Source organism: Cetorhinus maximus, chromosome 6, assembly GCF_964194155.1.
Source record: "Cetorhinus maximus chromosome 6, sCetMax3.hap1.1, whole genome shotgun sequence".
In the NCBI taxonomy this organism is placed as follows: Eukaryota; Metazoa; Chordata; class Chondrichthyes; order Lamniformes; family Cetorhinidae; genus Cetorhinus; species Cetorhinus maximus.
Window position 1 is genome coordinate 3,236,530 of NC_135884.1, and position 72,089 is coordinate 3,308,618.

At 47.7% G+C, this 72,089-nt stretch overlaps 1 long non-coding RNA gene across 1 annotated transcript; it reads right to left on the bottom strand.

Moving 5' to 3' along the window:
- Positions 1-3,676: 3,676 nt before the first annotated feature.
- Positions 3,677-59,191, bottom strand: LOC144681460 (uncharacterized). The gene is made up of 3 exons (XR_013576784.1): positions 58,653-59,191; positions 42,259-42,392; positions 3,677-4,370 (listed from the first exon to the last, which is right to left on the bottom strand). It is a non-coding gene; the product is annotated as an uncharacterized LOC144681460 (long non-coding RNA).
- Positions 59,192-72,089: the final 12,898 nt, after the last annotated feature.

The window sequence follows — 72,089 nt, forward strand, 5'->3', positions numbered from 1 at the left end:
GCCAACTGATTTGCGGTTAGATTTCCCAGGTGTTTCGGTTGCTCACAGTCCATGCCAGTTGGCACTTGTTATTTCCAGCAGAGATCCTTTACATGCAGTTGAATTTTCAATTGTTTTTTTTTTGCCTTCTGGGTCCCCCTATATTCCCTCACCCCCCCCCCACCCCCCCACCCCCCTCCCCCCCTCCACAAGCTAGGACACCCCTATAATGTGGCCAGGGCCTCTGTTTAGCCGAGTGACAATTACTTTGCCTCGGAACTTCACTACCTCCCAGAATAACAAATGTAATTATTGCTGAGAGTTAAGACTTGCCAAAGGTGGTTCAGGATATTTCACAAAGCGCCCTCAGCTTTTCACTGTTGCCTTGAGCAGTATTTCACCCACAGGGATCTAGTCAAAATCCCAAGCCATGCTGGGCCCTCATCACCAATCCAGCGATGTCGTTTTGAAGTGTAGTCACTTCTATGGTGTCGGAAATGCAGCAGCCAATATGTGCACAGCAAGATCCCACAATCAGCAGTAAGATAATGCCAGATAATCTGTTTTAAGGATTGAATATTATCCAGGATACCAGGAGAAAAAAACCCCTGCTCTTCTTTGAATAGGGGCTGTGGGGTATTTTACATCCACCTGAGAGCTTAATGTCTTATCCAAAGGACAGTAATTGCAGCAGTGCAGCACTCACTCAGTGCTGCACTGGAACATCAGCCTGCATTTTTGTGCCCAAGTCTCCAGAGTGGGCCTTGAACCCATAGCCTTGTGGAATAGAGATGAAAGCGCTATTCACCGAGCCATAGCTAATACAGATTAAAGTAAGCTGCAGGTTCAGTGGGTAACACTCTTGCCTGTGAGCCAGAGGGCTGTAGATTCAAGTCCAGAGACTTGGGAACCTCACCCACCCTGACCATCCAATGCAGCGCTGCGGGAGTGCATCATTGTCGGAGGTGCCATCTTTCAGATGAAACATCAAAATGAGGCCCTGTCAGTGTCTCAGGTGGATGTAAAAGATCCCATGGTACTGTTCCAAAGAAGAGCCGGGAAGTTCTCCCCAGTGTCCTGGCCAATAGTCATCCTTCAACTAACATCCTTAAAAACACGGACAGGGTCAGAGTTTACAGTAGCCAGCGGATAAATGAAGTTGGCTGTGTGTTAGACTTGGACTGCGTGCTTTGGACTTCAGGAGCTTTTGTACAACAAGTTGCTTTAGTGGAAGCTGGGAGCAGTACAATGCCTTCAGCACATCTGTCTGACCAGGGCAAACAACTGTGCAGGCCCTTAACCAATCAGATCAAGGAATGGTTAATGAGCAGTGCGGAGTTCAAAGCAGCAAGTGTAGGTTAGAATAGTGAATTCAACATCAAATCAGGTGCAGAAATTGCAATAAAGAAAGGGAAAGAAAGATTGAGTTTAGAGGTAAAAGGAAAAGCATATTTGCCCTATTCTTCCAATCAGGGTCGGAATCCTAATTCCTGACCCAGTTCAGACAAAAAGTTACCAACTTACCTTCCTGCAATTTTTCAAACCCTTCTTCCGATGGAGGGAACTTCCAAACTGATGCTGTGCAGCAATCCTCACAGGCAGCAGTGGAGGGGGGTCATTGCAGAGGCACTAGCTGCTGTGTTCCGGTAAGTAGAAAGTTTAAATGTCCCAGAGCCACTTTGAGAAGCCATTGAGAGACGATAAGTGTGTAAGGTAAGTGGGTGGATGAGGGGCTAGGGTGGCAGGTGGGTGGGTGAGGGGCTAGGGTGGCAGGTGGGTGGGTGAGGGGGTAGGATGGCAGGTGGGTGGGTGAGGGGGTAGGATGGCAGTAAGTGGGAGAGGGGATAGGGTGGCAGGTGGGTAAGGGCTAGGATGGCAGGTGGGTGGGCCAGGAAGGTCAAGGGGGAAAAAAAAAACGGCTGGTCAAGGGGGTAGTCAGGTCAGGAAAATTTTCGGGCGATCAGGGACAGTCGGGTTGTGGGGGTAGGCGGGCAGTCGGGTTGGAGGGTGGTAGGGTGATTGGGGGCAGTCGGTTCGGGGTGTAGCCTAAAAGTTGGGGGAAGTTAGATCAGGATAGTAAGGGGGTTGGGGGGTAGTCAGTTGTTCGGGGGCATTTGGGTCAGGGGCTGAGTGTAGTTGGATTGGGGTAGTTGGGTGGTCGGGGGAGGGAGTCGAATCGGGGGTAGTTGAATTGGGGCAGATGGGTGGCAGGCAGTCAGGTGGGTAGTCAGGTTGGGGGCTATTCAGGTGGTTGGGAGGAGCCACGAAGTTCAGTAGGTTATCAGGTTGGGGCATAGACGGGGGTTTGGGGGGTAGTTGGGTGGTCGGCATGGGGAGTTGAAGGGTCAAACTGCCAGGGGGTTGCTAGTCTGGTCGTGTCGGGAGGGGTTGAGGGTCAGTGGGGTAGTCGGGATCTTGAGGAGTCGGGGGACCAGGGGTAGTCTGTGGGTCAGGGGTAGTTGGAGGGTCGGCGGGGTGGGGGTGGAGTTGTGGGGTCAGTTTGAGTGATTATGTATAGTTATCCAGCAGTTAGAACTATCTTTTTTCTGCTAACAATTCCTGGGTGACTAGCCAGGTGAGTATGTCAGAACCTTCCAAAGTCTCTGACTCTAACTCAGAAACTTTTAGAGATCTTTATGGAGGATCCCGGGTAGCAGGGGAATTGCCCTTTGGAAGTCCAAACTTCCTGGGCAATTCCCTTGTAGTCAGTGCGTCGGGACTTCTGAGGGGTTCCAGATCACATGTTGAGGGGCTATGTCTGGGATACCACCATCTGGAGATCAGAAGTTCTTGGCCAATATCTTTTTAAAATTCTCCGGCAAGTAAAAGCTGAAGGAATGAAACTCCACACTTTTAAAAGTACAATTTCAGTGCCAGAGAGGTAGTTCAGCCATAATTAAGATTTATCGCATTAAAATAAAAGTTACCTAGCCTGGAATGGACTAGACCAAACTTTCTATGGCAATTTTAGTCCATTTCTAAATGGTGAGTTAGTCAGTGAAATAGCAGATGGCACACGATGGAGAGTAACTTCTGGATTTCTGTGTCCAGCTGTGCATCTGCCCCGCCTGAAATTCCTGAGGTGAATTGCACACAAATAATTGTCGAGTGCCCTTAGCCTATTAATTATTTTATCAAAAAATTTTAACAACAACATTACCTGGTCATTATCACATGGCTGTTTGTGGGATTTTGCTGTGTGCAAATGGGCTAGTGTTTTTTATTCCCCTGCACCAGAGCAGTGATGCTACTTCAAAAAGCAGCTGCCCCGACTGTAAAGCATTTTGGGACATCCCAAGGTTGTGAAAGGCGATATATAAATGCACATTCTTTCGTTCATTCATCAGACTTCTGTCTTTCCTCACTGAAACTGCCTGGCTTTGTGCCCCCTGACCCCACGTTAATGACTGGCATTGATGAGTCTGTCTACTTCAGTCCTGCTCCTGGTATACAACCCACGGAGCTGGGGGCAGGTTGGGTTTAGTGTTAGAATGAATTTTTAACAACAGCCCTCCCCAACCTGACCCAACCTCTGCCTGCACAACCTTCTGCAACATTGAAGCCAAGGCTGATTGCAGCCCCCACCCAGGAGAAGTTAATGAGCAGGAAGGGGGATTTTCATGGATCAGCTCCAAGGGATGGTTGAATTCGCGGCACATATTTATGGATCATATTTTGAAATAATTTCATAGCAACATGTGCATAATCTTCGTTTATTTTCTTTGACCTTATTTTGTGCATTTGAACAAGCACTAAATGTTCCAGTGACGTATGTTATAAGGAGCTAAACTGGCGCTCGGACAGGGAATGATTTCACCACTTTTGTTAATGTAATCCGTTGGGATTTTGTTTAGAATTGAGTTCATCTGATGAAATTTAAGCTTCAAATTCATAAGGGCTGGGATGAAATGCCTACATCACTCAGTGAGTAGCACGCTCACTGCTGAATAGGAAGGTTGTAGGTTCAAACCCCACTCCAGAGACTTGAGCACAACATCTGGATTGACACTCCAGTGCCATACGAAGGGAGTGACACTCGCTACCTAAAAAAAAATTCTTCCTCACATTCCTCCTGCATCTCTTGCTTAAATCTGTGTCCCCCTAATCCTTGCACCATAAACTGACAGAACGGTTTTGCTTCTGTCATGTAAGCTCCTCAGCCTTTCAGCCCCTCACTGAAATCGGAGGCGCTGGACTTTCAGATGAGACGCTGAACCAAGGCCATGTGTACCCTCACAACACGCGGGTATAAAAAAATCCCTCAGCAGGGAAGCTCTCCGCAGTGTCTGGGGCCAATACCAAGAGCTGAAATAACTACAAAATACTGCAGATGCTGGAAATCCCAAAGGAAAACAGAAAATGATGGAAATATTCAGCAGGGCAGGCAGCATCTGTCAAGGGAGAAACAGAGTTAACGTTTCAGGTCTGTGGCCTTTTACCTGAACTGGAACATATTAGCGATGGATTAGGCCTTGAAGCCAGTACAGAAGTGGCTGTTTCACCTGGAAGGAGTTCCTGACACCCTGTATGGTGAAACAGCAATTTACTTGCACTTTAATTTAGCATACTGCATTCGCTGCTCACAATGTGCTCTGCTATGTATTGGAGAGATCAAATGCAGATTGAGTGATTGCATTGCAAAACACCTTCATTCAGTCTACAAGTGTGACCCTGGACTTCTGCTTGCCTGTCATAATAATTCCCTGCTCCGCTCTCACTCTGACATCTCTGTCCTTGGCCTCCGACACTGTTGTAATGAAGTTCAAAATAACCTCGAGGAACAGCAGTTCATCTTTTGGTTAGGCATTTTATAAACTTCCGGACTCAATGCTGAGTTCAACAATTCCTGATCACAACCACGGCTTCTGTTTTTGTTCAGGCAGCAGCTGTTTGGGATGATTCTGCTGTTGCCATTTTCACCTCTTCTCGACCCCATCTTTTGTTTCTATTGTTGTTCCATTTCTATCTTCAATTTGCTTTGAATCATCATCACTTTATGGTCACGGAGTCATTATGGCACAGAAGGAGGCCATTCATCCCATCGAGTCCATGCCAGCCCTTTGTATAAAACGCTGGTTAAGCCACAGCTAGAGTATTGTATGCAGTTCTGGAATCCGCATTATAGGAAGGATGTGATTGCACTAGAGAGAGTGCAGAGGAGATTTACCAGGATGTTGCCTGGGCTGGGGAGTTTTAGTTATGAGGAGAGATTGGATAGGCTGGGATTATTTTCCATGGAGCAGTGGAGATTGAGGGGGGACACAATTGAGGCATTTAAAATTATGAGGGGCATTGATAGGGTAGACAGGAAGGAACTTTTCCCCTTGGTGGAGGGTTCAATAACCAGGGGACATAGATTTAAGGTAAGGGGCAGGAGATTTAGAGGGGATGTGAGGAAGAATTTTTCCACCCAGAGGGTGGTGGGAATCTGGAACTCACTGCCTGAAAGGGTGGTAGAGGCAGAAACCCTCAAAACATTTAAGAAGTATTTGGATGTGCACTTGCAATGCCATGGCATACAAGACTATGGGCCTAGTGCTGGAAAATGGGATTAGAATAGTCAAGTACCTGTTTGACCGGCGCAGACTCGATGGGCCGAAGGGCCTTTTTCTGTGCTGTAGACCTCTATGACTCTATGAATTTGTAGAGCAATCCAATCAGTTCCATTTCCCCTCTCTCTCTTGTCATAGCCCTTCAAGTTTATTTCCCTCAGGTGCCCATCCAATTTCCTTTTGAAGTCATTGATTGTCTCTGCTTCCACCACCCTCATAGACAGAGAGTTCAAGGCCATTACCACTCACTGCCTAAAAAAATTCTTCCTCACATTCCCCTCTGTATCTCTTCCCAAAACCTTAAATCTGTGCCCCCTAATCCTTGCATCATAAACCAATGTAACAGCAGTAATTATGGTTTTATTTAGTGTTTAATGTACCTTTAAGAATAATACTTGTTAGGAGAGATCACATGATCTGTAGTACCCAATAGGAGAGCAGCGCGGCTACCTTAGCAGTCAGTTTAGAGATATAGTTGGAATTGAAAGCACACATGTAGTTGCTGCTGAGTATATTGTAAATAATCTTAATGTTTCCACCCAAGAAGTGTCTGCTGATCAACCCTATCATTAATAGCACAACTCAACCACACTACAACAAACTGGCGATGAGGATAAAACAGGATTGAACAGAAGAAATCGATTAGAAAGAAATCAGCACTGTACCTCACCCAGTGATTGTAAGCAGCAAGCTCCATTTGAATTGAAGAAGTTATCCTCTCTCAAAATACCACAATTTGGGAGAATTGATCCTTTTGAACTAGCCACAGATGATTGGTCTCAATACATGGAACGCCTCATGTTCTTTTTTCAAGTAAATGAGATTACAGGAGAAGAGGAGAGGCGAGCAATCCTCTTGGGTACTTGTGGGAGCAAAACCTACAGTCTGATTCGAAGTTTGATGGCACCCAGTGCCCAAGATTCAAAGAATTTCAATGAATTGACCTTCGTGAAGGGTCACTTTCAACCCAGGCCCTCAGTCATGATGTGGAGGTTCAGGTTTAATTTGCGAAATAGAGCCCTGGGTGAGACAACTGCATGCTACATGGCAAATTTGAAGCAGCTAACGGAAAATTGTGAGTTTAGTACGACTCTGAATGACATGCTCAGAAATTGTTTAGTGTGTAGTGTGAAAGAGGACACTATTCAGAAAAGATTATTGTCCGGAGTGAATCTGGATTTCAAGAAGGCGCTAGAGATAGCGCTGGCTGTGGAAAGCGCAGTAAGAGATTCACAAGCAATACAGGGTGTGCAAAATGGCGCCGTCCTCCACATCGGGCAGGAAACCTCAGCTGAAAGAAGCGCAAAAAAGCGAGACTCCGCCAAGGAGCGGGAAACAGTACCCGCTAGCCGAAGAATAAAGAAAAATAACTTAGCGGCAAAATCAAGGAATAATTTTAATGGAGGTGGAAACAATCAATCTTTTAGCAATTGGCAGTTTAAAAAAATCAAATGCTATTATTGTCACTGAAATGGAGATATGATGAGTCAGTGCAAGGAAAGATTCAGGCAGGCTTGTAAACAAAAGAAGCCGCCTAATGAAATCTACAATGTAGAAGAGCCTGAAACAACAAATTCAGACATTTACTCGTTGTTTAATCTGAAAGTTGGAAAGACAGAACCAATACTTGTCACAGTGAAAGTAAATGGCAAACCTGTTAAAATGGAAATGGACACAGGAGCTTCCACTACAGTAATTGGGGAACATACCTTCAGATATTTGAATAATGACGAACATGAATTAAGTTTAGAAGAAACAGCCGCCAAACTAAAAACATAGATGGGTGAAGACATTCAAATAAAAGGCATAAGCAGAGTAACTGTCCATTATGGAAGCCAATCGGTAAATCTACCAGTGTTGGTATTGAGAGGCAGAGGACCAAGCATTCTAGGGAGAAACTGGCTGAGGGAAATCAACCTTGATTGACCACTGAGATTTCAAGAGGAAGCTGGAAGTGTTCCTGTTCTGAAAAAGGAGTGTGTAAGGACTCAACAACCTGAGGAAATGCAGACAGTCTTAAACCAAAACCTGGGAGAACAGCAGAAGGAACTGGAATAGACCCTGTTTTATGACAGAGTTTGAGACGAGGTGAGCAACCTTCGAAAGGAAAAAGAAAACCTGTTGAAGGACCTTCACACACGACAAGATTCCCTCAGCTCAGAGTTTGTACCTCTGGATAAGTATGAAGAGAAACAGAAAGAATTCAGCACCTCTCTGAATAAACTGAAGAATGAGTTGGCAGAGAAGTCACAACAATTTTCCAGGAGGCAGCAAATAAATAAAACAGAGATGGAAGAGCTGAAGAATGAGCTAAATGAAGCCAAAGAGGATTTGGAAGCAAAAGTTGCAGAATTTCCCAAGAAGCAGACAGATAATGAAATTTTGGGAGACTCAGGCACTGAGCTCAGACAAGTTGAGTTTGCATCTGAGAGAAGTCTGGCCAATAGTGAAGTCAAAAAGAAGGCCGAGATTAAAGTCTCGCTAGAAAATAGAAAAGTGCAAGTTCCAAGCGAGGGAAGTAATCTATTTGGGTCACCGGGTAGATTCACAGGGCCTCCACCCGGTTGAGGAGAAAGTGAGGGTCATAAGAGAGGCACCTGCACCAAAGAACACCTCAGAGCTCAAATCATTCCTAGGAATGATCAACTATTATGGGCGGTTCTTACCCAATTTGTCTACAGTGCTGACCCCCCTGCATTCTCTACTCAAAAAGAACCAACGTTGGATTGGGGGGGCGCCCCAGAAAGAAGCTTTCATAAAGGTGAAACAATTGGTGCACTCGTCCAATCTGTTAGTGCAATATGACCATACGGAAGAATTGGTGCTGACATGTGATGCATCTCCCTACGGAGTACGAGCAGTGCTCTCTCATCAGATGGACGACAGAATGGAACGGCCAATAGATTACGTATCAAGGGCACTCACCACAGCGGAAAAGGGATACGTCATCTTTGGTGTCAAGAAATTTCATGACTATGTACAAGGCTGCCATTTTACAATTGTTTCAGAACACAAACCATTGCTGGGATTGTTTAGTGAGGACAAGGCTACACCACCCATAGCCTCAGCAAGAACATAATGATGCACTTTAATCCTGGCAGCATACGAATACCCTTTCACACACAGGCCTGGCAATCAAATCGCAAACACCGATGCCCTTAGTCATAAGCACACCCCAGTTCCACAGGAACTTGTTTGATTGTTAAATTTCTTAGATTCCTTTCTGGTATGTGCTCAACCGGTCAGAGACTGGACAAGTCCCAGTCCTATCTCAAGTATGAGAACAAGTGCTACATGGCTGGTCACAGGAGCCCGTATCTAATGAAATGAAACTGTACTTCAACAGAAAACATGAAATAACCAGCCAGGATGGCATCTTATTGTGGGGAGCACGAGTGATAGTTCCTCCAAAGGGAAGGGAGCCACTTTTAATTGAACTACACAGTGCCCATCCAGGAATATCCTGAATGAAGACCATAGCATGCAGCTATCTATGGTGGCCTGGGATGGATGGTGAAATAGAGAGTTTAGTAAAGCACTGTGCACAATATCAGCAACTGCAAATTTGCCAGTGACAGTTCCGTTACACCCATGGGAGTGGCCAGGTAGACCCTGGGTGCGGTTACACAATGACTACATTGGTCCTTTCCTGGGAACAATGTTTCTGCTCATTGTTGATGCCCATTCAAAATGGTTGGACGTGTATGAGGTGAAGTCACCAACGTCGTCCGCTACAATTGAGAAACTACGTCAGAGTTTTGCCACTCAGGGGCTACCAGAAGTAACTACCAGGAGTAAGGAAAGAAATAACCGCACGGCATTTACGAGTGCCGAGTTTCAACGGTTTATCAGCCTCAATGGTATCACTCATGTAAAAAACTGCACCGTACCCACCCTTCCTCAAACAGACTGGCCGAAAGAGCGGTTCAAACATTCAAGACAGGCATGAAGAAGCTAACTGGAGACCCCTTAGCAACCAAGCTAGCACGCTTTCTCTTTCATTACAGGACCACCCCTCACACAACAACAGGTGTCACACCTGCGGAGTTATTGTTGAAACGCTGTCTCAGGATGAGATTGAGCTGAATAATGCCGAATTTAGAGGGGAAGGTGGAAAGAAGTCAGGGAAACCAGAAAACTAGTCACAACTGGCATAGTCAGGAGAGGAAATTTACCGTGGGAGAGCCGGTATACGTGAAAAATTCTGGGGAAGCACCAAAGTGGTTACCAGGTGAAAAAAGTGCAGTGACTGGACCTCTACCTTACCAAGTGGAGGTGGAAGGCCGGATCATCCATAAACATGTGGACCATTTAAGGAAGAGAGAGACAAATCACCAAGATTTGGTTTCACCAGTGACCATGACTGGGTCTGCGTTTCCTGTTGAGGATACTCAACCCAGAACTGACACGTCTGAGGTTCCTGTAAGAGTTGAGGATACAGATCTGCGAGTGACCACTGAAGCACCTGATGTTCAGGCAACTCCGGAAAAGGAAGCTCCTGATAAAGAATCTGAAGTTGTGGAGCTGCGACGTTCCACACGTACCAGGAAACCACCTGAAAGACTGAACTTGTAAATTCCTTACCCAGTGTAAATATTATGCTGTCTTGAAAAATATCTACTTGTAAATAAAGGTATAGCCAAATCAAAGGGGGAGGACTGTAGTAATTATGTTTTTATTTAGTGTGTAATGTACCTTTAAGAATAATACTTGTTAAGAGAGATCACATGATCTGTAGTAACCAATAGGAGAGTAGCGCAGGTTACCTCAGCAGTCAGTGTAGAGATAGAGTTGGAGTTGAAAGCAGATGTGTAGTTGCTGCTGAGGATATTGTAAATAAACTTAATGTTTCCACCTAAGAAGTGTCTGCAGCTCAACTCTATCATTAATAGTACAACTCGGCCACCCTACAACAGGAACAGTTTTGCTTCTGCCATGTCATCTCCTCAGCCTTTTGCCTTGTCACAGAAATTCCTTTCTGTTTATTCCCTCCCTCCTACTTTCCCTATCTCCGTGTTTGCTTAGAAAGTTTGAAGTATCTGTTTTAAATTGAGGATAGGCCGATTTTACCAAGTTAAAATGTGGTTTGGCCAAAGTTGGAACAGCTACCTGAGGTAAATCAGTGTCAGGGCAATGGGGAGGGGTGTTCAAAGAGGAGATCGAGAGGCTTCGGAACAAACCGGTTCCCACAAAGGAAAAGGGTGGGATGCACAAATTTAGACCCCTACCCAGATGTCAAAGAGCTTACAGAGTAGGATAAGACAGAGAATAGGAAGCTTATGGCAGATTCTGAGAGTTCAGTACTTCAGAGAGCCTAGAGTAGTAGAGAAAGTGCAGAGGTGAAATTAAAAAGGAAATTCGGAAAGCAAAGAGGGGGCATGAAAACATATTGGCGAATAAAATCAAGGAAAACCCAAAAGTGTTTTATAAACATATAAAGATCAAGATAAAGAAAGAGTAGGGCTGATTCGAGACCAGAAGGGTAACTTGTAAGGAGGAAGATTACATGGGCCTGGTTCTTAATGAATATCTTGTGTCTGTTTTCACGGAGAGTGATGATCCAGACATTGTAGTTAAGGAGGAGGAATGTGAAATGTTGGATAATGGGATAAACATAGTGACAGGAAATACTAACATGTTTAGCATCCTTGAAGGGTAAATCTCCAGACTCAGGTGGTGTGTCTAAGCCTGCTCAGAGAAGCACAGAAGAAAATAGCAGAGACTCTGACCCTCATTTCCCAACCCTCTCTGGCTACAGGTGTGGGTGACTGGAGGACAGCTAACATTGGGCTATTGTTTAAAAAGGGAGGAAGGGTTAGACTGAGTAATTACAGGTCAGTCAGTCTAACGCCCGTGGTGGGCAACTTACTGGAAACAGTTCAGAGAGACAGTATAAATCATCATTTAGAAAAGGCACAGATTAATCAAAAACAGTCAGTGTGGATTTGTTAAGGGGAAGACATGTCTCATTAGTTGGATTAAATTTTTTGATGAGGAAACTAGTATGAGGGGGTCATTGAGGGTGGTGTGTTTGATGTTGTCCACATGAATTTTGGCAAAGCTTTTGATAAGGTTCCACATGGCGGGCTGGCCAGAAAAGTCAAAGCTCATGGGACCCAGGGGAAAATGGCAAGTTGGATCCAAAATTGGCTCAGTGGCAGGAAGTAAAGGGTTAGATTTGATGCGTGTTTGTGTGACTGGGGAGGCTGTTTCCAATTGGGTTCTGTGGGGCTCCATACTGGATTCCTTACTTTTCACAGCTTATAATCAATGATTTAGACTTAAATGTAGGAGAATGATTAACGTGTTTGCAGATGATATAAAAATTGGCCGTGTAGTTTATAATAAGGGAGAAAGCTGGAGACTGCAGGAAGTTAATGGACTAGTCAGGTGGACAGAAAAGGGGAAAATGGGAGCTCAGTATGGAGAAGTGTGAGGTAATGTATTGGTGAGGGCAAACAAGGCAAGGGAACACACAATAAATGGGGGGATACTGAAGAGTGTAGGGGAACAGAAAGTGACTTTGGAGTGCATCATCACAGTCCCCCAAAGGTAGCAGGACAGGTAGATCAGGTGGTTAAGAGGGCATATGGGATACTTTCATTTATTGGCCAAGACATGGAATATAAGAGCATGGAGGTTATGCCAGAACTGTATAAAACATTAATCAGAGCACAGATAGAGTACTGGGTACAGTTCGGGTCACCACATTATAAGAAGGACATGATCCCACTGCAGACGATGCGAAGAGTCATAGACGATGTTGCCAGGAATGGAGAAGTTTAACTATAAGGAAGAATTGAATAGGCCGGGGTTGTTTTCTTTGGAACAGAGGAGGTGATAGGGAGATTTAATTTAATGGGGGGAGGGGGCAATCGCAACCTGGATTTACAGCGCCAGGAAACGCGACTAGGGCCATCTGGCGCTATTTCCCGCTCACACCGCCAAACATGTCCCCACTGCAAACGGGAGCGGAAAATTCCAGCGACTACCTGAAGGAGTGGAAGAAACAGAAATCCTCACCACACTTCAGGTGCCGAATCTCTAGGGTTACGGACCAAGACCTGGAGGGTGGGATTGGGCTGACTAGCCCTTTTGCTGCTGGCACAGAGATGATGGGCCGAATGGCCTCCTCCTGTGCCATAAATTTCCTATGTTTCTAGATCTGGTCACATATCTCAGTGCTGTTTGTGGGATCTTACTGTGTGCAAAGTGGTTGCCATACTTTCACACATTTAAACAGTGATTACACTCTTACTGGAAGCTATGAAAGCTCTTTGGACCATCCTTCAGGTTGTGAAAGGTGATTTTGAAATGGGAGTTCTTTAATAACAAAGTCTTGTTTTCCTATGCAAAGTGTTAGGAAAGGTGCGCAATGAGTCACAATCTCCTTATCTGAGGAAGGATGTTCTTGCTATACAGGGAGTGCAGTGAAGGTTTACCCGACTGATTCCTGGGATGGCGGGACTGACATATGAGGAGAGATTGAGTCGGTTAGGATTATATTCGCTGGAGTTAAGAAGAATGAGGGGGGATCTCATAGAAACCTATAGAATTCTAACAGGACTAGACAGGGCAGATGCAGGAAGGATGTTCCCGATGGTGGGGGAGTCCAGAACCAGGAGTCACAGTCTGAGGATACGGGGTAGACCATTTAGGACTCAGATGAGGAGAAATTTATTCACCCAGAGAGTGGTGAGCCTGTGGAATTCGTTACCACAGAAAGTACTTGAGGCCAAAACATTGTATGTTTTCCAGAAGGAGTTAGATATAGCTCTTGGAGCGAAAGGAATCAAAGGATATGGAGACAAAGTGGGAGCAGGCTATTAAGTTGGATGATCAGCCATGATCATGAATGGCGGAGCAGGCTCGAAGGGCCGAATGGCCTACTCCTGCTCCTAGTTTCTATGTTTCTTAGCAAGCTGAACATCATGATTCAGCAGCTTCTAACATTAAATCAACACTGAGCAATCAGAGTATTGAGATTTCTCCGACACAGTAACAGGAGGAGGCCATTCAGCCGCTCCTGGAGCCTGTTACACAGGAACAGGAGGAGACAGTCAGCCTCTTGAGCCTTTTACACAGGAACAGCAGGAGGCCATTCAGCCCCTCCTTGAGCCTGTTACACAGGAACAGGAGGAGACAGTCAGCCTCTTGAGCCTGTTACACAGGAACAGCAGGAGGCCATTCAGCCCCTCCTTGAGCCTGTTACACAGGAACAGGAGGAGACAGTCAGCCCCTTGAGCCTGTTACACAGGAACAGCAGGAGGCCATTCAGCCGCTCCTTGAGCCTGTTACACAGGAACAGGAGGAGACAGTCAGCCCCTTGAACCCATCATTGACTTGAAACATTAACTGTGATTCTCTTGTCACAGATGCTGCCAGACCTGCTGAGTATTTCCAGAATTTTCTGTTTTGATATAATCTATGCCTAACCCATTGAGGGGTGACTTGATTAAAGTATACAAGATCCCAAACAGTCTCGACAAGGTGGACATGTGCTGGATCTTGTGGATTCTCGCTACACGTTTGTTGTAAGTGGTGCCGAGTTTATACTATAGATAGAGTTGATCAGCAGACACTTCCTAGGTGGAAAACATTAAGTTTATTTACAAAGTTACTGAGCAGTAACTACGTGTGTGTTTTCACTTCAAACTCTATCTCCATACTACTGACCACTAACTACAGAGGTAGCCCACGCTCCTCTTCTATTGGCTACTCAAGGTCATGTGATCTTCCTTAACAGCATTCTTCTTAAAGGTATATCACACATTAGATAAAACCATTATTACCACATCCCTCCCCCTTTACTGGGTAATACATTTCATATTTACAAGTACAATTTTCTCAAAATAACGAAATATTTACACTGGTAAGTAATTTACAAATTCAGTCTTTCTGGGGGTTTCTTTAGGCTTTTAGAATGTCTCAGATCTACAACTTCAGATGCCTCGTCAGGAACCTCCTTTTCCGGAGTTGCCTGAACATCAGGTGTTTCGGTGACACCTGCAGATCTATATCCTCAACTCTCACAGGAACATCAGACACATCAGATACGTCTGTACTGGGCTGAGTTCTCTCAACAGGAAACACTGACCCAGTCATGAACACTGGTGGAATCATTTCTTGGTGATTTCTTTCTCTTTTCCTTAGATGATCCACATGTCCCCATATGTCTGGCCCTTTCACCTCCACGTGGTAAGATAGTGGTCCAGTCAATGCACTTATTTCACCCGGTAACCACTTTGGTCCTTCTCCAAAGTTCTTTACATAAACCATCTCTCCCACGGTAAATTTCCTCTCATGACTATGTCAGTTGTGTCTAGTTTTCTGGTTTCCCTGACTCCTTTCCACCTTCCCCTCTAAATTCAGCATTATTCAGCTCAATCTCATCCTGAGTCAGCGTTTCAACAATAACTCCGCAGGTGTGACACCTGTTGTTGTGTGAGGGGTGGTCCTGTAATGGAAGAGAAAGTGTGCTAGCTTGGTTGCTAAGGGGTCTCCTGTTAATTTTTTTCATGCCTGCTTTGAACATTTGAACCGCCCTTTCAGCCAGTCCGTTTGAGGAAGGGTGGGTACGGTGCAGTTTTCACAGGTGTGATACCGTTGAGGCTGATAAACCGTTGAAATTCATCACTCATAAATGCCGTGCGGTTATCAGAAACCACTACTTCTGGGAGTCCGTGAATGGCAAAACATTGACGTAACTTCTCAATTGTAGCAGAAGACGTTGGTGACTTCACCTCATATATCTCCATCCATTTTGAGTGGGCATCAACTAAGAGCAGAAACGTGTTTCCCATGAAAGGTCCCACATAGTCAATGTGTAATCATACCCATGCCTTCCTGGCCACTCCCAAGGGTGTAAAGGAGCTGTTGAAGGTAACTTTTGCAGTTCCTGACATTGCACACCATTCTTCACTAAACTCTCTATTTCTCCATCCACCCCAGGCCACCATAGATAGCTGCGTACTATGGTCTTCATTCAGGATATTCCTGGATGGGCACTGTGTAGTTCAATTGACAATGGCTGTCTTCCCTTTGGAGGAACTATCACTCGTGCTCCCCACAATAAGATGCCATCCTGACTGGTTATTTCATGTCTTCTGTTGAAGTACAGTTTCATTTCGTCAGATAGAGGCTCTTGTGACCAACAATGAAACACTTGTTCTTATACCTGAGATGGGACTGGGTCCCGACTTGTCCAGAATCTGATCTGTTGAGCACATACCGGTGAGGAATCTAATAAATTTAACAGTAAAACAGGCTCTTGTGGAACTGGAACGTGCTCATCATTTTCTTGTAAAGGCAAACGACTAAGGGCATCGACATTTGCAATTGCCTACCAGGCCTACGTCCGAGAGTATACTCATATACTGCCAGGATTAAAGCCTTATTTGTGTTTCTGCGCCTTCTTTCTATGTGCCTTCTTCTTTCTAGCCCTGACATTAATATCACCCGTCTTTTCAGCTTCAATATTGACCCAACTACTCTCAGATGTAGGCTCGACTTGAGTGAACTCAGTGACTGAGTCTCCCAGAATTTCCTCATCTGTCTACTTCTTAGAAAATTCTGTGACTTTTGCCTCCAAAGCCTCTTTGGCTTCATTTAGCTGATTCTTCAGCTCTTCCATCTCTTTTTTGTATTTATTTGCTGCCTCCTAGAAAATTGAGCCTTGTTGTGTCTTCTCTGCCAACTCATCCTTCAGTTTATTCAGGGAAGTGCTGAATTCTTTCTGTTTCTCTTCATACTTATCCAGAGGTACAAACTCTGACCTGAGGGAATCTTGTCGTGTGTGAAGGTCTTTCAGCAGGTTTCCTTTTTCCTTTTGGAGGTTGCTCACCTCGTCTCGAACTCTGTCCTCAAGCAGGGTCTATTCCAGTTCCTTCTGCTCTTCTACCAGGTTTTGGCTTAAGATACAAAAACAAAAATTGCTGGAAAAGCTCAACTGTGGAGAGAAAGACAGAGTTAATGTTTCGAGTCCGTATGACTCTTCTTCAGAACTAAAGAGAAGTAGAAATGTGGTGAAATATATACTGTTTAAGGGGGTTGGGACAGGTGAAGCTGGATAGGAGGCCAATGATAGGTGGAGGCAAAGGAGAGATTGCAAACGATGTCAATAACAAAAGGTGGAAGGGGTGTTGATGGTGGTGATACTGGCTAAAGGAAGTGCTAATGGTGACATTAAGAGTAGAAAGCAGGATGAACAAATGACAAATGGCCCTAGTGGAGATGGGGGGAGGGGACGGTGTGGGAAAAAAGATCAAAATGGGCTAAAAGGTGGGGATAAAACAATGAATGGAAATAAATTTTAAAAATAATAGTAATAGAAATAGGTGGGAAAAAATATATATATAAAAATTAAAAAATAAATATTGAAAGAAGGGGATCAAAAAGGGGGTGGGGATGAAGGAGGGAGTTTAAGATCTGAAATTGTTGAACTCAATATTCAGTCTGGAAGGCTGTAAAGTGCCTAGTCGGAAGATGAGGTGCTGTTCCTCCAGTTTGTGTTGAGCTTCACTGGAACATTGCAGCAGGTCAAGGACGGACATGTGGGCATGAGAGCAGGGTGGAGTGTTAAAATGGCAAGCGACAGGGAGGTCTGGGTCATGCTTGCGGACAGACCGAAGCTGTTCCGCAAAGCGGTCACCCAGTCTGTGTTTGGTCTCTCCAATGTAGAGGAGACCGCATTGGGAGCAGCGAATGCAGTCGACTTAAGCAGTAGGCTTAAAATAGCCTGCTTCTCTTCAGGTTGTTGAGTCCTTACACACTCCTTTTCGAAAACAGGAACATTTCCAGCTGTCTTTTGGAACCTCAGTGGTGAATCAAGGTTGATTTCCCTCAGCCAATTTCACCCTTGGAGGCTGGGTCCTCTGCTCTCAATACCAACACTGGTAGCTTTACCGATTGGCTTCCATAATGGACTCTGCTCATGCCACTGACTTGAATGTCTTCACCCGTGTATGTTTTTAATTGAGCAGTTGTTTCTGCTAAATTTAATTGATGTTCCCCATTATTCAGATATCTGAAGGTATGTTCCCCAATTACTGCAGTAGAAGCTACTGTGTCCACATCTATTCTAACAGGTTTGCTATTCACTTTCACTGTAACAAATATTGGTTCTGTTTTTCCAACCCTTAAGTTAAACAACGAGTAAATATCTGAATTTGTTGCTTCAGGCTCTTCTACATTGTAGATCTCGCTGGGTTTTCTCTTTTGTTTAAAAGTGAAAAGACTCTTTCCTTGCTCTGTCTCATTATGTGTCCATTTCAATGACAATAAAAACATTCTATTTTTATAAACTGCCAATCGTTTCCACCTCTATTGAAATTATTCCTTGTTTTCGCTGCTAAGTCATTTCTTCTCATTTTCCAGCTAGTTTCCTGCTTTTCGGCAGAGTCTTGCATTTTTGTGCCCTTTTTGGCTGGGGCTTCCTGCCCAATGTGGAGGATGGGGCCATTTTGTACTCCCTGTCTGGCTTTTGAATCCCTTGCTGCACTTTCCATGGCCAGTGCTACCTCTAGTTAACTTGAACCTTTGCATCATTACCAAGGGCTTCTCGAGGTCCACCAATTCATCAAAATTTTTCAAATCTAGTGCCGTCAAAATTCGAAACAGTTTAAGAGGACCGCTCGCCTCTTCTCTTCCCCCGTAATCTCGCTCTCTTGGAAAAAGAGCGCGAGGTGTTCAATGTAATGAGACCAATCGTCTGTGGCTGGATCAAAAGGATCAATTTTTCCGAATTGTGGCATTCTGAGAGGGAGTTATTTCATTGATTTGAACAGAACTTCTACTTACAATTACTGTGCGAGGTACAGCCCGATTTCGTTTCTCTTGATTTCTTCCGTTAACTTGTTTTATCCTCGTCACCAATTTGTTGGATCTAGTGGATCCTCACTGCACGTTTGTTGTAAGTGGTGGCAGAGTTGAAAATATAGATAGAGTTGATCAGCAGACAATTCTTAGGTGGAAAACATTATGGGCAGGATTTTCCCCTTGTCAGTCGGGCACAGCGGGCGGGCCTGGGAGCGGCCGCGAAACCGACTGCCGCCCGCGATCAGGCCCTGGCTACGATTTCACACGGCCGGGCCAATTAAGACCCACCCAGCTTGAAGCATAGCTCCTCACTGGCCGGGAAGGGCCAAGCGGGAACAGGGGTCTGTCAGCCGTCAGGTCCAATGGTGACCAGGCGGCCAGTTTAAAAACGGCCCAGAAAGGCTGCTAGGGAAGCCTTTCAGCCGTTCTAATGATGGACTCGAGTGTGGCTACACTGCCTTCCCCATTGAGAGAGTGGCGACTCTCATGAAGAGGCAGCTCCAGGGACAGAATCAGGGGTTCCTGGGGTTGCGCTTGGACCTGCAGCCCTCACACAGGCAATGACCTCAGGTGGTCTGTGCCAGTGTGGTAGATGGATGGGGCACCCAGTATCCCAGCTCGGTGCCCGTCCATCAGTGGTGAACAGGGAGGTCCAGAGCGACCTCACATTGGCGCACAACCTGCTTGTCATCTCTACAGGCTCCTCTCAGGGTGCTCTGGATGAGGGCAGCAGCTCCTCCGCCCCTCTGCCAGTGACCATGGTATCTGATGAGGCTGTGATGACTGGGGAGATGCCAGCCATGGTACTGGCCGCTCCTCCCAGGCGGGGCCAGCACAGGCTCCACTGGCCAGAGGACGCCCGCCAAGGTCATCAAGGCCAACAGGACAGCAGAGTCAGCAGCTGTCTCCAATGCCAGTGCCAGCGAGGGGACAGCACCAAGACTCAGCACCCGCAAACGTAAGTTAAAGGCACCATGAGCACAAAGGGACAGGTCACAGGTGATTTTCTGTTCATTTCTGTTTCCTTTATCTTTACTGGTCTGGGAATGAAGACTAGAAACGTTTATATAAACAGTTTGTAATTGTCACAAGGAGATAAATTTTGTTTTTGTCGTCAGGGCCTGTGTATGTTTCACCTTTTTATTGAATGTGGTGCAGAGACGGCCAGTGTGTAATGTTGGCCGTGAGTGGCTCTGAACTTTATTGCACAGGCACTGGGTGTTCTTTGTGTTCAAATGAACGGTTCCTTTCAGACACCCAGGATGGAGGCGGTAGCCCTGGCATGTGTTTGAAGCTGATCTTTGGCAGCCAGGCTGAAGGAGCGTTGGATCAAGGCGTCCCTAGTGTCCCTGCCTCCCTGGAGGTTACCGAGGTCTGCCTCCACGCCCTCAGCGTTCTCCTCACCGTGCTCCTCTTCTGACTCACTACTGGATTCATTCTCTGTGGCCTGTGGAACTGCCTCAAGATCCTCTTCCTCCAGTGGATCCCCCCTTGCCAGTGCCAGATTGTGGTGAGCGCAGCATGTAACCACTATCAGTGACACCCGCTCTGTAGTGCTCCCCCTGAACGGCCCAGGCATGGGAAGCGCCTCTTGAGAAGACCTATGGTTCTCTCTATCACCACCCTTGTGAAAGTGTGGCTCCTATAGTACCGCTGCTCTGCCTCTGTTCTTGGATGGCGGAGAGGCGTCATGAGCCACCTTTTCAATGGATAGCCCTTGTCACCCAGCAGCCACCCATCTGTAGGGCTGGAGCGCTGAAGAGCTTTGGCACCTGGGAGTGTCTCACGGTATAAGCGTCCTGGGAGCTGCCTGGGTACCTTGCACAGACTTGCAGAATGTGCATCCTGTGGTCACACACTATCTGCACGTTCATGGAGTGGAAGCCCTTCCTGTTGATGAAGGCACCGGGCTCACCCGCTGGTGCCTTGATGGCCACATGTGTACAGTCTATAGCACCCTGGACACGGGGGAAGCCAGCAATGGCTGCGAAGCCTCTGGTTCGCTCAGCCTGGCCGGCCTCGTCCTTACAGAAATGAATAAATGTCATTACCCACCTGAACAGAGCGCCTGTCACCAGCTTGACACAACTGTGGACAGCTGATTGGGAGACACAACACAGATTCCCTCACTGACCCCTGGAAAGAGCCGGAGGCAAAGAAGTTGAGGGCCACTGTGACCTTCAGAGCCACTGGCATGGAGTGTCCACCCACACAGTCGGAGCTGATCTCAGGGCTGATCATCTGCCATATGGAGGTCACTGTCTCCATTGAGAGGCGGAGCCTCCTTCGACATTGCACCTCAGACATATTGAGGTAGCTGCATTGCCGCCTGTAAACCCTGGCAGCAGGATAGTGGTGTCTTCTGCAGCCCCTTCCACCTTGGACTACCTGCTGGCCCTGCGCCCCTTGTGCCTGCGCCTCTCCTCCCACAGGTCCCTCCCATGGAAGGTGCATTGGGACACCCGGCCTCCTCTCCCTTCTGCCCCTCTCTTCCTCCTCAGAGGAGGTGTCACCAGCAGAGACCCCAATCCCCATTCCCAGGGTAAGGGAAGGCTGCCTGATACCTGGAAGGGTCCACACGGTCTGAATCCTCCAGGGGCCTTGGAGACACCAAAAAGTCCTGAAATGAAGCCTGGAAACGCTAACAATGAGGCCCTGAACAGAGATGAAGCTGCCAAGTACTAATAAGCAACCAGCAGCAAACTATCTCCAAAGCCCCTCACTACTCACACTGGCAACGCTGCTGACCCTTTTTATCCCGCCTGCGGATGAGGGTTTGTGATAATGACGGCTGCCCGCCTGCCCATTTTCCCTGCGAAACGAGCAGAAGATCACACGGGCAAGGAAAAATTGCAGCCAGTTGGACTGTTAAGGGCCTTCAGTGACCAGTTAATTAATGGCGGGCGCCGCTCCGACACCCGCGTGGGCCTGCCCAGCGAAATTAGCGCAAGCGTGCGGCTGCATCAGGACTTTCGCCCAATGTCATCGCGCGCCATTTTACTCCCGATTGGGTCGGGCGCGCACCCTCGGGACAAAAAATTCTGCCCTATGTTTATTTACAAAGTTACTCAGCAGCAACTACGTGTGTGTTTTCACTTTAAACTCTATCTCCATACTACTGACTACTAACTACAGAGGTAGCCCACGCTCCTCTTCTATTGGTTACTCAAGGTCATGTGATCTTCCTTAACAACATTCTTCTTAAAGGTATATCACACATAAAATAAAGCCATAATTACCACAACATGGAAAGGATGTTCCCTCTTGTGGGTGAGTCCAGAACTAGGGGCCACTGTTTTAAAATTAGGGGTCGCCCATTTAGGACGGAGATGAAGAGAATTTTTTCTCTCAAGGTTGTGCGACTTTGGAACTCTCCGCCTCAGAAGATGGTGGAATAAGAGTCATTGAATATTTTTAAGGCAGAGGTAGATAGATTCTTGTTAGGCAAGGGAATCAAAGGTTATCGGGGGCAGATGGGAATGTGGAATTTGAAACACAAACAGATCAGCCGTGATCTTATTGAATGACAGAGCAGGCTCGAGGGGCCAAATGGCCTACTTCTGCTCCTATTTCGTATATAGCCTAACATCATTCTGGTGAATCTGTACTGCTTTCCTTCCAAGGTCAAGGTTTTAAGAAGTGGCTTAAAGGGGGAAAGCAAGATAGAGAGGCGGAGAGGTTTAGGGAGGGAATTCCACATCACCGTTGCCTTGGCAACTGAAGATACAACTATTAACAGTGGAGCGATTATAATTGGGGATGCACAAGAATTCGAGAAGCACAGATATCTCAGAGGGTTGTGGGACTGGAGGACATTACAGAGATAGGGGGGAACATGCCCAGGAGGAATTTGAAAACAAGAATGTAAATTTTAAAATCAAAACATTGCTTGACCAAGAGCCAATGTAGGTCAGCAAGCACAGGGGTGATAGGGTAAAGGGTCTTACTGTGAGTTAAGACATGGACAGCAGGGTTTTGGATGAACTCAAGTTTATGGAGGTAGAATGTAGGAGAGCAGCCAGGAGTGTGCTGGAATAGTCGCGTCTCGAGGTAATGAAGGTATGGGTGAGGGTTTCATCAGCAGATGAGCTGACATAGGGGCATGTTGAGCGATGTTATGAAAGCGGAAATAGGCAGTCTAAATGATGGCACCAGTATGATGTCGGAAGCTCATCTCCAAATCAATTGTGACACCAAGATTGCAAACAGACTGGCTTAATCTCAGCCTGTTGCCAGGGAGAGGGCTGGAATCGGCAGTTAGGAAACAGAGTTTGAAGTGGGAACTGAAAACAATGACTTTAGTCTTCCCGATATTTAATTGGAGGAAATTTCTGCTCACCCAGTACTGGATGTCGGATAAGCAGTGTGATAATTTAGAGACTGGAGTTGAGAGAGGTGGTGGTGAGGTAGAGCTGGGTGTCATGTGAAATCTAACACTGTGCCTTCAGATGGTGTCGCCGAGGGGCAGCATGTGGATGAGAAACAGGAGGGGGTCAAGGATAGATCCTTGGGGGACACCAGAGGTAACCGTGTAGGAGCAAGTAATCCCATAACTCACCCCTACACCTAGGATGCCCCAGTGATGAGTACATTTCTTAACAATGAAATTGGAGCCCTGGATTGGGCTTTATGAAGGTGCAGGTACAGCAAAATCACATGTGCAATGTTCAGATTCAGGCTAGAGTGATGCTGGCACACACTCTTATTGAATCATATGACAAAGAAGGAGGCCACTTGGTCCATTGTTCCCGTGCTGGCTCATTGATAGAACTGCCCAATTAATACCAGTCTCAGTCTAATCCCACTCTCCTGCTCACTCCCTACCACCTTTAGCAGCACAGGGCAGGTGGTGGTATTGTGGCATTGTCACTGGACTGGTAATCCAGAGACTCTGGGGACCTGCGTCCAGCTCTCACTACAGCAGATGGTGAAATTTGAATTTATTAATAACCTGAAACCATTGCTGATTGTTGTAAAAACCCATCTGGTTCACTAATGTCCTTTAGGGAAGGAAATCTGCCGTCCTTACCTGGTCTGGCCCTACATGTGACTCCAGACCCATAGCAATGTGGTTGACTCTTAAAAATGCAACTAGGGATGGGCAATAAATGCTGGCCTGGGGAGAGTTTTAACTAAAAACAGAAAATGATGGAAATATTCAGCAGGTCTGGCAGCGTTTATGGAGAGAGAAATAGAGGGCAGAATTTTCCACTCCCGCCAGTGACAGGGAATCCAAGGCTGGCCAGGGAACAAAATGGGAATGTTTGCAAAAGTCAGTTTCCCGCCGGGAAATTAGTTTGGAATTTTGCTCTCCTGACTTTGATGGTGGGTTCAAGACGGGTCGATTTTCCTGCTGATTTTTGTTGGGAGCCACATTTGCCTTAATTTCCATCTCATGAATGCTCCTTAAAAGGCCAACTCATCTGAATCAAGCTCTGCCTCCAAATGAAGCATTCCACCAGCAGATAATTGGACCCGTCTGTTTCCCGACTGTGTATAAGCCGGGTGCGCCTGGCCAGACACACTCCATCAACGGCTTTGAGGTTTGTAGATGCTCCTTTAACAGCCCCTGCTGTGGGATTTCGCTGCTTCTCCGATTTCGGGCCAAAGCTGGTGCCCGTGAGGCAACGCCACAGGGAAGGGGGAAGACGGAGGCATGAGTGGTGGGGTGGGCGGGGTGGACAAGGAACAGAGTGGAGCAGTGAAGGACTGTCCTGGGGCAAGAGTTATAATAGCGTCGGAGGAGGAGTCGGAGACTGTCATGGGGCTAAGGCCGTGCGGTTGTGGGGAGATAGAGCAGGTTGTCCTGGGGCTGAGCAGACCATGCAGGAGCGCTCTGCATAGCACACACGTCTTGGTTCCAGTCTTTGGCGGGGGGAAGGTCTCTCTGGGCAGTGAACTAAGGCTTTTGGTCCTGGGGGTTGGAGTCATAGTATTGGGAAGCAGAGGGCACAGTGACATCAATGGGCGGGGGGGAGTCTGGATTCAGTAAGTTGGCAAATTTAAAGTCATGGGGGGGTCTCATGGGTGGGTCTCTGAAAATGAGGGTGCAAGTGGCCTTAAGAAGAGGAAGGGTCAGATCAACAAATGGCATGGGGACATCAACATTGAAGGGAACAGTGAGGAGAACAGGGATATTGACATGCACAACGACGGGGGTCAAGGGTAATGGGGGGAGGCTGGCGTCTAGGCTAATGGAGGCAAGCTGACAATAGCCTCACTGAGAGTTACAGCACATGGGTGCACTCACCCTGATCAAGATCCTCTTTGTGAACGCACAGTCATGTTGGAGGGGGGTGTTCAGCCACCTGTGGACCTCCAGGATGTGCTTCAGCTGCGCGGGGTGGCCTGGGGTTGCCATGTCTATATTGAGGGCAGGCCAAGGGCTTCACGCTGATTCCCTGGCATCGAGATGGTGCAACAGCATTCACGGTGCAGGCGCAATAACATCTCAAATCTATTTGTCCACAGATACAAGGAGGAGTGGAGATAGCAGGCTACAGGAACACTGCCTTGTTGATAGCTTTGACAAGGATGAGGAGAAGAAGGGCCCATCGCCATTTGGCACAGCTCAGGGAAAACCATCAACCTAAAGAACAAGAGCCAGTGGGGCCCCTGGAAGACCCAGATGCTGACGAGGAGGAACCAAATCCATGAAGACATTTGGCATGACCAAGGGTCTACAGAAGACATAGTTCATACCACGAGATGAGGTGAAAGACAGTACCGTAGACATCTCTGTTCATCTAGGGATGTGGTTGCTCATATTTGCCACATTCTCCATGAGGAACTCACGCTGCACAGACCCAGAGGCCATCCAAAGCTGGTTGCTGTCAAGGTTACTGCCGCACTCAACATTGTTGCCAGCTGATCCTTCCAGGGCTCCACTGGGGACCTCTGTAGAATCTCACAATTGGCCACACATAAATGCACAAGGGAGCTGCCCAATGCCATTTTCAATAAAGCTCATCATTATGTGCAGTTCCACATGGATGAACCAAGCCAGGCTGCCAGAGCTGTGAGATTTGCTGTGATCTCATGCTTCCTGCAATTGCAAGGCGCCAGCGAGTGCACACATGTGGCCTTAAGGGCTCCCTGGCAGCAGCCGGCGTGATTCATTAACAGAAAAGGATTTCACTCTCTGAACATTCAGCTGATCTGTGATCGCACCAAGCAGATCCTGCATTGTTGCGCTAGGTATCATGGTCGCTGTCACGGCTCTTATATCTTCAGTCACTTGCAGGTGCAAAAGATCGGTGTATAGAGGGTTGAATACTCAGTGATAAGGACTAGCCCCTAAAGATGTGATTAATGATGCCTGTTCCATCGTCCACAGAGTGTGAATAAGGAGAGATACAATGCTGCACATTCAGCCACAAGGTCCTTAACAGGGCAGACTTTTGACCTGTAAAGATGTGTTTCAGATGTTTGGACCGATCGGGCGAGGCTGTCCAGTACTCACCACAGAGAGTGTCCTGCGCCATCCTTGTTTGGTGTGCCCTGCACAACCAAGCGCTGCAAAGCGGGGATGAGTTGCCACATAGCGACATTGATGAGCTACACATCTCCTCGGAAGATGAGGATGTTGAAGGGGGTGATTTTGAGCAGGGCGAGGATTCAGATGAGCCAGATGAGGAGGCCATTGCATGGGCACGACGTGGAAGATTCCAGGAGGAATAAGGTGAAGACAAGCTGCTATGAGCGCAGTTCTCCTGATGCCTCAATGCAGGGGAGACAACAAGACCTTCATTGTCATCATCAACATCACACAAAATGTCATCAATCTCATAATGAGGAGGTGGGAAGCATAAGTCACGTTCAGCTCTAATGATGGGGTCATCCTTGTAAGGTGCAGAACCCCAGGGAGCATGTGGCTGCTGTTGTTAATGGGATAAGCACTCCACCAGTGCTCACTTTTAAACAACTACACACAATGCAGTCCTTTCAACCATGGCGTGAAAAAGTCACTGGCCATGGCCATCTTCAAGGGGCATCAACGTGACTGCACACATTGAATTATTGATGCCGGAGTGAAAGGACTTTGCTAGGCAGCTCTATTAGGGACAACGTCCGTCATTAGCTGTCACTTGTCTGTCTGAAGACAGAGCTGCATCTGGGCAGCACCATCTCCTCAAACACCACCTCTCATGCGTGATTAATGCACAGGCCACATTATGATACTGAGCCCCAGGTTGCCATCAGAAATCAGGACGCAGTGATCTGTCACATTATGGCATGGACACAAACCTGCGAATGACATTAGCGTTGTACTCACACGGAGTGGTTCAGCAGTATCATCGTGTGATTATTGACAAAAACACTGCCTTTGTTGGAAGCCTCCCAAGTTATGTCCCCCATTGCCTTGGTACCTGGGAGAGACGTGGCCCAGTCAGTATGCAGTGACACAGCAGTAAACGATAATTTATTGCCCTCATAGTTACTGGTGAGCTCTGAGGAGGTGTGCCGGAGCATTGCTTTTATAGCATTACAGTCTCCACGTTGTCTATCTCACAGAGGTTAATATGTTATAAAGCCTAAGATTGCACAGTCATATCGACTGGCGTTCTGTAATCTAATAAAGGGATTCTGTTAAGCAGCGATAGGAGGCCAGTCAGCAGCAAAGCAACATCCTCAGAGGTCATTGGCCAGCATCATCAGGATGATTACACGTGTCTGACATCTCACACACTCATTCCCGCCTAGCAGACATTTCAAATGTGACTGAGTGAGAACAACTTCCATCGCTCAGCATCATGCATGGGGAGTGTGGGAACTTAAATGCTTTAACAAACTAACGCTGTAGGGAGGCATGAGAGCCTGTGGCGCTCGGTGACAATTAATACTTTATCCAAAAGCATAAAATGTCGGCCATTGCAAAGTGCACCTGGGTGAAAAGAGTGCGACATGATTCACAATAAATACTTAAAACATGCACAAAGAACAGATTTCAGAGCTACTGCATCAGGATAATCGCTCACCTAGCAGGAACGATTCTCATGAGGTCACATCATGTGATCTTCAGACGGAAGGCTTACACGTGCATTGTCCAACCACCATTCTCAAATTGGAGCTCTTTTGTTCATGTTGCTGATGTGGAACTAAAAGCAATTGGTGGAGATGAGATTGAGTGAGGCTACATGGAACTGAGGGACAAGATGGGAGACCATCAGGGTGGGTGAGCTTCTAGTAGCCTTGAATGAACAAGGGACATTGCATCACATCGATAAATTATTCAGTAGCTGAGATTTTGAGAGACAAAAGCAAAATATATTTATAGACATGCAAAGTATATATAGTGAGTAAACACCTGTGCCATCATTGTGCTTTAAGAACTTTTAAAATTTCCTTATTCTACTGCTACGTCTAGGTGCAGCCCCGACCTCCACAACTGAGGTGGAGACAGCCTGCTGACTGCTACGCCCTGTTGTCTGAATGACTTTGGTGGGTGTCCTCTGGAATCCCAAGGCCTGGAGGGCCCTGACCTGCTCAGGGTCTCCTGCTCCAGGGCAGGTGGACCCTCCTCAGCCTGACCTGCTGAAGTCGATGGGGTCACAGACAGAGGGGATTTGGAGCGACTGGACACCCTTGGGGACTCCTGGGTATCTCATGATATGAATGAAACTATGAATGAAAGAGCAGTTCAGAAGTATGCAGGCCTGTTGTGTGAGCTGAACCCTCCCCAGTAAGGGATGAAGACGCTGTTTGTGCGGGATCTTACATGGTATGGGGATCTTAAATCGGCCGGCAGACAGGCAGTGCCGATATGTCCACTCTGCTGGTCGTGTGTGACATCGCTGTGGTCTCTAAGCCTTAGACTGTCTGATGCCATTAAGAGAGGGTGAGTTGGAATGAGTGGCGGTTTTACTTACCCTGGCAGAGAGCATCAGATCATTCGTTCTCTTCCTGCACTGCAGGACAGTCCTTTTTTGTTGACCATGGATGTTGACCTACCTGGTGACCTCCTCCCAGGTCAGCGTGGTCAGGTGGGAGGGTCTCAGGCTCCCACCCCTCAGAAATAGGATCGACCGCCTTTTCTGGACGGCCTGGAAGAGAATCTCCAGGGAGATTCTCGCTGAACCATGGAGTGGAGGGTCTGACTCTATCTAACCCCATGCTGTACCTGTCCTGTGAGTGTTTGATGGGGACAGTGTAGAGGGAGCTTTACTCTGTATCTAACCCCGTGCTGTACCTGCCCTGGGAGTGTTTGATGGGGACAGTGTAGAGGGAGCTTTACTCTGTATCTAACCCCGTGCTGTACCTGCCCTGGGAGTGTTTGATGGGGACAGTGTAGAGGGAGCTTTACTCTGTATCTAACCCCGTGCTGTACCTGTCCTGGGAGTGTTTGATGGGGACAGTGTAGAGGGAGCTTTACTCTGTATCTATCCCCGTGCTGTACCTGTCCTGGGAGTGTTTGATGGGGACAGTGTAGAGGGAGCTTTACTCTGTATCTAACCCCGTGCTGTACCTGTCCTGGGTGTGTTTGATGGGGACAGTGTAGAGGGAGCTTTACTCTGTATCTAATCCCGTGCTGTACCTGTCCTGGGAGTGTTTGATGGGGACAGTGTAGAGGGAGCTTTACTCTGTATCTAATCCCATGCTGTACCTGTCCTGGGAGTGTTTGATGGGGACAGTGTAGAGGGAGCTTTACTCTGTATCTAATCCCATGCTGTACCTGCCCTGGGAGTGTTTGATGGGGACAGTGAAGATACAGGAGAAAAGAGTGTAGATAATAGTATATTAGAGAACCTGGATAATGGAAGCAGAGATTCTGATGAGGGTGGCGAAGTGGAGCAGGATATTGGCACAATTCTTTATACTAATCTGGGTGTGAGTCAACTAAGTAAAATTAAACCCAATACTATGTTGTGCTCAGTTTAGTTCACTTGGTAACAGGTCTACTTGTGCAATGGAAGGTGTGGCTCTCACAAAACTACAGGGTATATAACTACACAATATAGACAGTCTCTCCATTCAGCACAGAGTGGAGGGAGTGCTGGGTTATCAGGGCTGTGGGTTCTGCTACATGTTAAATGCCGGACAGCACTTGTTGAAGCAGTGTTAGGCAGTTTTGAAAGTGATAAGGTGTTCAATGAATGTGTGTCTTTTGTTTTAAACAAGTTGAGCGTGTTCATGGGCAGTCAAACCATTGACAACATAAATCAACCCATAAAAGGGCTGTGGTGAATTTGAAACTTGCTGTCTCACAGCCACCCTGGCATTTATCGGGTGGGTCAAGAAACTTCTCGGAAGTTGCCATCGACTTTCACAATCGTCTCACAACCCAACCTGGGTCCAGCTGCTGAATCTTTTGCATCTGGTACATTCTTCTGAGCATGAGGTGACTGCAGAGTTCATTCAAAGCACTGCATGTAACAGAGAAGCATTCATGGACAGTGATGCTTTTCCCCTCACTAAGGTGGCCATTGGTTTCAGTGCAATGTTCCCTCACCCCATCAAGGTGGGGCCTGTTACAGTGAAGAGCTAACCACCCCAGAACTTTAAAGCTTATATGTTGCTGATATTTTTTAACTATTCATTGGTTTGGAATTGTGTTATTTATCTGAAAAGTGCAGTTCTCAACTTCATGCAGCCGTACCTTCACAACACTGACCCGACACAAGCAGCTAATCAATTAAATTATAAGTTACATGACATGGCTGGGGTATGATCTGTGTGTGTGGATGTCAGAGTGTCAGGGGGTGCGAATGGCTCCAGTATTCCAGGGGGCGCTCTGTGTGGGTGTCAGCCTGGGTGATGACTCCAGTACTCCAGGGGGTGCTCTGTGTGGGTGTCAGCCTGGGTGATGACTCCAGTACTCCAGGGGGCGCTCTGTGTGGGTGTCAGCCTGGGTGATGACTCCAGTACTCCAGGGGGCGCTCTGTGTGGGTGTCAGCCTGGGTGATGACTCCAGTACTCCAGGGGGCGCTCTGTGTGGGTGTCAGCCTGGGTGATGTGACTGTCACAACCTTGGGACATTTCAAAGCACTGAAGTACAGCCAATGAAATACTTGGCCTTGGTTTAATGCCTCATCCAAAAGACAGCACCACCCTAGACTAGAAAAGGACTGAAGAGTAAAGGGCAGCAGGGAGGCAAGTAGATAATTAGAGTGGGAGGGGGTTTGTGTGGAGTTTAAGCAATAGCATAGATCAGACGGGCTGAATGGCCTATTTCTCTTTATTTTTGGTCTAATTTGTCAGTATCAGCAACCTTTGTAAAGTTTATATTGGCACAGTGGTATGTGCCTAGCTGTCTAAGTGACTAAAAACGTGGAAACTCCTGGTGTAAACCAGTCAGAAGTTCCTGTAAAATAAATCCTTTGCCTTGTTACAGTCATGGTGAGCCAGTTAAGGCAGTGCCCTGTGTGCTGCGCTTGGCTGTGTTGCAGATACGACATTAGGAGCCCTCTCAATTCACGCTCTTAACTAATCCATTCTTAATGTTATACAGGCAACAAGTCCATCTCCTTTGGGTAATCTCTACCAGACCTTTGCACCATTTTGCTCAGTCTCTGCTCTCCCTATTTAATTCACCCCTATACAGTGTCTTTTTGCTGTTCTGATCACCATCATACATTCTGCCCAATCGACTACATTGACTCCAAGTCCGGCAATGTCTTACTGTAAAGTTCTCATCGTTGTTTTCAAATTCCTTCATGGCCTTGCTCCTCCCTATCTCTGAGATTTCCTTCAGACCCACAAACCTTCAGGGATATCTGCCCTTCTGAAATGTTGGCCTTTTGTGTATCCCCCACTTGTAGTGGTGACCGTGCCTTCAGCTGCCTGGGGTCCAAGCTCTGGAGTTCCCTCCCTAAACCTCTCGGCCTCTCTACCTCTCTCCTCCATTAAGACACTCTTAAAACCTACCTCTTTGAGTGAGCTTTTGGTCTCCTGTCCTATTATCTCTTTTTTTAGGCTGTATCAAGTTTTTAAAAAATAATCTCTCCTGTTTACGATGCTAATAGTACTATAAAAATGCAAGTTCTTGTTCTCCTTGCCTGAATGCAGTCCAAGTCCAAATGCAGCAAGACCTGGACAGTATCCAGGTGTGGGCTGACAAGTGGCAAGTGACATTAGTGCTACACAAGTGCCAGGCAATGACCATCTCCAACAAGAGACAATCTAACCATCATCCCTTGACGTTCAGTGGCATTACCACTGCTGAATTCTCCACTATCAACATCCTGGAGGTTACAATTGACCAGAAACTGAACTGGACTAGCCATATAAATACTGTAGCTACAAGAGCAGGTCAGGTGCTAAGAATCTTGCAGCAAGTAACTCACCTCCTGACTCCCCAAAGCCTGTCCACCATCTACAGGGCACAAGTCAAGAGTTTGATGGAATACTCTCCGATCGCCCGGATGAGTGCAGCTCCCACAACACTCAAGAAGCTCAACACCATCCAGGACAAAGCAGCCCGCTTGATTGGCACCCCTTCCAAATTCACTCCCTCCACCACCAAAGCACAGTGACAACAGTGTGTACCATCTACAAGATGCACTGCAGAAACTCACCAAGGCTCCTTTGACAGCACCTTCAAAACCCACAACCACTACCACCTAGAAGGACAAGGGCAGCAGACACATGGGAACACCACCACCTGGAAGTTCCCCTCCAAGCCACTGCTCATCCTGACTTGGAAATATATCACCGTTCATTCACTGTCACTGGGTCAAAATCCTGGAACTCCCCCCTAACAGCACTGTGGATGTACCTACACCACATGGACTGCAGCGGTTCAAGAAGGCAGCTCACCATCACCTCTCAAGGGCAATGAGGGATAGACAATAAATGCTGGCCTAGACCACATCCCTTAAATGAATAAAAAAAGTCCTCTCAGTAGAAAGAATGTCCCTGATTTTCCTTCCCCTCTCGTTTCTGATTTCACTTGCTACTTGTGCAACATCTACCAATTTGCAAGTTCACTTGAAAGATTTAATTTATTGTCGAAGACCTTTAAATGCCAGCACCTCCTTTGTTGAGTTGTTGCACCTAACCCGCACTTTAAGATAGGTCTCTCTCAATTTTTAATTAGAAGCTCGGCAGAGTTTAATAATTCTACAAATGCCATGGCAATCACTTAACAATAATTTGGGCGCACTGTCATATTGTTCCCAAGTGATTTTACAGTGATTGGGCACAGGCAAATTGCCAATGCTTCACAAATCTTGGTTTTATTTTTTGTCTTCCAACTTTTCAAAGTTAATCATGTAATGTCAGGATCGGCTGAAGAACCACCTTGTATTTGTACAAATTATTTTACATTCAATCAAAAATAGACATCTGATGCTATACATTTAAGATGAGTTGGTTAGGTAACACAATTGCCCATATGCCTAAGCTTTCAGCTTCTGAGCTAATGGAAAAATGGCCTTTTCACAGATAAATAACACGAATGTAGTTCAGTTATTCTGCGTTTGATTATGTGTCCGATATTGGTTCTCTGTGTGAACAGCTTAGCCTGGGTGTGCTTACTGAGAAAGCAAACTTAACTGAGGCAAGCAGCTGTGAGCATGAGAAGAGACATTTTAAAGCATTAAATTTAACTCCTGCACACACTGAACCTGGTGTGTCATCTCTGCATATCCCCAAGGCATAAAACACAACAAGTGAACCCACTAATACAGCTCATTCAGCACTCCTTCCAGAGGAACCTACAGCCCATCACACCAGATTCTTGAACTATCATCTACTTCCCTCCCTGATGATCAACAATTTTCCCAATTGATCCCATCATCTTACTTGAAATAATTCTCAATGTTCATATTTCCCTTGCCACCGTATTCTTCTATACAACCCCTTCCTTTCAAGGCTCAAGAGTTTACATTTTCACATAACGTGACCCTCTCAGGCTTAGGGTTGACCATATAGCCCTTGTCAGTATTGTGTCTAGGCATTGTGCCTTGGAACTGAGCACAACAGCAATGACACATTGCATTTATGTAGCACCTTTCACAATCGAAGGACCTTCATGATCTCAGGATATCCCAATAAAGCGATTCACAGCTAAGGAAGTACTTTCTAAAGTGTAATTGCTGTTGTGATGTAAGAAACATGGCAGCCAGTTTGCACACAGCAAGATCCCACAAACAGCAATGCAATAATAACCAGATAATCTGGTTTTGTTTTGTGATGTTGATTGAGTGATAAATATTGACCCCAGGACACTGCGGAAATCTCCCCTGCTCTTCTTCGAAATAACTGTGTCGGATCTTCTACACCCACTTGATAGGGCAGACAGGTCCTCTGTTTACATACGTATGAACATACGAATTAGGAGCAGGTTTGGGCCAATGAGCCCCTCGAGCCTGCTCCGCCATTCAATAAGACCTTGGCTGATCTGATTGTAACCTCAACTCCACATTCCTGCAAACCCCTCGTAACCTTTCACCCCCTTGTTAATCATGAATCTATCTAGTTCAGCCTTAAAAATATTCAAAGACTCTGCTTCCACTGCCTTTTAAGGAAGAGAGTTCCAAAGACTCACCACCCTCTGAGAGAAAAAATTTTTCCTCATCTCTGTCTTAAATGAGCGACCCCTTATTTTTAAACAGTGACCCCTAGTTCTAGCTTCTCTTACAAGAGGAAACATCCTCTCCACATCCACCCTGTCAAGACCCCTCAGGATCTTAAAGATTTCAATCAAGTTGCCTCTTACTCTTCTAAATTCCAGTGGATACAAGCCCAACCTGTCCAACCTTTCCTCATAAGACAATCCGCCCATTCCAGATATTAGTCTGGTAAACATTCTCTGAACTGCTTCTAACACATTTATATCTTTCCTCAAATAAGGTAACCAATACTGTACACTATACTCCAGATGTGGTATTACCAATGCCCTGTACAACTGAAGCATAACCTCGCTACCTTTGTAATCAATTCCCCTCACAATAAATGATAACATTCTATTAGTTTTCCTAATTACCTGCTGTACCTGCAAACTAGCCTTTTGTGATTCATGCACTAGGACACCCAGATCCCTCTGAATCTCAGAGCTCTGCAATCTCTCACCATTTAGATAATAAGCTTCTCTTTTAATCTTCCTACCAAAATGGACAATTTCACATTTTCCCACATTATACTCCATTTGCCAGATCTTTGCCCACTCACTTAGCCTATTGATGTCACTTTGTAGCTTCCTTATGTCCGCTTCACAATTTACTTACCTGCCTATCTTTGTGTCATCAGCAAAATTAACACTCATACCTTCATCCAAGTCATTTATATAACTTATAAAAAGTTGAGGTCCCAGCACTGATCCCTGTGTCACACCACTCATCACATCCTGCCAACCAGAAAAAGACACATTTTTGTCAACTCTCTGCTTCCTGTTAGCTAACCAATTTTCTATCCATGCCAACATGTTACCCCCTACACCATGAGCTTTTATTTTCTGCAATAACCTTTGATGTGGCTCTTTATCAAATGCCTTCCGGAAATCTAAGTACAGTACATCCACCTGTTTCCCTTTATCCACAGCACACGTGACTCCTTCAACGAACTCCAATAAATTGGTTAAACCTGATTTCCCTTTTACAAAATCATGTTGACTCTGCCTAATTACTCTGAATTTTTCTATGTGCCCTGCTATAACATCTTTAATAACAGCTTCTAACATTTTCCCTATGACAGATGTTAGGCTAACTGGCCTATAGTTTCCTGCTTTCTGTCTTCCTCCCCTTTTGAATAAAGGAGTTACATTTGCTATTTTCCAATCTAATGGAATCTTCCCCGAATCTAGGGAATTTTGGAAAATTAAAATCAATGCATCAACTATCTCACTGGCCACTTCTTTCAAGACCTTAGGGTGAAGTCCATCCGGACCTGGGGATTTGTCAGCCCGCAGCCCCAACAATTTGCTCAATACCACTTCCCTGGTGATTGTAATTTTCCCCAGTTCCTCCCTCCCTTCCATTTCCTGATTTACAGCTATTTCCAGGATGTTACTTGTGTCGTCTATTGTGAAGACCAAAGCAAATATCTGTTTAATTCATCCGCTATCTCCCTACTTTCCATTATCAACTCCCCAGACGCACACACTATAGGACCAATGCTTACTTTGTTAACTCTTTTCTTATTTAAATATCTATAGAAACTCTTACTATCCATCTTTATATTTCTAGCTAGCTTTCTCTTGTACTCTATTTTTTCCCTCCTTATTAATCACTTTGTCAGCCTTCGCTGTCCTTTATATTCTGTCCAAAATCTGACCTGCCACCAGTATTTGTGTAATCGTATGCTTTTTCTTTAAATTTGATACTGTCTTTAACTTTTTTAGTTACTCACGGATGGTGGGTCCTCCCCTTGGAATTTTTCTTTCCTTAATATCACAACCGACAGACAGCCATGCTGAGAGTGTAGCATTCCCTCAGTACTGCACTGGGAGGTTCAGCCTGGATTATGGGCTCAAACTGCTGGAGAGGGACTTGAACCCTTGACCTTCTGATGCAGAGACGGGCGAGTGAGTGTTATCGACTGAGCCGCAGATGTTGTGATGGACAAAGCCATATTAAGTCGAAATTTCAGCCACCCACTAGGAAGTCAGCCTTGGAACAGGTAGATCAGGGCCTCTGCTGGATCTAACAGGAGGTGACTTTGTCTACATAGCACTGACATGTAAGCCTAAATTATGTGTTCAAGTGCCAGAGCGGCACTTGGACGCAGATCCTTTCGAGGTAGAGGCAAGAGAGCCACCAAGTCGCCTGCCCTGGCACTCAAACCCATACCTCAGACAGAAAAACTCCCAACAGCCCGGCCGATAATTTTAATGGCTGCTCTGCAGCACTGGTGGGGGCAGTAGGAGGGAGATCACGACGCTGAGGGGAAGAATGCAGGGCTGGGGAAATTAGAATCTCAGTCACGAAACCTTGGGCTAAATATGAGAGAAATTTATAGGCTGGCTGAAACTCAGTGAGTCTCCTTCAGTGACTTGAATTTGCCACCGAGCCAATTAGCCAATCCGCTACCTGCTGCAGTACCATTGGAAGACGCTGAGCTGAGGTGCGGACCCAAAAGAGTTAACACAATGGAAGTACAAAAAATTCAACTGTGTAAACAAGCCATGGTGAAACGTGAAACCCAGGACTCGCACACAAATCTTCATATTTCACTGCACAATCATCTGCTATTTAAAGGGAAACACTGTCATTTTGGACCAGGTTCAATCCTTGGAACAGTTTGTCAAAAACTCTGACATAGAGTTTTAGTCATTATCTTAGAGAGACTAAAGTACAAAAGGGTGAAAATTCTGCTTCAGTTGTATGAAGCTCTGGTAATCCTCATCTGGAGTAACTGGGTTCAGTTCTGGGCACCGCACCTCAGGAAGGAGAGATTGGTCTTGGAGGGAAAGCAGCTCAGATTCATCAGAATGATACTGGTGTTGAAAGGGTTAAATAAGTAGGTTGCACATATTTGGCTTGTAATCTGTCGGGTTTAGAGGATTAAAGGTTGTCCTCTTCTTTTCCATTTTTCCTTAGTTCTGCTGAAGAGTCATTCGGACTCGAAACGTTAACTGTTCCTCTCCGCAGATGCTGTCAGGCCTGCTGAGTTTTTCCAGGTATTTTTATTTTTATTTTTGTTTTGTCCTAATTAAGGTGTTTAAAATGATTGAAGGAATTAATAGGGTAGATAGAGTGAAACAATGGGCAGAATTTTATGGCCCCCGCTGGAGGGTTTGAAGGAGATGGGGAACATTAAAATTCCCTGGGTGGAGTCCCCTGCAACCCACCCACCCCCGCACCTGTCCACAATTTTATGGAGGCTCAGGAGAGGTCTAGGGTGGCCCACCCACCCTCACCCCAATTGTGCCCCTGAAGTGGCCAATTATTGACCACTTAAGAGCCACTTCCCATCTAGCCTCAAACTTGAGGCTGGGTGGGAGGTGTTCAGGGGCAGGGGGGGAAGTCCAGCAGGTCACCCTGCTTGGGCCTCTGGTGGGAGGGGAGTGCACCTCTCTCATGGGCCCCCTTACCATCAGGTGCACCCCCACCCCCACCAAGGACTGCTCCCCCATGGGTGCTCCCTCTCACCCCAGCCTCTTCATCAAGCATCAAGGCTCCCAGCTTCCATCTCCCAACCTCCCCCCACCCCGGGCCCAGAGACCTTCCCTCCTCACCACAACACCACCTAACCTGACCCTGAACTTGGGACTTAGAACCTGGGGCCTAATTGCATTCCCAGTCCCGCCTGTAATGCACAATTTTGCACATTCTGATCCTTCTGGCGCTTTCAAACTCTCTAGAGAATGGGGAGAAGTGGGTGGGCAGCAGAAGAAAAGAGAGAAATTACAATCTCACCTCTCAAACAGAAGATTGTGGGATCAAGTCCCATTCCAACCATTTAAGCACAAAATTTGGGCTGCAGTACTGAGGGGGTGCTGCACTGTCGGAGGGTCAGTACTGAGGGGGTGCTGCACTGTCGGAGGGTCAGTACTGAGGGAGTGCTGCACTGTCAGAGGGTCAGTACTGAGGGAGTGCTGCACTGTCAGAGGGTCAGTACTGAGGGAGTGCTGCACTGTCGGAGGGTCAGTACTGAGGGAGTGCTGCACTGTCGGAGGGTCAGGACTGAGGGAGTGCTGCACTGTTGGAGGGTCAGTACTGAGGGAGTGCTGCACTGTCAGAGGGCCAGTACTGAGGGAATGCTGCACTGTCAGAGGGTCAGTACTGAGGGAGTGCTGCACTGTCGGAGGGTTGGTACTGGGGAGCACTGGACTTTCAGAGCATCAGTATTGAGGGAGCGCTGACTGTCAGAGGGTCAGCACTGAGCGAGTGCTCCAGTGTTAGAGAGAAAGTACTGCTGGCGTGCTGCACTGTCGGAGGGTCAGTACTGAGGAAGTGCTGCACTGTCAGAGGGTTAGTGCTGAGGGAGTGCTGCACTGTCGGAGGGTCAGTGCTGAGGGAGTGCTGCACTGTCAGAGGGTCAGTTCTGAGGGAGTGCTGCACTTTTGGAGGGTCAGTACTGCGGGAGTGCTGCACTGTCAGGCAGTCAGTACTGAGGGAGTGCTGCATTGTCAGATGGTCAGTACTGAGAGTGCTGCACTGTCGGAGGATCAGTACTGAGAGAGTGCTGCACTGTCGGAGGGTCAGTATTGAGGGTATGCTGCACTGTTGGAGGGTCAGTACCGAGGGAGCAATGTACTGTTAGAGGGGCAGTACTGAGGGAGTGCCGCAGTGTCAGAGATGCCATCTTTAGATGCGACATTAAAGTAAGGCCCCATCTGGCCTCTCGCCTGGATGTAAAGGGTCCCATGGCACTATTTTGAAGAAGAATAGAGTTCTCCCCAGTGTCCTGCAGGCAATTACAGGCCACTGTTGGTGTGGAAACCTTTACAGACATTAATTCAGGGCACTTTTAAGTTTGAGTTAACAAATGAAAGTCAGCCCAGATTTGTTAAAGGCAACTTATTTTTGAATAACCTGATTAAATTCCTTGATGAAGTAATGGGGATTGTTGATGAGGATAATGCAGTTGGACTTTCAAAAGATTTTTGATAATGTACCACATAAGAGACTTAGCAAAGTCAAAACCCATGGGATTAAAAGGATAGGAACTGCCTGAACGTGAAATTGGCTAAGAGACAGAAAGCAGAGAGTAGTGGTGAGTGGTTGTTTTTGAAACTGGAGGGAATTATGCAGTGATGTTTTTGATATGTATGGACTTGGGTTTAAGGGCATAATTTAAAATTTTGCAAATGACACAAAACTCATCAAAACAGTAAGGAGGACAGTTACAGACCTCAGGATGACATAGGTATGTTGAGGGAAGACACATAGCAGGTGAAATTTAACAAAGAGAATTTTGAAGTGATTCATGTTGGTAGGAAGAATGAGGAAAGGCAATATAAAATAAATGTATTGCTGAAAAAAGAGACATGCTGTTGAAGCTTTTCATCTTGCATTCATCAGGATAGATTAGCAAGAATACCAAATCACAACGGGAACAATTTATACTGCATGAGAAGAGGGTGCTGATTAGTTGGCAGGTGAACTCTGATTGGTGGAGGCATTGCCATGGAGAATGCACAAGGGAACAGCTAATTGCCAAACTTTTGTTTAAATTCAAACCAGGCAAGTTGACTTTGATTGGTCAAGGCATTGCCATGGGGAATGAACCAGGGAATGGCTGTCCCCCAAGCTTTTGTTTAGTTGAAAAAGGCGCAATGCGTGGACATGTTCTTTCTGCTAAGGACAGGGTCCTGTGTGTGAATATATGTAGCTTCTAGCGCATGTAAGTGAGCCACACCGTAAGCCCGGCTGATAATCTTCAATTGGTTGTCAGTATAAATCTTAGCACAATCGGGATTGTTCAGCAAGTGCTGTCCAATCACGGAATTATATTTAATGTTGGACAGTATGTTCTGAGCTTTGCAAGCACAGGCTGGTTGGGTACGGTCAGTACTTTGCCTATTGCAAATAGCCAAAGGGACAAGCTGTTTTATACGATCCGCCAGTCTTTGGGAAATACGGCCTACATACCTGGCATCACACCAGCACTGAAACTGATATACCACATTACTCATTTGTGTGATAGGCAGAATGTTTTTTTGGCTTGATGGCAGCATCCTGATAGTGGCAAACACCACTCGTGTTGCTACTGCATAGTAGTAGTGTGAAACAGCTAGCTTCGTCTGTTGATCAGAGTTTTGAGACACCTTACCCTTCCAGGGCACCCTGAGGTAGACTGGGCACTGTTCAGGGCTGGAAGTGACAGCCTTAGGCCCATTCACGAGTTTGCGTGATATACAGCGAGTAATGATCGGATCAGAGTAGCCATTATCCTGCAGGATGGCTCTGATGTGCTCTATTTCAGCATCAAGCCTGCACAGTTTGCAAATGGCTCGGGCCCTTTATATGAGATTACTGACAAAACGTGGAACTGTAGGAATCTCAACACATATATTGACCAGTGAACATGGGCTTGTGGTAGACAATTGTAGTAAACCCATTGGCAAGTTTCTCTAGTACATCAAGGAAAGGGAGTTTTTTTGGCTGCTCCATTTCAAAGGTAAATTTGAGTGCAGGATGGAGCCCATTAAGGTGTGGAAGGAAATTCTTACATGCAGCTGCAGATTCAAATATAGCAAATATATCATCTACATATCAGAAACATGCAAGGGGTAAGAAGTTAGGGGTCATTCCATCGAAGACATGTTTCTCATTGAAAACAATGATGATGTTGATGAGAGCTGGGCCTAGAGGGGATCCCATGACAATACCAGCTCTTTGGGTATACGTGGTGTCATTAAAACTGAACTCAACTGTTACTGAGTTCATAAGTTCAGTGAATACAGATTCAGACAATGATGGTGTGTCTAGATCGCTATGATATAGTGACATGGTGCAAGTATCTATGGCTTCCTTAAGTGGAATTAGTGAATAGGCTAGCAATGTCGAACAAGCACATGGACACGGCAATGTTATCGATATGCAGGTCCTGTGTGATCTTCACAAAGGTGAAGGAATCCTTCACTGTGTATGTGGAAAACTCATTCAGAACTGATTGTAGCAACTCGTCCAACCATTTGGACAATTCATGTTGTGCAGAACTGGTCATAGGTAAGATCGGGCGTAAAGAGACATCACTTTTGTGTGTCTTGGGCAGTCCATACATATGTGTAGACAGTGAACCGTGAGGACAAATCCTGTCATATACACCCCCAGGCAACTCGTTATTCTTACTCAATTCCAACAAGTGTTTTTGTAAGTTACTTTTGAACATGGCTTTGCTTAGCAACAGGTCCAATGGATACGAATTTGGACCTGTCATTAGGAACGGTGTGCATTTTGTCAATATAATCACACTTGTTAATGTTGACTATTCCAGTCCCTTTGTTGGGTTCACAGATACGTATGTCTGGGCTGGCCTTAAGTTATAAACTAAGTGGTACTATTTTAAAGGGGGTGCAAGAAACAGAGAGACCTGGGGTGTATGTCCACAATTATTATAGATGGCGGAATGACATTGCACCTTCAACTGTAAACATCATATTGTAGACATTACATGTGGATATCGCATTGCACTGTCGGAGGGTCAGTACTGAGGGAGTGCTGCACTATCAGAGTGTCAGTACTGAGGGAGTGCTGCACAGTTGGAGTGTCAGTACTGAGGGAGTGCTGCACTATCGGAGTGTCAGTACTGAGGGAGCGCTGCACAGTCAGAGTGTCAGTACTGAGGCGGTGCTGCACTGTCAGAGGGTCAGTACTGAGGGAGTGCTGCACTGTTGGAGGGTCAGTACTGAGGGAGTACTGCACTGTCAGAGTGTCAGTACTGAGGGAGAGCTGCACTGTTGGAGGGTCAGTACTGAGGGTGTGCTGCACTGTTGGACAGGCAGTACTGAGCGAGTGCTGCGCTGACTGAGGGGCAGTACTGATGGAATGCTGCACTGTCGGAAGGCCAGTACTGAGGGAATGCTGCACTGACAGAGGGTTAGTACAAAGGAAATACTGCATTGTGAGCAGGTCATTACTGAGGGAGTGCAGCACTGTCGGAGGGGCAGTTCTGAGGGAGCGCAGCAATGCCGGAGGGGCAGTACTGACGGAATGCTGCACTGTTGGAGGTCCCATCTTTTTGGATGAGATGTGAAATGAGACCCCGTCTGGCCTCTCAAGTGGACCAGAGAAATCCCATGACATGACTTTCAGAAGAGCAGGAGAGCTCTTCCTGTGGCTCTGGACAATTTTTACCCCTCAAACAGATTATCTGGTCATTATCACATTGCTGGTTTTTGGAGCATGTTGTGTGAAAATTGGCTGCTGGGTTTCTTACCTAACAGCAGTGGCTACACCTCAAAATGTATTTCATTAGCTGTAAAGTACTTTGGGGACATCCTGAAGTTTTGAAAGGTGCTATAGAAATGCAAGTGTTTCTTTTTTTCCTTATTATATCAGTCAAGGTGTGATTGGCTGCTTCTCACCTCAGTTTCTAGTGGTCATGAGCCTGGCTGTCCTTGAAGAATCCGTTGTTTGTGGGTTTTAATATTCCCGTTGCTCAGTTTGGCCAAGGACTGTGCATCATGGGAACTTGTTCCATTCACTGGTTATTCCCATCCTAATTAAGGCAAGAGAGAGTGTGAGAAGATGAATGAATTCAGGACAAGTTTGATGATTGAAAGCTCGGATAGCAATGTCAGTTTTGATTAAGTGTCGAGAGGGCTTCATATCAAAATAAATGTCATCATCTCGCCTGCACTCACCACATACCAAACATTTGTTTATTGCTGATAGTTAAAGTGGCCCATATTGCGTGGGGCTGAACAGAGTATCCGTTACACTCATTTAATTTCCACTCCGGTCTCCCAGCTGTTGTTTGGCAGTTGTACGAACGTAGAAAATCTCATAAATCCCTGGTGAAACCAGGAGCAGTCATCCTGTCACCTTTACTGCTTGCTTCAAGGTTGCCAGACTCACGTTGTTTAGTTGGGGGGTGTCAACGCACGGACACACGTAACTGACGGACAGGAAAAGAAGTGCTGTTCCATCCAGCTTGCCCCACAGTGTTCGTCACCAGCCCTGCTCAGAACCATGTCAACAGAGGCGAAGGAACAGCTACGAACACAGCCCAACAGGGGAAAATAAAACCTGGAAAATTCCTCACTGACCACACGTACCACACCAACCCCTCCTCCAACCCATCCCAGCTATCGAAACATGTCCACAAGATCACTCTAGGCCTAATGGACATTTCCAGTCAGCTCCCTCTGGTAAAAGATGATCTGAACCCCAGGCAGAAACAGGTCCAGCTCTCGCTCAAAGGGTTTCAGAGGATAGGCATCCATACCAGCTGAAAAGAATAGAACTGCCCAACAGATTTATTCAGAAAATAGAAGCAAATAGCGTTAAAGGGATGGTGGGAACTTGGGTACATAATTGGCTAAGGGATAGGAGACAGAGAGTCGTGATGAATGGATGTTTTTCTGACTGGAGACAGAGCTGCAAATTTCCCTGGGGTTGATTTTAGGACTATTTGCTTTTCTTGTTACATATAAATGACCTGGACTACGATACAGCAGTGTAGCACGGTCATTTGGGACCTCAGGGGGATTGTCGTCCCTGCCCTTTGGTGAGTTGCCCCAGGCCCAGGTGACAGTCCCAAGCTCAGGGTTACAAGCCAAGGCCAATGGTGGAACCTGGAGAGACACCAGCTGCTTACAGGTGGGGGATCCTTCAGGAAGAGGACTGGTGTTTCCTCTAAGCACACATGAGGAAGGGAACGGGAAAACATCGGCTCGTGGACTATTTTCCCTGGTCATATTGCTCATTGTCCATTGAAATTGAAAATGGGAGCTCTTACGAGCGACTGAAGAAGGAAATACAAGCCCACCAGTGGCGTGGAGCAATGAGCAGAGGACCTATCCTGAGGTAGATCACTAATAATATGACTCGGTTATAGGATGTACCATTTCAAAGCTTATCAATGATACCTAACTTGACAACGTAGTAAATAGTGAGTGTCATTGTAACAGACTCTAAAGGACATTGACAGACAAGTGAATTGGGCAAACTGGTGGCAGGTGCAATGTAATACAGAGAAGCTGGATGTAACGCAGGTCTGGAGGGACAACATGGTTTAATCATTTAATCATTTAATAATTTAAGCTGTTTAATAAAATCTGGAGAGTGCAAGAGCAGAAAGACCTAGGGGTGTGCATATTGAAAAGTCTTTGAAGGTGTCAGGGTAAGTTAATAAGTTAGTAAGTTAATAAGTTAGTAAGTTAATAAGGAGGTTAAAGTGATTGATACTGGGTTTTATAAATAAGGACATTGATTGGAAAAACAAGGAGATTATGCTAAACTTTAACAAATCATTGGTTAGACCCAGCTGGAGTATCATGTCCAATTCTGGGCACCGCACTTTGGGAAGGATGTCAAGGTCTTAGAGAGGCACAGAGGAGATTTATTGGGACGATACCAGGAATGAGGGACATCAGTTCATGCGGAGAGACTGGAGAAGCTGGGATTGTTCTCCTTCGAGCAGAGAAGGTTAAGGGAAGATTTTATAGAGCAGTTAAAAAATAGGAGAAATTTTGCTGCAGTACATGCGGAGTAGATGTGGAGTAGACGGAGAAAACAGTTTCTTCTGTAAGTGGGGCAATAGCCAAAGGTAATAGATTTAAAATAATAGTCATACAGAAGGATGTTAAAACCCAGGCTGCACCACCTGAAGGGAAGGCAGAATTCAGTTCGGTAGAAATTTTCACAAAGTAATTGGACGTGTGCCTGAGGAGGACTAGCGGAGTTATGGGGAAAACATTGGGTTTTCCTGAAAACACTGAACAGGCACAGACATAATGGGCTGAATGGATTCCTCATAAAACCATAGAATGATAAAGCCCCGAAGCCGGTCATATCTGTGCTGGCTCTTGGGAAGATCCATCCAATTTGTCCCACTCACCCTGCTCTTTCCCTATAACTCTGCAATTCGTTTCCTTCCATGTATTTATACAATTCCCATTTGAAAGCTGTTATCAAATCTGCTTCTACCGCCCTCTCCAGCAGCGCGTTCCAGATCAGAACAACTCGCCGTGTACAAAAATGTTTCCTCCTGTCACCCCTGGTTCTCTTGCCCTTTCTCTTGTTTGCTGTAAGAGTCAATGATTCTAACTGACTAACATATAAGCTAGGATCTGAGTATTGCTGAGCAAAGAGACATGCTGTCAAAGCTTCTCATCCCGCACTTATCGGGATGGTTGCAATGCCAAATTTCAATGTTTTATACTGCATGAGAAAAGGCTGCTGATTGGCTGGCAAGGGTTGGCAAGAAGTGTACCGCAACACCTGGGCAGGGGTACCCATCGGTACACAGTCAGGGAGAATTGGTCCACATCTCTGAGGTCCCCTCACCCCCCACTTCTTCGTCACATCCCTGGACCACAGGAACCTCCTCTTTGTTGCCAGTTTTACCATATTTCCCTCCCCCACTCTGCTATCCTGCGGTAACTCTTTACATTTCCTTTGGGCCCTCCCACCTTAGCTGCACACCATCGTCCCTTTAGTTATTTAATCTCTTTAATCTATCACAGGCCTTCCCTTTTCTTCTTCCCTCCCCCATCCCACCCCACACACTCTTTTTCCCTTCCTCTGTACTTGCTTGAAACCCGTGAAATCCCTACCGTTTTTTTTTTTAGCTCTGGTGAGAAGGCATTGAGCTGAAACATTAACTCTGTTTCTCTCACCACAGATGTTGCCTGACCTGCTGAGTCTTTGTCGGATTTTCTGCCATTATGTCAGAGCAATTAGGGATGGGCAATAAATGCCAGCCTTGTCAGCAATGCTGACTTTCCCGGAACAGATATAAAAAATATTTTGTGGTTAAGGATTTGATAAACCACACTGCAGAGGGTGGCAATGTACATATTAGTTTATATGATGCTATAATCAGCTCCTACGTTCATTAACAAAGAGCAAAAACACCTGATCAGAGTCCGTACTTAGAGATAATCCGATCACCACTGTATTTAAATCATGTGGTGTTTTATCAGCAGCTACTGTACAACAAGCAGAGGTTTGTGAAGCTTGGCAAGTTTCACTTTACTGATCTCCTACAGAGCACAGTCAGCTGGGTGCTTGGGAGTATGGTATTAACATGCGATCTGACAGTTCCTTCACAAAGAAAGAAAGACTTTCATTTCTGTAACGTCTTCCACAGCCTCAGGACATTCCAAAGCACATAGGAGCCAAAAGCTCCACAAATGCTGCCAGACCGGCTCAGTTTTTCCAGAATTTTTTTGTTTTTATTTAAAATTCTCAACCTTGTTTACAAATCCCTCCATGGCCTCAACCCCTCCCTATCTCTGTAGTCTCCTCCAGCCTCACAACCCTCCGAATTCCTCCAATGCTGGCCTCTTGCACACCCCTGACCGCTCCATTGCTTGTGGCTGTGCCTTTAGCTTCCTGGGTCTTAACCTCTGGAATTCCCTCCTAAGCATCTCTACCTCTCTCCTCTGCTTTCAGTAGTTCCTTAAAACCTACCCCTTTGGCCAGGTTTTTGGTCACCCATCCTAATACATGGCTGAGTATCAAATTTTCTTTGGTAGCCATTCCTGTGAAGTGGATTGGGACTTTTTAAAAAATTTGTTCATGGGATGTGGGCATCGCTGGCTAGGCCAGCATTTATTGGCCATCCCTATTTGCCCTTGTTCAGAGGGCCTTTTTAAGGGTCACATGTAGGCCAGACCAGGTTTCCAGGAAAGCATATATTTCCTTCCCCAAAGGGCATTAGTGAACCAGATGGGTTTTTACAACAATCGGCAATGGTTTCATAGTCATCATTAGACTTTTAATTCCAGATTTTTATTGAATTCAAATTTCACCATCTGCCATGGTGGGATTTGAACCCTGATCACCAGGGCATTACGCTGGGTCTATGTTGAGGCCAGTGACAATGCCACAAAGCCACTGCGTCCCCATTTTATCATGTTAAAATTGCTATATAATTAGCACAAAGGAAGATGATTGTCGTTGTTGGAGATCAATCATCTCAGCTCCAGGACATCACTGCAGGAGTTCCTCAGGGTAGTGTCCTCGGCCCAACCATCTTCAGCTGCTTCATCAATGACCTTCCTTCCATCATAAGCTCAGAACTAGGAATGTTCGCTGATGATTGCACAATGTTCAGCACCATTCGCAACTCCTCAGATACTGAAGCAGTCCATGTCCAAATGCAGCAAGACCTGGACAATATCCAGGCTTGGGCTGACAAGTGGCAAGTGCCAGACAGTGACCATCTCCAACAAAGGAGAATCTAACCATCTCCCCTTGACATTCAATGGCATTCCCATCACTGAATCCCCCACTATCAACATCTTGGGGTTACCACTAAGCAGAAACTGAACTGGACTAGCCATATAAATACTGTGGCTACAAGAGCAGGTCGGAGGCTAGGAATCCTGTGATGAGTAACTCACCTCCTGACTCCCCAAAGCCTTTCCACCATCTCCAAGGCACAAGACAGGAGTGTGATGGAATACTCTCCACTTGCCTGGATGAGTCCAGCTCCCACAACACTCAAGAAGCTTGACACCGTCCATGACAAAGCAGCTCATTTGATTGGCACCCCATCCACAAACATTCACGCCCTCCACCACCGACGCACAGTAGCAGCAGTGTGTACCATCTACAAGATGCACTGCAGAAACTCACCAATCCTCCTTAGACAGCACCTTCCAAACCCACGACCACTACCATCCAGAAGGACAAGGGCAGCAGGTAGATGGGAACACCACCACCGGGAAGTTCCCCTCCAAGCCACTCACCATCCTGACTTGGAAATATATTGCACTTCCTTCACTGTCGCTGAGTCAAAATCCTGGAACTCTCTCCCTAACAGCACTGTGGGTGTACCTACACCACATGGACTGCAGCGGTTCAAGAAGGCAGCTCACCAACACCTCCTCTAGGGCAATTAATAATGGGCAATAAATGCTGGCCTAGCCAGTGTCGCCCACATCCCATAAATAGATAATTTTTTAAAAAGTTGTTGTTGTCCAAGGCCTCACCCTTCCTGATCTCTGGAATCTCGTTCAACCCCACAACCCTCCGAGATGTCCATGTTCATCTAATTCTGGCCCTTCATGCATTCCCAATCATAATCGCTCCACCACAGGTAGCCATGTCTTCAGCTGCCTGAACCATAAGATCTGGAATGCCCTCCCTAAACCCTTCTATCTTTCTACCTCACTATCTCTACCTACCTCTTTGACCAAGCTTTTGGTCATTTGACCTAACATCTCCTTGTGTGGCTCGGTGTCATGTGAAGTGCCTTGGGATGTTTCATTATATTAAAGGCACCATATAACTAGAGGTAGCTGTTGTTGAGGTGGGATTGTGTAGATTGTGATCTATCCCTCATGTTGTGGATGATTCTTTCTTGTAGATGGCTGGGCTCAAGCACAAGGTCAGTGTTGACTGTGTGTTTACTGATGGCTGATGAGCCTAATCTCTGCCTGACAGGCTGTCCTACAGTGAGGACATCGGTTGTCGACTGATAGAGGCAATGGTGGATTGTGGGTTCGAGCAGCTGCCCTCACTTCCCGTCTCTCTCACCGCCCTCTCTCAGTCGCTGCCCTTGTTGATTGGAAGATCTTGACACCATTTTTGATAATGAATCACCATTTTGGTTGCAACTATAGTGACATCAAAATATATTGTGATGCTCAAGGCATCGTAACTATATGGGACAGGCTGGGTAGATCACAGGGTCGTTTTCTGTCTGTTAATGTTTGGGTGTGCCTGATTTTCAACAACAAGTTGCATTTATATAGTGCCTGTCATATAATAAAATGTCCCAAAGTGCTTTGCAGGGGCATTACAAAGCAAAATTGCACACCGGGCCACATATTAAGGCAGGAGGCAAAAAGCTTGGTCAAAGAGGTAAGTTTTAAAGAGCATCTTAAAGGAGGAAAGTGATGTAAAGAGGTGGGGAGCTTTGGAATGGAATTCCAGAGCTTATGGCCTAGACAACTGAAAACACCAATAATGGAACAATTCCAATCGGGTGCTCAAGCCAGAACTGGAGGAGCCCAGAGATTCCAGAGGAGGTGACAGAGATAGGCAGTACTTCAGAATGATTCATTGGCTGCCAAGCACTTTGGGACGTCCTGAGAGTTCTTATTTTTCTTTCTTTCCTGGGTCCCAGGTGAGGAGCTGTCTTCACCCAATATCAGATTACACCAGGGCCAGAATATTACATCTCGCCGGCCGGCACGCATCCAACCCGAATGGACGCGAAATAGCGCGAGACGATGTTGGGCGAGTACCGGGCGATATTTCACACGGCGGGTGCGGGCGCAGCGATCAGGAGCGCGCCCGCCGACAATTAAGTGGGCAATTAAGCCCATTAATGATGCAATGAACAGCGATTTTACGCGGCCCGTCCACATTGACGGTTGGCGGATGGGCCATTCTCCCAGGCGGCTTTCACATTTTTGCTCAAACCTCGATCCCGGGCAGGATGAAATCTACCTGGGAAATAAAATAAGAGATATCTGGGCACTGTTTTTTTTTATGGGGTTTGCTTTCAGGCGCTGGATTGTGCTGCTTGGACATTTCTTGCAGCATTTTTGTCCTGTCCTTTATTCTGTGGAGATCTGCAGCTCCCTGGGGCAGTCGTCTGTTCCCTAGGGAACTCAGTGGAAGCCTCACCAGCGCCCGCGGTGACATCAGCGCCCGCCCTCTTTGCGCCCCCACCCCGGCAGCCCCGCTGCGCGTTTCAGAGCACGTTTCACTCCGGCTGGCCGTAAATTAGCCAGCCAGCGTTAAATCGGGCCCACTGATTGCGCGCACCCAATGACCGAAAAATTCAGGCCCTGGAGTCAAAGGGCAGAACGCTGGCTATTCCCAACTTCCTATTTCTGAGTGCAATATGATCAATTGTAAAATTCTAGTGGGCACCCTGCCAGAGATGACCAAACTCAGTCCGAATTACTAACGTTTATGGGTCAGTACAGTACCCAACAGGGAATAAGATAAACTTTCACCAGCTAGAATCTCTCAAAGTGCTTTACAGCGAATGAAGTACTTTTAAAGTTTAATCACTCTTGTAATGCAGGAAATGTGGCAGCCATTTTGCACACAGCAAGCTCCCAAAAACATCAATCTATTTCAGCAATGTCAGTTATGTAATAAATATTGACCCCAGGATACTGAAAAGGACACCGCTTCTTGTCATAGCGTCAGAGGATCTTTTACATCTACTGAAAGAGTAGACAGAGCCTTGATTTAACACCTTGCCAGAGAGACAGCAGCTCTGACGGTGCAGCACTCCACTTGGATGTTAGCCTAGACCTGGTACTTAAAACCTTCTGACTCAGAGGTGAGAGCACTACCCAGTGAGCCACAGCTGATATTCCAGTCATCCTTTCTATTATCTATTAGCAATAACCATGCCTGTCAAGATTCAAATATTCTGTCCTACCTATGCTGAGTTGGATGCAGATATTGGTAGTTGTAAGGTTGTATGTTGTCTCCTGAAGAGGTCCAGAGGGTTATACAGTTGAATGGTAATAACTGCTTTTTAATAATACATAGCTATATACATTTTTTTATTCATTCATGGGATGTGGGCATCACTCACTAGGCCAGCATTTGTTGCCCATCCTCTAATTCAACAGGCATTTAAGAGTCAACCACATTACTGTTGAGGCCAGACCAGATAAGGATGGCAGAGGACGTTAGTGAACCAGAAGGGTTTTTACAACAATCAGCAATGGTTTCATAGTCATCATTAGACTTTTTAATTTACTTTTTTTTTAAAAATTCCAGATTTTTATTGAATTTAAATTCCACCACCTGCCTTAGGAAGATTCGAACCTGGGTCCCCCAGAGCATTATGCTGGGTCCCTGGATTACTAGTACAGTGACAATACCACTACACCATCACCTCCCCCAGGTTAGAGTCCTGACTAGGTGCTATCTTCATGCCAACCTTTATCAAACTCACTATTCTCTACATCATAATGTGGACAGTACTGTTTCCCCAGTCCCACATTAACCCTTACAGCCCCAAACACCCTAATACCACGCTTCCCCCAAGTCTTTACTCAAATGTATTTACATGCTACCCCTTCTCCCCTCCAAGCCTCTGACTTTACTGATTCAGACAGTCTGGAGGCTGTTTTCAAGTTTGGGGACTGCAGTCTCAACTGCTTTGGGCTGACTTTGTTGGTCTGGAGTTGAAGTTATTGCACTTGGTGTTTCAAATACTCGGCTATCAACATCCGATTTGCTTCTCGCACTCCTTAGTGTTGTATTTTTCTTTGTCGACAATCTGTCTTCCTTGGTCAGTTACCATTGGCTTATCCCCCTCCATCCGGAGGGAACGTTCATTCATAGAGTGGACTCGGGTTTTCTTTCTCGTTGGGGTCTGCCATGTTCTTCCTGGAAGTTGAAGATTTACCTCCCTTATGTTTGTATGTTCCTCATCCTCGAGCTGAACCTGCAGTTTGGTTTCTAATGCTGCGCTTTGTTTCTTCATGTGACTTGTGCCTCCCGCAGTTTTGTCTTGGTGAGTTGGTGGTCACTTCTCTCCTGCTCCAGGGTCAACTTCATGTTGTGCGTGTCAAGCAATTCCAAAGTGAACTCCCAGTTGAGATCATCAGTACTGGTGTAGTTGGCTACAGTGGTTGTTTTGACGTCTTCTGCTATTTTGAGGAGGTTGAGGGCAACACAGACATCTGTGCTCAGGAGAGAAAAGGGTTGATTGCAGATGACATGCAGAATTTCAATTATTTGATTGTTGTCTTACCAGAGCGACTCCTGAATAATGCCTATGACCAGTTGGATTCCTCATCTGTGGCCAGAGGTCTTTTAGCCACGGTTCATGATCTGACAGGACTGTCACACTGGCTCCTGTGTCTAACTTGAAATTCATGAGATGGCCATTGACAGATATGTCAGCATTCCAAAATGTGAATCTGGGATCCTTAATTTCTGCCAATAAGTATTGTTGGACTTCCTCTTGGCATGGCTCATCTATCTCATTGACTCATTTGGGATACCCCACATGTCTTGATGCTTTGGATTTACATTTCTTTCCAAAGTATCCTAGGCGGTTGCAGTGAAAGCTCTGCACGGTGATCGCTGGACACTGCTCACACCTGTGAGGACTCTTGGTGCCACAGCGTTGACATGGCCTGCCACCATTTTGAATTTTGCTCGAGTATTGCTTTCCCTGCCCTGGAATCTCCTTTACCCTGTTGTTGCTTTATGAGTTGGGCTGTTGGGGTTGCTCTGTTCCATGGTTTGACTTCACCACGCAAAATGGATCAGTTTTGCTGGCGGACTTCTGATTGTCTGGTGATTTGGATGGCTTTTTCCAAAGCCAGATCTTCATTTAGATTGGGGTACATCTAAAAGAGTGTCATTGGCCACTCCCACTACTATTCGATCACTTATGGGCTCTGACTTAAGGTCACCACTGTCAGAGCCTTCAGCCAATCTGTATGACTCATTAATGAAAGAGTCTATGGGTTCCCCGGGCTTTTGGATTCTTTTGTCAAATTTTGCTCGCTCCAAAACGTTATTGCTTCTTCGGTTAAAGTCGGCGTCAAAGGACTTCATGACCTCTTCAAAGCTGTCAGAAGATTCATTTATTCTTTGTCTGGCAATTATGTCATTGGCTATTGGACCTACTGAATATAATAGTGTATTCACGTGTTCAGCCCCTGTTTTCTTATTCAAGCCTGATGCTATCATAGATCTTAGAAACCATCTTCTCCATAACGCCCAATTTTGCACCTGGTCCAGCCCTTCCATCTGTCTTAATTGGTCTGGTAGTGTTGATTTACCATCCGTGGCTGTTTTCAGCACAGGGGGTTCGGCTTTAAATAATTGTTTCTTTCTTCCCATGCTTGCCAGGATTTGGTGAGCTCCCATTACGGTTATGGAGCCATTTTAAACTTCAGCAACTCTGCAGAACATCTTTTGAACGAATGGTTTCAGCCAGCTGGTTGCTTCCCTGAGCTTGGAGAATCAAATTGAAGCTGAGTTTTTTGCTCTGATTTCTCATTAAATTTATCTTTCTCGTCCACGTGCAGTCACCATGTGTTATGACGCCGATTCTGGATTCAGGCTGCAGCATTAAACAATCCGTCTGTCGGTGCTGCCTGGTTATTGCTCCACATTTAAAACCTTATTTCAGCTCTTTTTTTTTGGAGTTTGTTCACCCTTTTGCGACCTGGCTCGGTCCTTTGACTCTGTTTCTGATCAGGTCTCATAACAGACCTCCATGTGCTCTGTTGGAGTCCTTTTATCTTTCTCCTATCTTCCCTCTGCCCTCCAGCCTAGAATTTACAGCTTTTAAATCCCAATTCAAATGATAGAAAAATCCCAAATCAGGACAGGAAAATGCTAAAAACTCCAGACCGGGTTGATCAGCCATCCTAGTAAAGGATCCACACTCCACACCTCGTGTCTCTTTACAGATGGTGATCCATCTGCATGTTTTTTTCATTATAAAATCCAACTCCTGCTTGTTTTACCTCAATCTTTTTTTCTTACTGATTCCCTGCTCTGGTATTCTAAAATCTCTCAGATGCCAATACATCAGTATTTGTGGCTCGATGAGCATGTGGTGTTTGGTTGTCAGAGTTCAGCCTCTGATGCGATTGGATTAAAATGTGTAAGCTTCTGCTGCAATGTCTTTGTTAACTCTCTCTAAACCCTGTTAATTTAATTTGGGTTCCATCTTTCACTTCAAGCAACATTACTCTCTCCTCCCTGCGCTCAGCAAGAACCATCAGCTGGTTTAAGTTTACCTGAGGTTTGGATTCTTACAGCATAGAAGGAGGCCATTCATCCCATCATGCCTTTGCTGGCTTTGAGAGCTGTCCAATTCATTTCCACAGCCAGGTTTTCTCCCCATAAGCCTGCAATTTAGTCTTCTTCAAATATACATCCAATTGCCTTTTGACAGTTCCTATGAAAAGCTTTGTTTCTCTTGCTGTACCAACCAATCCAAATCAAGCCCAATTTCTGCTTTCAAGCATGCAGCCAACAGTATAACTCCTCATCGGTTGATGTGTGCAGGGGGTTGGTGCTCACAGTAAAGCCACTGGAACACAAACCCTCACAGCAATTAAGTTTGGGGAAAGGGTTAAGGGGTTTCTATGGTACTTTGAGGAGGGGCCTACATTCATTCAGAGTTAATTGCATAAGGCTTGTGAACATACAGAAACAATGGATGGGAAGAGGCCCCACATTCTTATCTGAAACATTGTGCCTTATCCCACCAGCAATCTACCTGGGAGATGTTCAAAAAAATCCCAGATGAAAGCCCGAAGGCAATTAGGAGAAAAAAATCTCAAGGAAATTCCTCCCTTTAGACAATTGAAACTAGTCCAGGACTCCACACTGAAGGTCTTGTTCTCACTCTTGTTTTCAAATCCCTCCTTGACCTCAATGCCACCCCTCCCCCAGCTCTGTAAACTCCTCCAGCCATACAACTCGATGAGATCTCTAATTTCCTCTAATTCTGGCTTCTTGCCCATCGCCGATTTTAATCGCTCCATCGTTGGTGGCTATGCTTTCAGCTGCCTGAGGCCCAAAGCTCCGGAATTCCCTCCCTAAACCTCCGTTTCTCTATCCAACTTTCCTCCTTTAAGATTCTCCTCAAGATCTACCTCTTTGACTAAGCTTTTACTCTTTATGTGGTGTGGATATCAAATTTATGTTTGATAATCCTGACTGTGAAGGACTTTGGGACTTACTGCATTAAAAACGCTTAATAAATGTAAGTTGTTGCTTTGCTGCTTCCAGTACCTGTTAGTTCACCCAACTTTGATAGGTGTGATCTCCTTTCCAGCCAGGAATTGGCCAACTCTCTTTTGAAAGTATGCAGTGAATCACAAACTCACTACATGAACCAGCAACTTGTTCCCTAGGTACACCACCTACAGGGAAAAGATGCACATCCAATATCTAACCTGGTTCTGCTCTTTAGTCAAGACCCCTGGCCCTCCCCGAGCTATCTAACTGAGGTGATTTATCAAAAGGGACACAACCCAGTCCTTAAACTATTTTATATAACTCTATCAACCATCTCTATTATCAACCTTCTACCTTCATAAAGATCTATAAAGGATTGATAGCATTGTATCATCTGTGTACTTCTCCCTCTCTACATTCTCACTTGTGTTCAAATCAAGACTCAACGTAACATCTTCAGCTACTTCATCAGTGACCTTCCTTCCATCATAAGGTCAGAAGTGAGGATGTTCGCTGATGATTACACAATGTTCAGCACCATTGGCGACTCCTCACATACTGAAGCCGTCCATGTCCAAATGCAGCAAGGCCTGAGCCTGAATTTTGTGCTCGTCGGGCGTGTGCGATCGGCGGGCCCGAAATGCACTTCTGTCTGCGATCGGCCCCCAACCGCGATCTTACACCCGGCTGGCCAATAAACGACCAGCCAGGGTGAAACACACCAGAAGAAAGATTCAGCACTGCTGTTGGAGTCAGGAAGAGGGCGGATGCCAACATCAGCGCGGGTGCGGGGTGAGCGCAGCGAGAGAGCTCCCTGAGGGCAGACAGCTGCCTCAGGGAACTGCAGACCTGCAAATAAGAAAATAAAGCCCAAAAATGCTGCAAAAAATGTCCACACAGCACAATCAAGCACCTAGGAGCAGACCTCATAAAAAAAACAGCACCCAGATATTTCCTTTTATTTTAAATCGTAACGAAGATTTCATCCCGGCCTTGGGTGTGGCTTCACCAAATATGTAAAGCCTACCTGGCGATTGGCCCACCTGCCAACCGTAAGGCGGGCCACAGAAAAATCACTGACAATTGGGACATTAATGGACTTGATTGCCCACTTAATTGTTGGCTGGCACTCTTCTAACTTTTGCGGGCACCCGCCGAGGGAAATATCATGTGAGTGTGTGATGACGTTGGGAGGCGCGCCCAATGTCATCTCACGTGATTTCAAGCCTGTTAGGGTCGGGCACGGGCATGCCTGTGAGATGTTAAATTCTAGCCCTGGACAATATCCAGGCTGAGCTGATAAGTGGCAAGTAACATTCACATCACACAAGTGCCAGGCAATTACCAACTCCAATAAAGATAGAATCTAACCATCAGCCCTTGACATTCAATGGCATTACCATCGCTGAGTCCCCCAGTATCAACTGAACTGGGCCAGCCATATAAATAATGTGGCTACAAGAGCAGGCCAGAATCTGACAATTCTTTTATTTTATTCATTTATGAGTTGTGGGCGTCACTGGCTGGGCCAGCATTTATTGCCCATCTCTAATTGCCCTTGAGAAGGTGGTGGTGAGCTGCCTTCTTGAACCGCTGCAGCGAGTAACTCATCTCCTGACTCCCCAAAGCCTGTCCACCATCTATAAGGCACAAGTCAGGAGTGCGATGGAATACTCCCCACTTGCCTGGATGAGTGCAGCTCCCACAGCACTCAAGAAGCTCGACTGAAAAAGACAATGCAGCCCACTTGATTGGCACCTCATCCACAAATATTTATTCCTTCCACCACCAGTGCACAGTAGCAGCAGTGTGTACCAACTACAAGACGCACTGTAGCAACTCACCAAGGCTTCTTAGACAGCACCTTCCAAACCCACGATCTCTACCATCTAGAAGGACAAGGGTAGCAGATAGATGGGAACACCACCACCTCGAAGTTCCCCTCCAAGCCACCCACAACCCTGAGTTGGAAACATATCGCCGTTCCTTCACTGTCTCTGGGTCAAAATCCTGGAACTCCCTCCCTAACAGCACTGTGGGTGTACCTACACCACATGGGCTGCAGCGGTTCAAGAAGACAGCTCACCACCACCTTCTCAAGGGCAATTAGGAATGGGCAATAAATATTAGCCTTAGCAGCGATGTTCACATCCCATGAAAGAATAAAAAAAAACTCATTGTCACCTCAAGACCTTAAAATGTGGGACACCTCACCTCCAACAATCTTCCCTTCCTTCTATGCTCTGCATTAGCACTGCCTAATCACTGCTGCTTAATTTACCTCAAGTTCTTGCCTAACCTTTTCAGTATTGGTGGAGGTGTTCCCAATTCTGTTTGGACAAATTCCTGGAGGTTTGATCGCCTGACACCGGGACAGTAACTGGATGTCAAAGTAATTCTCAGAGCATGTGAAAGGCTGACATGTTTCAGAGGAGATCTGATAAGGCACAAGGTAAATGCAACTCTGCCTGAGAAGGTCAGTTGACCAGAGTGGACTTATTTTTCTCATCTCCCTATGTTGTTTGCCCATTTGGTGGCATCATTGGAGAGTGAACACTCTCAGACTGACACCTAAACTAGAGCTCCAGACAGAAGCATTGAAAGCTTTGTAGTAATTATATATGACGGGTGTCAATGTGGATCACGTGGTAACACTCTCACCTTCTTATTAGAAAATTGTGGGTTCAAGCCCAGCTCCAGAGACTGCAGCACATAATCAGGCTGATCCTCCCAGTGCAGTACTGAGGGAGGGAGTGCCGCACTGTCAGAGCTGTTGCTTTGTGAATAAGATGTTAAACTGAGACCATGTCCACCATTCATGTGCATGTAAAAGACCCAATCATACTAATCGAGGAAATGGAGGGCAATTCTCCCTGTTGTCCTGGGTCAATATATATTTCTCAACCAACATCACTGAAACAGATTATCTGGTCATTTATCCCAATTACTGAGTATAAATTAACTGAACCATTTTCCTACACACCAAAAAGTAACTCATTGACTGTGAAGCACTTGAGGACATCCAGAGAATGAGAAAGGCTCTACAGATATGTACAAGCAAAATACTGGATGCTGGAGATCTGAAATTAAAACAGAAAGTGCTGGAGAAATTCAGCAAGTCTGGCAGCATCAGTGGAGAGAGAAACAGAGTTAACATTTTGAGTACAGTATGACTCTTCTTCAGAACTGATTGTCTATAGAAATGTAGGTTCGGCCGATGTTACAGAATAAATCCAATAATTTGTGATTAATATCCTGGACTGTTCACCAATTTTTATGTGGATAATCTTTCTTCTGACATATTGATAATTGAATGTAAAATCAGCTGTTATCAGGCCTTTAGATTGGGTTTAGCAAAATTATCAATAATCTCTTGGGGTGTCACCCACCTTATTCCTTATCTACCCCCTTCATTTCCAGCATTTTGAAACAGCCCACAATTATGATTAAAAATAAATTCCTTGTGCCTTCTCCAGCTGGTACACTTCCTCATACATTTGTTGACCTTTGGTTATTACATCACCAGACCTTTACTCATTTGCCATAATTAATCATTTATATCCAAAGTTCCACTGCTTTCTCCCCATTGCTTTTTCCACCTTTTCAGTAGCTGTTACATCATCCTTTATTGCGACTCCTCTGCCAAACCTAATAATAAAGGAACTTTCTCTATTGAGTATCTAGAAAGCCTCAGGGTCGAACAAGATATCAAGTTTGCAAATAGTCTGATTTAGCCTGAGACAGTGGTCAGGAAAGGGGATGTAATCGATCTCCAAAGAATGGAGTCAGTGATAGGGTCTGAAGCTCCAGTCTTCCCAATGTTACTTTGAGGAAATTATGATTCACCCACGACGGGAAGTCAGTCAAACTTTAAGCAATATAATGTTTTTAATGACATTCAATTTGAAAGGCACTACACAGGTAAAACAAATTTCACGCTTTGCTGATAGCAACATTAGCGATGTAAACAGAACAAGAGCAAATTTGTTCAGGTGTGTTTGTTCAAACTCTATTGTCAAAGAAAATGTCATTATCAGATTTCAAGCTGGTTATCTAAAATAAAATGATAACCATTCATGAATGGATGCATTGTATACATTCTTCTTACGTTTGGAAGCACTCCATCGTTCCCGTAGGACTCATCTTGGGGCTGTGGCAGGGAATGGGGACGACTGCTGTGGTTTTCTTTGGTCCGCACGCAGGTCAGCCCGGGATTTGGGTTCAGGAAGCGGCGGTGGACAATGGCGGTGATCTTACCCAATATTCAGAGCGGCTGAGAAAACGCTCTATCCCTGACAGCAGGAGTGTCGCGCATGTGCACTCGGGTGCAAAGCTGGATAAGGAGACTAGATTGACTCTTCCCTCAGTGAGGTGAATGACACCAGCTACTGCATTTCATTAAAACAAAACAGTTCTCATTTCAAATATATAACCTTTAATTTGTTTTATGTGTGTGTGTGTAAGTGGAGAGTGTTTTCCCACCAGGACTGAGTAACCTTACTCTAATTATTAGATATCTCTGGGTTACTGACTCCTCCTGAGTCTCAATAACCTGACAGAAAATATATCAGTGTTAAAACTGAAAAATAAATAACTACTTTTTGGTCCATAAGCATAACCTTGATCTATGACAAAAACAGAATTACCTGGAAAAACTCAGCAGGTCTGGCAGACCTGCTGAGTTTTTCCAGGTAATTCTGTTTTTGTTTTGGATTTCCAACATCCGCAGTAGTTTTTTGTTTTTACCTTGATCTATGAGTCAATTATAACCTTTCATGAAAATCTGAGCGTTACTGTACATTGCCAAAGACAGACTTGCATTTTTATATCACCTGACATGGCATCGGTGTATTCCAAAGCAAACAATTTTGTTGTTGAGATGTAATAACTGTTCTAATGTAGGAAACACAGCAGCCAATTTTCACACAGCAAGTTCCAACAAGCAGATCATGTGATTCAGGTGATGTTGATTTAGTGATAAGTACCGTCTGACAGTGCAGCACTCCCTCAGACCTGACCCTCTAACAGTGCGGCACCATCTCAGTATTGACCACCTGACAGTGCAGCACTCCCTCAATACTGACCCTCTGATAGTGCAACATTTCCTCAGTACTGACTCTCTGACAGCACAGCGTTCCCTCAGTACTGACCCTCTGACGGTGCAGCACTCCCTCAATACTGACCCTCTGATAGTGCAACATTTCCTCAGTACTGACTCTCTGACAGCACAGCGTTCCCTCAGTACTGACCCTCTGACGGTGCAGCACTCCCTCAGTACTGACCCTCTGACAGTGCAGCGCTCCCTCAGTACTGACCGTCTGACAGTGCAGCACTCCCTCAGAGCTGACCCTCTTACAGTGCAGCACGCCCTCAGTATTGACTCCCTGACAGTGATGGGCTCCCTCAATACTGACTCACTGACAGTTCAGCACGCCATCAGTACTGACCCTCTGACAGTGCGGCACTCCCTCAGCACTGACCATCCGACAGTGCAGCGCTCCCTCTGTACTGACCCTCTAACAATGCAGTATTTCGTCGGTACTGATTCTCTGACAATGCGGCACTCCCTCGGTACTGACCCTCTGACAGTGCAGTACTCCCTCAGTACTGACCCTCTGAAGTGTAGTGCTCCCTCGGTACTGACCCTCTGACAATGCAGCACTCCCTCGGTACTGAACCTCTGACAATACAGCACTCCCTCGGTACGGACCGTCTGACAGTGCAGCACTCCATCAGTACTGACCCTCTGACAGTGCAGAACTCCCTCACTACTGACTCACTGGCAGCCAAGCACTCCCTCAGTACTGACCCTCCGACAGTGCGGCGCTCCCTCAGCACTGACCCTCTGACAGTGCAGCACTTCCTCGGAACTGATCCCTCTGACAATGCAGCACTCCCTCGGTACTGACCCTCTGACAGTGCAGCACTCCCTCAGTACTGACCCTCTGAAGTGTAGTGCTCCCTCAGCACTGACGCTCTGACAGTGCGGCACCCTCTCAGTATTGACCCCCTGACAGTGCAGCGCTCCCTCAATACTGACCCTCTGACAGTGCAGCACTCCCTCGGTACTGACCCAACGACAATGCAGCACTCCCTCGGTAATGACCCTCTGACAGTGCAACACTCCCTCAGAACTGACTCTCTGACAGTGCAGCACTCCCTCAGAGCTGACCCTCTGACAGTGCGGCAACCCCTCAGTATTGACCCCCTGACAGTGCAGCGGTCCCTCAGTACTGACCCATCGACAGTGCAACATTTCCTCAGTACTAACCCTCTGACAGCGCAGCGTTCCCTTAATACTGACCCACTGTCAGTGAAGCACTCACTTGGTACTGACCCACCGACAATGCAGCACTCCCTCGGTGACCCTCTGACAATGCAGCAATTCCTCGGTACTGACCCTCTGACAATGCAGCATTCCCTTGGTACTGACCCAACGACAATGCAGCACTCCCTCAGTACTGACCCTCTGACAGTGCAGCACTCCCTCAGTACTGACCCTCTGACAGTGCAGCGCTCCCTCAGTACTGGCCCTCGACAGTGCAGGACTCCCCTGGTACTGACCCACCGACAATGCAGCACTCCCTCAGTACTGACCCTCTGACAGTGCAGCGCTCCCTCAGTACTGACCCTCTGACAGTGCAGATCTCCCTCACTACTGACTCACTGACAGTCCAGCACTCTCTCAGTACTGAGCCTCCGACAGTGTGGCGCTCCCTCAGCACTGACCCTCTGACAGTGCAGCGCTCCCTCTGTACTGACCCTCTGACAATGCAGTATTTCCTCGGTAATGATCCTCTGACAATGCAGCACTCCCTCGGTACTGACTCTCTGACAGTGCAGCGCTGCCTCAGTACTGGCCCTCGACAGTGTAGCACTCCCCCGGTACTGACACTCTGACAATGGAACACTCCTTCGGTACTGACCCTCTGACAATGCAGCACTTCCTTGGTACTGATCCTCTGACAGTGCAGCAATCCCTCAGTACTGACCCTCTGAAGTGTAGTGCTGCCTCAGCACTGACCCACTGACAGTGCAGCCCTCCCTTACTACTGGCCCTCTGACAGTGCAACACTTCCCCCATACTGACCCACTGACAATGCAGCACTCCCTCGGTACTGAACCTCTGACAATGCAGGACTCCCTCGGTACTGAACCTCTGACAATGCAGGACTCCCTCGGTACTGACCCTCTGACAGTGCAGGACTCCCTCGGTACTGAACCTCTGATTATGCAGCACTTCCTCGGTACTGATCCTCTGACAATGCAGTACTTCCTCGGTACCAACCCTCTGACAGTGCAGCACTCCCTCGGTACTGACCCTCTGACAGTGCAGCACCCCCTCAGTACTCACCATCTGACACTGCAGAGCTCCCTCACCACTGATTCACTGACAGTCCAGCACGCCATCAGTACTGACCCTCTGACAGTGCAGCGCTCCCTCTGTACTGAGCCTCTGAAAATGCTGTATTTCCTTAGTATTGATCCTCTGACAATGCAGCACTCCCTTGGTACTGACTCTCTGAAGTGTAGTGCACCCTCAGTACTGACCCTCTAACAGTGCAGTGCTCCCTCTGTACTGACCCTCTGACAGTGCAGCGCTCCCTCGGTACTGACCCTCTGACAATACAGCACTCCCTCGGTACGGACCCTCTGACAGTGCAGCAGTCTCTCAGTACTGACACTCTGATAGTGCGGAACTCCCTCTCTACTGACTCACTGACAGCCAAGCACTCCTCAGTACTGACCCTCCGACAATGTGGCGCTCACTCAGCACTGACCCTTTGACAGTGCAGCGCTCCCTCTGTACTGACCGTCTAACAGTGCAGCACTCCCTCAGAGCTGACCCTCCGACAGTGCGGCACCCCCTCAGTATTGACCCCCTGACAGTGCAGCGCTCCCTCAGTAACTGGCCCTCTGACAGTGCAGCACTCCCTCGGTACTGACCCACCTACAATGCAGCACTCCCTCGGTACTGACCCTCTGACAGTGCAGTACTCCCTCAGTACTGACACTCTGACAGTGCAGCACTCCCTCGGTACTGACCCTCTGACAGTGCAGTACTCCCTCAGTACTGACCCTCTGAAGTGTAGTGCTCCCTCGGTACTGACCCTCTGACAATGCAGCACTCCCTCGGTACTGAACCTCTGACAATACAGCACTCCCTCGGTACGGACCGTCTGACAGTGCAGCACTCCATCAGTACTGACCCTCTGACAGTGCAGAACTCCCTCACTACTGACTCACTGGCAGCCAAGCACTCCCTCAGTACTGACCCTCCGACAGTGCGGCGCTCCCTCAGCACTGACCCTCTGACAGTGCAGCACTTCCTCGGAACTGATCCCTCTGACAATGCAGCACTCCCTCGGTACTGACCCTCTGACAGTGCAGCACTCCCTCAGTACTGACCCTCTGAAGTGTAGTGCTCCCTCAGCACTGACGCTCTGACAGTGCGGCACCCTCTCAGTATTGACCCCCTGACAGTGCAGCGCTCCCTCAATACTGACCCTCTGACAGTGCAGCACTCCCTCGGTACTGACCCAACGACAATGCAGCACTCCCTCGGTAATGACCCTCTGACAGTGCAACACTCCCTCAGAACTGACTCTCTGACAGTGCAGCACTCCCTCAGAGCTGACCCTCTGACAGTGCGGCAACCCCTCAGTATTGACCCCCTGACAGTGCAGCGGTCCCTCAGTACTGACCCATCGACAGTGCAACATTTCCTCAGTACTAACCCTCTGACAGCGCAGCGTTCCCTTAATACTGACCCACTGTCAGTGAAGCACTCACTTGGTACTGACCCACCGACAATGCAGCACTCCCTCGGTGACCCTCTGACAATGCAGCAATTCCTCGGTACTGACCCTCTGACAATGCAGCATTCCCTTGGTACTGACCCAACGACAATGCAGCACTCCCTCAGTACTGACCCTCTGACAGTGCAGCACTCCCTCAGTACTGACCCTCTGACAGTGCAGCGCTCCCTCAGTACTGGCCCTCGACAGTGCAGGACTCCCCTGGTACTGACCCACCGACAATGCAGCACTCCCTCAGTACTGACCCTCTGACAGTGCAGCGCTCCCTCAGTACTGACCCTCTGACAGTGCAGATCTCCCTCACTACTGACTCACTGACAGTCCAGCACTCTCTCAGTACTGAGCCTCCGACAGTGTGGCGCTCCCTCAGCACTGACCCTCTGACAGTGCAGCGCTCCCTCTGTACTGACCCTCTGACAATGCAGTATTTCCTCGGTAATGATCCTCTGACAATGCAGCACTCCCTCGGTACTGACTCTCTGACAGTGCAGCGCTGCCTCAGTACTGGCCCTCGACAGTGTAGCACTCCCCCGGTACTGACACTCTGACAATGGAACACTCCTTCGGTACTGACCCTCTGACAATGCAGCACTTCCTTGGTACTGATCCTCTGACAGTGCAGCAATCCCTCAGTACTGACCCTCTGAAGTGTAGTGCTGCCTCAGCACTGACCCACTGACAGTGCAGCCCTCCCTTACTACTGGCCCTCTGACAGTGCAACACTTCCCCCATACTGACCCACTGACAATGCAGCACTCCCTCGGTACTGAACCTCTGACAATGCAGGACTCCCTCGGTACTGAACCTCTGACAATGCAGGACTCCCTCGGTACTGACCCTCTGACAGTGCAGGACTCCCTCGGTACTGAACCTCTGATTATGCAGCACTTCCTCGGTACTGATCCTCTGACAATGCAGTACTTCCTCGGTACCAACCCTCTGACAGTGCAGCACTCCCTCGGTACTGACCCTCTGACAGTGCAGCACCCCCTCAGTACTCACCATCTGACACTGCAGAGCTCCCTCACCACTGATTCACTGACAGTCCAGCACGCCATCAGTACTGACCCTCTGACAGTGCAGCGCTCCCTCTGTACTGAGCCTCTGAAAATGCTGTATTTCCTTAGTATTGATCCTCTGACAATGCAGCACTCCCTTGGTACTGACTCTCTGAAGTGTAGTGCACCCTCAGTACTGACCCTCTAACAGTGCAGTGCTCCCTCTGTACTGACCCTCTGACAGTGCAGCGCTCCCTCGGTACTGACCCTCTGACAATACAGCACTCCCTCGGTACGGACCCTCTGACAGTGCAGCAGTCTCTCAGTACTGACACTCTGATAGTGCGGAACTCCCTCTCTACTGACTCACTGACAGCCAAGCACTCCTCAGTACTGACCCTCCGACAATGTGGCGCTCACTCAGCACTGACCCTTTGACAGTGCAGCGCTCCCTCTGTACTGACCGTCTAACAGTGCAGCACTCCCTCAGAGCTGACCCTCCGACAGTGCGGCACCCCCTCAGTATTGACCCCCTGACAGTGCAGCGCTCCCTCAGTAACTGGCCCTCTGACAGTGCAGCACTCCCTCGGTACTGACCCACCTACAATGCAGCACTCCCTCGGTACTGACCCTCTGACAGTGCAGTACTCCCTCAGTACTGACACTCTGACAGTGCAGCACTCCCTCGGTACTGACCCTCTGACAATGCAGTACTCCCTCAGTACTGACCCTCTGACAGTGCAGTACTCCCTCAGTACTGACACTCTGACAGTGCGGCACCCCCTCAGTATTGACCCCCTGACAGTGCAGCGCTCCCTCAGTACTGACTTACCGACAATGCAGCACTCCCTCGGTACTGAACCTCTGATTATGCAGCACTTCCTCGGTACTGATCCTCTGACAATGCAGTACTTCCTCGGTACCAACCCTCTGACAGTGCAGCACTCCCTCGGTACTGACCCACCGACAATGCAGCACTCCCTCAGTACTGACCCTCTGACAGTGCAGCACCCCCTCAGAGCTGACCCTATTACAGTGCGGCACGCCCTCAGTATTGACCCCCTTACAGTGCAGGGCTCCCTCACTACTGACCCTCTGACAGTGCAGCATTTCCTCAGTACTGACCCTCTGACAGCGCAGCGTTCCCTCAGTACTGACCCTCTGACTGTGCAGCACTCCCTCAGTACTGACCCTCTGACAGCGCAGCACTCCCCCGGTACTGACCCACCGACAGTGCAGCACTCCCTCGGTACTGACCCAACGACAATGCAGCACTCCCTCGGTACCTACCCTCTGACAGTGCAGCACTCTATCAGAACTGAACCTCGGACAGTGCAGAACTCCCTCACTACTGACTCTCTGACAGTCCAGCACTCCCTCAGTACTGACCCTCTGACAGTGCGGCAACCCCTCAGTATTGACCCCCTGACAGTGCAGCGCTCCCTCAATACTGACCCTCTGACAGCACAGCGTTCCCTCAGTACTGACCCTCTGACAGTGCAGCACCTCCCTCAGTACTGGCCCTCTGACAGTGCAGCACTCCCTCAGTACTGACCCACCGACAGTGCAGCACTCCCTCAGTACTAACCCTCTGACAGTGCAGCGCTCCCTCAGTACTGGCCCTCTGACAGTGCAGCACTCCCTGGGTACTGACCCAACGACAATCCAGCACTCCCTCGGTACTGACCCTCTGACAGTCCAGCACTCCCTCAGTACTGACCATCTGACAGTGCAGCACTCCCTCAGAGATGACCCTCTGACAGTGCGGCGACGCCTCAGTATTGACCCCCTGACAGTGCAGCGGTCCCTCAGTACTGACCCACCGACAGTGCAACATTTCCTCAGTACTAACCCTCTGACAGCGCAGCGTTCCCTTAACAATGCAGCACTCCTTCGGTACTGACCCATTGTCAGTGCAGCACTCCCTCGGTGACCCTCTGACAATGCAACATTTCCTCAGTACTGACCCTCTGACAGCACAGCGTTCCCTCAGTACTGACCCTCTGACAGTGCAGCACTACCCGGTACTGACCCACCGACAGTGCAGCACTCCCTCGGTACTGACCCTTTGACAGTGCAGCACTCCCTCAGAACTGACTCTCTGACAGTCCAGCACTCCCTCAGTACTGACCCTCTGATAGTGCAACATTTCCTCAGTACTGACCCTCTGACAGCACAGCGTTCCCTCAGTACTGATCCTCTGACAGTGCAGCACTCCCTCAGTACTGGCCCTCTGACAGTGCAGCACTCCCCTGGTACTGACCCACCGACAATGCAGCACTCCTTCGGTACTGACCCTCTGACTGTGCAGAACTCCCTCAGCACTGACCCTCTGACAGTGCAGCGCTCCCTCAGTACTGACCATCTGACAGTGCAGCACTCCCTTGGTACTGACCCACCGACAATGCAGCACTCCCTCGGTGGCCCTCTGACAATGCAGCAATTCCTCGGTACTGACCCTCTGACAATGCAGCATTCCCTCGGTACTGACCCTATGAAGTGTAGCGCTCCCTCAGCAATGACCTTTTGACAGTACAACGCTCCCTCAGTACTGACCCTCTGATAGTGCAACATTTCCTCAGTACTGACCCTCTGACAGTGCAGCACTCCCTCAGTACTGGCCCTCGACAGTGCAGAACTCCCCTGGTACTGACCCACCAACAATGCAACACTCCCTCGGTACTGACCCTCTGACAATGGAGCACTCCTTCGGTTCTGACCCTCTGACAATGCAGCACATCCTCGGTACTGACCCTCTGACAGTGCAGGACTCCCTCAGTACTGACCCTCTGAAGTGTAGTGCAGCCTCAGCACTGACCCTCTGACAGTACAGCGCTCCCTATGTACTGGCCCTCTGACAGTGCAATACTTCCCCCGTACTGACCCACCGACAATGCAGCACTCCCTCGGTACTGATTCTCTGACAATGCAGCAATCCCTCAGTACTGAACCTCTGACAATGCAGCACTCCCTCGGTACTGACCCTCTGACAATGCAGCACTCCCTCGGTACTGGACCTCTGACAGTGCAGCACTCCCTCAGTACTGACCCTCTGACAGTGCAGAACTCCCTCACTACTGACTCACTGACAGTCCAGCACGCCATCAGTACTGACCCTCTGACAGTGCGGCACTCCCTCACCACTGACCATCCGACAGTGCGGCGCTCCCTCTGTACTGACCCTCTGACAATGCAGTATTTCGTCGGTACTGATCCTCTGACAATGAGGCACTACCTCGGTACTGACCCTCTGACAGTGCAGTACTCCCTCAGCACTGACCATCTGAAGTGTAGTGCTCCCTTGGTATTGACCCTCTGACAATGCAGCACTCCCTCGGTACTGAACCTCTGACAATACAGCACTCCCTCGGTACGGACCGTCTGACAGTGCAGCACTCCCTCAGTACTGACCCTCTGACAGTGCAGAACGCCCTCACTACTCACTCACTGACAGCCAAGCACTCCCTCAGTACTGACCCTCCGACAGTGCGGCGCTCCCTCAGCACTGACCCTCTGACAGTGCAGCGCTCCCTCCGTACTGACCATCTGACAGTGCTGCACTCCCTCAGAGCTGACCCTCTGACAGTGCGGCACCCTCTCAGTATTGACCCCCTGACAGTGCAGCGCTCCCTCAATACTGACCCTATAATAGTGCAACATTTCCTCAGTACTGACCCTCTAACAGCACAGCGTTCCCTCAGTACTGACCCACCGACAATGCAGCACTCCCTTGGTCCTGACTCTCTGACAATGGAGCACTCCGTCGGTACTGACCCAACGACAATGCAGCACTCCCTTGGTCCTGACTCTCTGACAATGGAGCACTCCCTCGGTACTGACCGTCTGACAGTGCAGCGCTCCCGCAGTACTGACCGTCTGACAGTGCGGCACGCCCTCAGTATTGACCCCCTGACAGTGCAGCGCTCTCTCAGTACTGACCCTCTGACAGTGCAGCACTCCCTCAGTACTGACCCTCTGACAGTGCAGCACTCCCCCGGTACTGACACACCGACAATGCAGCACTCCCTCAGTACTGACCCTCTGACAGTGCAGCACTCCCTCAGAACTGACTCTCTGACAGTACAGAACTCCCTCACTACTGATTCTCTGACAGTGCAGCGCTCCCTCAGTACTGACCTTCTGACAGTGCAACATTTCCTCAGTACTGACCCTCTGACAGCACAGCGTTCCCTTAATACTGACCCACTGTCAGTGCAGCACTCCCTTGGTACTGATCCACCGACAATGCAGCACTCCCTCGGTGACCCTCTGACAATGCAGCATTTCCTCGGTACTGATCCTCTGACAATACAGCATTCCCTCGGTACTGACCCTCTGATAGTGCAGCGCTCCCCCAGTACAGATTGTCTGACAGGGCAGCACTCCCTCAGAGCTGACCATCTGACAATGCAACAGTTCCTCAGTACTGACCATCTGACAGTGCAGCACTCCCTCAGTACTGACCCTCTGACAGTGCAGCGCTCCCTCAGTACTGTCCCTCGACATTGCAGCACTCCCCTGGTACTGACCCACCGACAATGCAGCACTCCCCGGGTACTGACCCTCTGACAATGGAGCACTCCTTCGGTACTGAGCCTCTGACAGTGCAGCACTCCCTCAGTACTGACCCTCTGAAGTGTAGTGCTGCCTCAGCACTGACCCTCTGACAGTGCAGCGCTCCCTAAGTACTGGCCCTCTGACAGTGCAACACTTCCCCCGTACTGACCCACCGACAATGCAGCACTACCTCGGTACTGATTCTCTGACAATGCAGCACTCCCTCGGTACTGACCATCTGACAATGCAGCACTCCCTCCGTACTGTCCCTCTGAAAATGCAGTATTTACTCGGTACTGATCCTCTGACAATGCAGCACTCCCTCGGTACTGAACATCTGACAATGCAGCACTCCCTCGGTACTGACCCTCTGAAAATGCAGTATTTACTCGGTACTGATCCTCTGACAATGCAGCACTCCCTCAGTACTGACCCTCTGACAGTGCAGCGCTCCCTCTGTACTGACCCTCTGAAAATGCAGTATTTACTCGGTACTGATCCTCTGACAATGCAGCACTCCCTCAGTACTGACCCTCTGACAATGCAGCACTTCCTCGGTACTGACCCAACGACAATGCAGCACTCCCTCGGTCATGAACCTCTGACAGTGTGGCACCCCCTCAGTATTGATCCTCTGACAGTGCAACATTTCCTCAGTACGGACCCTCTGACAACGCAGCATTCCCTGAATACCGACCCACTGTCAGTGCAGCACTCCCTTGGTACTGACCCACCGACAATGCAGCACTCCCTCGGTACTGACCCTCTGACAATGGAGCACTCCTTCGGTACTGACCCTCTGAAGTGTGGTGATCCCTGAGTACTGATCCTCTGACAGTGCAGCGCTCCCTCGGTACTGACCCTCTGACAATGCAGCGCTCCCTCGGTACTGACCCTCTGACAATGCAGCGCTCCCTCGGTACTGAACCTCTGACAATGCAGCACTCCCTCGGTGACCCTCTGACAATGCAGCAATTCCTCGGTACTGATCCTCTGACAATGCAGCATTCGCTTGGTACTGACACTATGAAGTGTAGCGCTCCCTCAGCAATGACCCTCTGACAATGCAACAGTTCCTCAGTACTGACACTCTGACAGTGCAGCACTCCCTCAGTACTGACCCTCTGACAGTGCAGCACTCCCTCAGAGCTGACCCTCTGACAATGCAACAGTTCCTCAGTACTGACCCTTTGACAGTGCAGCGCTCCCTCAGTACTGACCCTCTGACAGTGCAGATCTCACTCACTACTGACTCACTGACAGTCCAGCACTCCCTCAGTACTGATCCTCCGAAAGTGTGGCGCTCCCTCAGCACTGACCCTCTGACAGTGCAGTGCTCCCTCAGTACTGACGCTCTGACAGTGCAGCACTCCCTCAGTATTGACCCCCTGACAGTGCAGCGCTCCCTCAATAATGACCCTCTGATAGTGCAACATTTCCTCAGTACTGACCCTCTGACAGCACAGCGTTCCCTCAGTACTGACCCTCTGACAGTGCAGCACTCCCTCAGTACTGGCCCTCTGACAGTGCAGCACTCCCCCGGTACTGACCATCAGACAGTGCGGCACCCCCTCAGTATGCTCCCTCTGTACTGACCCTCTGACAATGCAGTATTTCCTCGGTACTGATCCTCTGACAATGCAGCACTCCCTCGGTACTGAACCTCTGACAATACAGCACTCCCTCGGTATGGACCCTCCGACAGTGCAGCAGTCTCTCAGTACTGACCCTCTGACAGTGCGGAACTCCCTCACTACTGATTCACTGACAGCCAAGCACTCCTCAGTACTGACCCTCTGACAATGCGGCGCTCCCTCAGCACTGACCCTCTGACAGTGCAGCGCTCCCTCTGTACTGACCGTCTAACAGTGCAGCACTCGCTCAGAGCTGACCCTCCGACAGTGCGGCACCCCCTCAGTATTGACCCCCTGACAGTGCAGCGCTCCCTCACTCACTGGCCCTCTGACAGTGCAGCACTCCCTCGGTACTGACCCACCTACAATGCAGCACTCCCTCGATACTGACCCTCTGACAATGCAGTACTCCCTCAGCACTGACCCTCTGACAGTGCGGCACCCCCTCAGTATTGACCCCCTGACAGTGCAGCGCTCCCTCAGTACTGACCCACCGACAATGCAGCACTCCCTCGGTACTGACTCTCTGACATTGTAGGACTCCCTCGATACTGACCCTCTGACAATGCAGCACTTCCTCGGTACTGATCCTCTGACAGTGCAGCACTCCCTCAGTACTGACCCTGTGAAGTGTAGTGCTGCCTCAGTACTGAACCTCTCACAGTGCAGAACTCCCTCTCCACTGACTCACTGACAGTCCAGCACGCCATCAGACAGTGCGGCACTCCCTCAGCACTGACCCTCTGGCAATGCAGTATTTCCTCGGTACTGATCCTCTGACAATGCGGTACTCCCTCGGTACTGACCCTCTGACAGTGCAGTACTCCCTCAGTACTGACCCTCTGAAGTGTAGTGCTCCCTCGGTACTGACCCTCTGACAATGCAGCACTCCCTCGGTACGGACCCTCTGACAGTGCAGCACTCCCTCACTAATGACTAACTGACAGTCCAGCACTCCCTCAGTACTGACCCTCCGACAGTGCTGCGCTCCCTCCGCACTGCCCCCTTGACAGTGCAGCGCTCCCTCGGTACTGACCCAACGACAATGCAGCACTCCCTCAGAGCTGACCATCTGACAGTGCGGCACCCCCTCAGTATTGACCCTCTGACAGTGCAGCTCTCCCTCAGTACTAACCCTTTGACAGTGCAACATTTCCTTAGTACTGACCCTCTGACAGCGCAGCGTTCCCTTAGTACTGACCCACTGACAGTGCAGCACTCCCTGAGTACTGACCCTCTGACAGTGCCGCGCTCCCTCAGTAACTGGCCCTCTGACAGTGCAGCACTCACTTGGTGCTCACCCACCGACAATGCAGCATTCCCTTGGTACTGACTCTCTGACAATGCAGCACTCCCTCGGTACTGACCCTCTGACAATGCAGTATTTCCTCGGTACTGATCCTCTGACAATGCAGCACCCCCTCGGTACTGACCCTCTGACAGTGCAGTACTCCCTCAGTAGTGACCCTCTGAACTGCAGTGCTCCCTCAGTACTGACCGTCTGACAGTGCAGCGCTCCCTCGGAGCTGACCCTCTG